At 53.2% G+C, this 65,312-nt stretch overlaps 5 protein-coding genes and 2 non-coding genes across 13 annotated transcripts in view; 1 reads left to right on the top strand and 6 right to left on the bottom strand.

Annotated features, from left to right (window-relative positions):
* CD248 (CD248 molecule) overlaps window positions 1-1,809 on the bottom strand; it is a 2,639-nt gene extending 830 nt beyond the window's left edge. The window contains exon 1 of the mRNA XM_027532276.1: window positions 1-1,809. This exon is cut by the window's left edge and continues 830 nt beyond it. Within this exon, the coding sequence (XP_027388077.1) occupies window positions 1-1,785 (1,785 nt within the window). The 5' untranslated portion in view covers window positions 1,786-1,809.
* A 9,622-nt stretch (window positions 1,810-11,431) lies between these two features.
* RIN1 (Ras and Rab interactor 1) lies at window positions 11,432-18,801 on the bottom strand. The gene is made up of 10 exons (XM_027531474.1): window positions 17,867-18,801; window positions 17,542-17,722; window positions 17,329-17,443; window positions 17,157-17,229; window positions 16,920-17,011; window positions 16,004-16,753; window positions 15,411-15,716; window positions 14,977-15,108; window positions 14,699-14,850; window positions 11,432-13,757 (listed from the first exon to the last, which is right to left on the bottom strand). Exons 1-10 carry the CDS (start codon window positions 17,950-17,952, stop codon window positions 13,272-13,274), a joined length of 2,373 nt encoding a protein of 790 aa, XP_027387275.1. The 5' UTR covers window positions 17,953-18,801; the 3' UTR covers window positions 11,432-13,271.
* A 100-nt stretch (window positions 18,802-18,901) lies between these two features.
* BRMS1 (BRMS1, transcriptional repressor and anoikis regulator) lies at window positions 18,902-25,970 on the bottom strand. 4 transcript variants are annotated; one of them, XM_027531478.1, is made up of 11 exons: window positions 25,682-25,966; window positions 25,283-25,451; window positions 22,960-23,105; window positions 22,799-22,889; window positions 22,514-22,641; window positions 22,294-22,373; window positions 22,125-22,221; window positions 21,524-21,616; window positions 20,291-20,355; window positions 19,851-19,890; window positions 18,902-19,456 (listed from the first exon to the last, which is right to left on the bottom strand). In XM_027531478.1, the coding sequence occupies exons 3-11, from the start codon at window positions 23,096-23,098 to the stop codon at window positions 19,449-19,451; spliced, it is 741 nt and encodes a 246-aa protein (XP_027387279.1). In that variant the 5' UTR covers window positions 23,099-23,105; window positions 25,283-25,451; window positions 25,682-25,966; the 3' UTR covers window positions 18,902-19,448. The 4 variants fall into 4 exon arrangements, with proteins under 4 accessions (XP_027387279.1, XP_027387278.1, XP_027387277.1 ...); XM_027531477.1 differs by lacking the exon at window positions 25,283-25,451 and having other exon boundaries at window positions 25,682-25,970; XM_027531476.1 differs by lacking the exon at window positions 25,283-25,451 and having other exon boundaries at window positions 25,873-25,970.
* A 284-nt stretch (window positions 25,971-26,254) lies between these two features.
* Window positions 26,255-28,533, bottom strand: B4GAT1 (beta-1,4-glucuronyltransferase 1). Its single transcript, XM_027531475.1, has 2 exons — window positions 27,359-28,533; window positions 26,255-27,126 (listed from the first exon to the last, which is right to left on the bottom strand). The coding sequence occupies exons 1-2, from the start codon at window positions 28,412-28,414 to the stop codon at window positions 26,935-26,937; spliced, it is 1,248 nt and encodes a 415-aa protein (XP_027387276.1). The 5' UTR covers window positions 28,415-28,533; the 3' UTR covers window positions 26,255-26,934.
* A 454-nt stretch (window positions 28,534-28,987) lies between these two features.
* TRNAS-GCU lies at window positions 28,988-29,069 on the top strand. The gene has a single exon. It is a non-coding gene; the product is annotated as a tRNA-Ser (tRNA).
* Window positions 29,070-32,194: 3,125 nt separating this feature from the next.
* On the bottom strand, window positions 32,195-32,301 carry LOC113886610. Its single transcript, XR_003509495.1, has one exon. It is a non-coding gene; the product is annotated as a U6 spliceosomal RNA (small nuclear RNA).
* Window positions 32,302-38,859: 6,558 nt separating this feature from the next.
* Window positions 38,860-48,095, bottom strand: SLC29A2 (solute carrier family 29 member 2). 4 transcript variants are annotated; one of them, XM_027532059.1, is made up of 14 exons: window positions 47,964-48,095; window positions 46,958-47,717; window positions 46,613-46,694; window positions 44,948-45,108; window positions 44,564-44,703; window positions 44,059-44,193; window positions 43,365-43,462; window positions 43,065-43,149; window positions 42,139-42,275; window positions 41,768-41,873; window positions 41,581-41,666; window positions 40,640-40,839; window positions 40,241-40,330; window positions 38,860-39,984 (listed from the first exon to the last, which is right to left on the bottom strand). In XM_027532059.1, exons 2-14 carry the CDS (start codon window positions 46,984-46,986, stop codon window positions 39,873-39,875), a joined length of 1,461 nt encoding a protein of 486 aa, XP_027387860.1. In that variant the 5' UTR covers window positions 46,987-47,717; window positions 47,964-48,095; the 3' UTR covers window positions 38,860-39,872. The 4 variants fall into 4 exon arrangements, with proteins under 4 accessions (XP_027387860.1, XP_027387859.1, XP_027387856.1 ...); XM_027532058.1 differs by having other exon boundaries at window positions 46,958-48,095; XM_027532055.1 differs by lacking the exon at window positions 47,964-48,095 and having other exon boundaries at window positions 40,640-40,722; window positions 46,958-47,778.
* Window positions 48,096-65,312: the final 17,217 nt, after the last annotated feature.

The following is a 65,312-nucleotide window of genomic DNA, read 5'->3' as shown; positions in this document are numbered from 1 at the left end:
TTTGAGGATCGGGACATCTCGGGTCACAGGAGGTTGAGGGGGACTGGAGGTGGTGACCAGAGGGGTATGGTTAGCTGGGATTCGAGGCAAAGGCGTGGTGTTCTGGGTATCAACGACCTGGGTATCTGGGAACATGGGGGACTGGTGAGCAGGGAAGAGCTTGGGATATTTGGCTGAGGCCACTGGGGGCTGGTGGGCAGGGGTCGGTCCTGGCTGTGCGGCAGAGATAATGAGGGGTCGGTGGGCAGAAGGCAGGTCTGGATAGTTGGCTGAGATCATGGGGAACTGGTGGTCAGAGGGCAAAGCTGGGTGTATGGCAGGGATCACGGGGGGCTGGGGGGCCGGGGCCAGGGGTGGGCGTGTGGCAGAGATAATAGCGGGTTGGTGGGCAGAAGGCAGTGGGGGGCGCGTGGCCGAGGCCACCACAGGGCGGGTGACAGAGAGCACTGAGGAGTGGTGGGGGACCTCAGGGGCACTAAGTGGGGGTGGCCAGGTGGGGTACAGGTAGGGCATCCCTGGCTCCCCGTCCTCTGGGAAGCTAGGTCTATAGACCAGGTCAAAGTCGGATGACTGTGTGGCCTCCATCCATGGGATCCCAGGCATCTCTGTCCAGCCACCATCGAAGGCCTCCCAGGCTTCCTCTTCGTCCTCTTCCTCCTCTTCCTCCTCCCCTTCATCCAGCAACCCGTCCTCGAGGTCCTGGGACGCCTGGGCACCCATGGCCCCGGCGGGGCTGCAGCTGATGCCATCAGCCTCCAGCTCGTGGCCCTCGCTGCAGTAGCACTCGAAGCCACCAACGTAGTTGACACACATCTGCTGGCACACGCCGGCAATCTGGCACTCATCCGTGTCCACGCAGCGGTGCGGCTCATCCTCAGCAGGCCGGAAACCCAGGCGACAGTGGCAGCTGTAGCCCTGCGGCCCTCCAGGCTCACACTGCTGCTCACACGGGGCGTGGGCACATGGGTCCTCGCAGCTGCGCCCGTCTGCTGCCAGCCGGAAGCCCTCGCTGCAGCGACAGGACACCCGACCGTCCGCCGCCTCGATGCACTCGTGTTCACAGCCCCCATTGTCGGGGCCACAGCCGATACCGGGGCACAAGGGGCCCGTCCGCGACCAGCCCACGCCACCCTCAGGCTGCTTCACGCAGAGCAGAGAGGCTTTTCTGCCAGCCTGGCACGGCACGGCAGCCACAGAGCCAAAGGGCAGCCACTCAAACTCCTCGGAGACCAGGTGGAAGGGCGTGGTGTAGACGGCTGGGCCAGCCTGGCCCACCTCCTCAGGCAGCGCGGGGCAGGAGCCCTCGAAGCCGAACTGGCACAGGTAACCATCGACGGCCAGTGTGCAAGAGCCCTCGAGCCAGCGATGCTCGCCACTTGCCTCCAGGGCGGCGCAGCGCTGGGCCGGGCAGGGCCCGCCCGTGGCAGGCTGGGCCCAGTTGGTGAAGGCGGTGTCCTGGTCCCCTGTGGTCCACGTGAAGCCGCGCAGCGGGCGCTGGGGTTGGCATTGCCGGGCCTGCCGCTGCAGCCCGATCCACAGCAGCCGGCTGGCCGGCCCGGAGCCCACCAGGCTGTCCACACGCCGGGCCTCCTCGAGGGTCCGCGGTGTGGCCAGGTCGCCCCCCAGTTCGCGGCAAGCCCGCCAGGCCTCCAGGAAGGTGCGGCGCCGCGGGAAGAGCGCGTAACAGCTGCCCGGGGCGCAGGCAGCGCGGGGCTCGGTGGCCCAGGGGGCCTGGCCCAGTGTGGGCACCGCGGCCGCCCAGGCCAGCAGCAGGCGCAGCAGCATCGCGACGCCCCCCGACTGGCCCGGGCCCGGCCGGCGGCGGCTCTTGACAGGGGGAGGGACTGGGGCCTCTGGTGGGCGGGCCGGGGGCGGGCCCGGGCCGGGCTCGGGCCTTGTAAGGAGTGGGGCTGGGGCCGCTGCCAGCTCCCTGCTCCCGCTCCCCCGGGGCCGCCAGAGCAGGAAGCCGTCGGGCGGGGGGCAGGAGTGGGGTGGGGTGCTGAGGGTGGGGGCGGGGGAGGGGAGGAGGCTCAGCTAACGGGCTGGGGAGTCCGGGTAGGAGGCGGGAGGACCCCCAGAAACGTCCTGCGCCGTCTGGGGCTCTTGGCCGTTGGGTGAGGTCGTTCCCAGATACTGACGGAGACCCGACTGGGGACACACCGACCTCATCACACCCGTGAACAGCCTCCCGTCCTGTGGGTGGAAACACGCTCTGACTTAGGCCCTCTCATCACACACGTGTGTGCGCTCTCTCTTAGACCCTGTCTCTCCATCTCAGATCGGCCTCCGCTCTGACACGCTGACCGCTTTAGGTGTCCCTGCGAAAGGGAGGTGGCATCTACCGGCCCTAAGACGCAAAGTCCCTCAGGGTCGCGTGCAGCCCCGGGATGTGGGAACCACCTGGATCACCCAGGCGCCGGCATCCTCCAGCCTCATTTCTCTACAGGGCTCTGGCCGCTACCTCTGCCCTCAAGCCTCCTGGCTCCAGCTGGACGGGGGGTGGGGGCTGCGGGGAAGGAGGAGGGGCAGGGGACTGCCCTCCCTTCACCTCTGCTCAGCCTGGGGCCCTGGGAACCTGGGCTTAGAGGGGGCGGAGGCGGCCCCTAAACAGGAAATGCTTCGCTTGGGCTCCTGCTGCAGGAGGGCTGGGTGCGTGGGGGAGGGGGCCAGGCAGGGTGAGCAGGGCTGGCTGGGACGGACTGGGAGAGACTGTGTATGGGCACGGGGCACACAATGATGCACACATGTGTGTGACACAGGCATCACATGTGTGGCTCCCTCCCTGCCCCCAGGGCCTGCTCTGTAGGCCTGGCCGGGGTCCTCTTCCCGCCCCTCCTGGAAGCCTCTAGAGGCCTATGTGCTGAGCACCATCATTCAGGATGGTCCCCCGGGAGCTGTTTGCCAGATTAACCCCTGCACACCCACTGCGCTCCTAGCAGGAATTTGAGCCCGGGCTGAAGACACCGAGAAGAAGTTCTGCCCCTCCGTGTGCTGCCCCCGGACCGGCTCGGGTTCCCACTCTGCCCCTGACCTGCTGTGTGATGGCAGGAAGTGGCTGACCTTCTCTGGGTCCTCATTTTCATTACCTACAAAATGAGGGGAACGTGCCAGGGCCCTTCAGCTCAGCAGGGCTATTGTATCACTGTGCGCAAATGTGCTTTGTCAGCTGCAAAGCACAAGACAAATGTTCCTTAGTCTTCTGAGCAAATCTGGGTGGGGGGGAGGTGGAACCCCTTGCTAACCTTCTTGCAGTGGCAGGGCTGGCCCTGCAGTCGCCTGGAGAGCCAAGGCTTCAGAAGGGCTTGCCCAATGCCAGGAAGGTGGTTCTTTCAAGGTTTCCATCTGTGAAGTGTAGAGATTCATCCCCTTTCTCAGGGGAGGAAAGTCAACACGGGGCCGTTCATCCTTCCATTGGCTCAGGCCCAAAGCCTTGAGATCATCCTTGACTCCTCTTTCTCCCACACCCCACGTGCAATCTCTCAGCAATCCTGTTGGCTTCACCTTCAAAATAGATCCAGAATCTGATTGCTTCTCACTACTTCCTCTGCCACCCATGTCTGGCCCAAGCCACTACACTTGTCCATCTAGATTCTTGCAACAGCCTCTCCTCTGGTCCCTCTCTTGCCTTCTCCCTCCTGTCAGGGAGATCTTTTTAAAACCCAAGTCACATCCAATCACTCTCCTGCTCAGAACTGTCACGGCCCCCATCTCACTCAGAAGGAAGGCCAAAGTCCTCACTAAATACGGCCCCAGGCCCTTGTGATCTCCCTGCAAACTCCCTCTCTCACCCGTCTTCCTTCCCCTCATTCCTGCTGCGCCAGCCACTCTGGCCTGTGGCTGTTCCTCAAGCTCACCAGGCCACGTGTCTACCTCAGGCCTTTGCACTGACTGTTTTTCTGCCTAGAACACTCTTCCTGCAAGAGATGAAGTCTCTGCTTCTTTACTTTCTGCAGTCTCAGCTCAAGTATCATCATCCCACATTCCCCTGGCCCCACCATACCTTGGTCTTGTTCCATTTTTCTCCTTTGCACTTACCATTATTTGACATAGTATAGGTTTGCTTTTTGGCCTGATGGCTCAGATGGTAAAGAATCTGCCTGCAATGCAGGCAACCTGGCTTTGATCCCTGGATTGGGAAGATCCCCTGGAGAAGGGAATGGCTACCCACTCCAATATTCTTGCCTGGGAAATCCCACAGACCGAGGAATCTGGCGGGCTACAGTCCATAGGTCACAAAGAGTTGGACACAGCTGAGCGACTAATAGTTTCACTTTTTTCACTTTCTGAATTCCCCAGTAGCCAGAGTTTTTCGGCCTCGGCATGATTGAGACTCAGGGCTGGGTAGTGATACCTTGTGGAGACTGTTCTGTGCATTGTAAGGTGTTTAGCAGCATCCTTGGCTTCTCTCTAGATGCCAGTAGCATTCCTCCAGGTGGAACAATCAAAGGACTCCAGTCATCACCAAATGTCATGTCCCCTGGGGGCAGCATTGCCCCAGGTAGAGAACCCTTGCTCAGGAGACCGGAAGCTCTGTTCCTGTAGGGTCATTATCTTGTTTCTTGTATTTCCCAAGCCAGGAAAGCTCCTGGCCCACAGATCCCACTCAGTGGGGTTTGCTGAATGAACAAATGAATGAAAGGGGAATTCCCTGGTAGTCCAGTGGTTAGAACTCCATGCTTTCACTGTTGTGGGCCTGGGTTTGATCCCTGGTCAGGGAATTAAGATCCCACATGCTGCATGCAGCCAAATAAACCAAAGACGTTTAAAAAAAAGAAGGAAGGAAGGAATGTGGGGATGAGACTCAGCCAAGTGAAGAACCCGGCTCAGGGCAACACAGTGAGGATGGTGGATTCTACCTGTAGCCAAAGCCCACCTGCTTCCCACATTCACCAGCCTCCCCCAGAAGGCATCCATCCTAGACCTGAGAGATTCCTGAAAATCAACAAGTTTTTTTTGTTTTTTTTTTTTTTGCGTAGGAGGCCCAGGGAGTCTCAGAACGAGTCAGTGACAGGGGTGGCTGGGACTAGAACCAAGGCATTAGACCCTTCTTCTAGTTCCCTTTTTGCTGCAGCACCCTGAAGAGTCATTGGAGTGGTCTAAGAGATGGGTGTGACGTCAAGAAGTGAGGATAGAAGGCAGGCATGATGGGAAGAAGGCAGAGCCTAAACAAAGTTACTGAGCTGGGAGAGCTCCTGATGAGTTTGGAGAATATGAAGGACCCTGCTGGGTCTGGAGAGGGGTCAGGATGAGAGGGACAACGGAGAGTGGAGAGAGAAAGGGGGTAGAGGCCTGGCCTGGGAGGTGGTGGAGCTGTTCCTGGAAGGCTGGTCTCCATCATAGGGGCACAGGGCAGAGGCGGGATAATGAGAAATCCCTGTGGCTGGTGTGCGGTGGATGGAGGGGGGGCTGGAGGCCAGGGACCAGTTAGGAGGTTGTTGCAATAGTCTGGGAGGCGGGAGGGAGCTGGCTGGAGAGCCGGGCAGCAGGCGGGGCAGGCTGGGGGAGGCAGCCTCTGGAGGCTCCTCAGGGGCGGGCCGGAGCCTGGTCCAAGGGTGTGGCGGGCCCAGTCATGATTCGGGCAATGGCCAGTGCCGGGGCGTCTGAGGGGAGGCTGCAGGCCGTCTGGCGAGTGGGTGGGTCAGATCCGAGGTCAGGACTACAGCCTCAGTGGGGGTGAGGCACTGGGGAGCAGGCAAGGGACCCAGGAGGAGGAGGGTCAAGGGCCAAATTCCAGATGGCCCAGCTGGGCAAGTGGAGGGAAGCCTGAGCCAGGGTGGCTGGCGGTGGTGGGGGCAGGGGGCCACCCTTGACTGCCAGCAGACTAAGGGTTTGATAGGTAGAGCATGAGACTTGGAGAGACACCAGGGCGCCCAGTTTGGGTGGGCATCTAGCACTCACCTGTGCCCCTGGCCAGGTGAGGAGAGGTAAGGTGGGAGCCACCCAAGAATTTCCCACCCTAATCGGGATGGGGAATGTGGTGGGCAAACATCGTGGATCTGGGTGAGGGGTAGAGAGGGGCTTGTTGTGGTCTTCCGGCCAGTCCTGTTCAGCCTGACTCATCTTGGTTCACCAAGAGCCCAGAGAAGATGCTGGTGTGATGAATGCTTCAGAGGATGGGTAGGTGGGGATATGGATGGATAGATGGAAGCGTGGTTTAGACAGGAGAACGGATCGATGGATGGATGGGTGGACAGATGGATAGATAGAAGGATTGAGGAATGAGCAAGTGGATGGATAGACAGATGGCTAAGTAGGAGGGTGTGTGGATGAGAAAACCTTTAGATGCCTGGCTGGGTATAGGTAGTGTCAGAATCGCTCACTTATGATTAGCTGCCACCATGATGGGTGGCACGGTCAGAATGTGACTCTGGGGGTTGCAAGGAGTGTAGCCCAAGAGGACGAGATGGCTTGGGCCACCCCCTGGCAGGGAGCATGGCTGTTACCTCCCTGTTACCACCCAGCTGGTTTTCTCTGTTGGGGCCTGAGGCCAATGTGTCTCCCTGGCTGGCGTGTGGGGACAGCTCAGGACACCAGGCATGGCTCAGGCTGGGAGTCAGGAGGCTGGGGTTCCCGGCTCTCACCGTGGCCTTTATGGGGAGAGCTCAACTCAGGAGGGATGCGGGGACAGAAGCCCACTGCCCCAGGAGGAGCACTGGCTTCCAGCTCCTGGGACAAGCCAGGCGGTGGTTTTGGAGGCGGGGCCCGTAGGGGTGGGGGCGAAGGCAGCTTGCAGAGGGGGCTGGCCCAAAGAGGGCCCAGTGGAACAGCCAGGATGGGGGGGCTGCGTGTGATTGGGGGCGCCCCCTGGGCAGGCGTCCTGGAGAGCCTTGGCACGACGGGCCGCTGAGCCAGCACATTGCTTTGTGCACGAATCACCTCCTTTCCTCCTTCCTCTTTTGTCCCCCTCCCCTACCCCCTCCATGTCTAAATTCTTCCCAAACCACCCTAGCCTTCAGGCTTCGGGAGGAAGGGCCAACGGGTGGGCGGGAGGCGCCTGGTCCTGGGTGGGAGAGGTCCCAGGGCAGGAGTGGGGAGGGAGCAGGGCTGACGGCGGGCCCTCCCCTGCCCCACGTGCTGGTGCCACACCCTGTGTGCTTCTGGACAGGAGAGCCCCACAGGAAGGGGGGTGCTGCCGACCGGACAGGGTGGGAGAGAGAGAGGCTTGGAGAAGGGGGGGCCCGGGAAGAAGGGGTGTCTTCCAGGCCTAGCCCCTGGGGGTAAAGGATTCTGACAGCTTGAGGGGGCTGAGGCCGGGTGGAGGTGGCTTTGCCATCGAGACCCTGACTGTGTTTGTGGGTGTCACCTTGGAGTTTATGCACGACTGTGTGTGTGCATGTGCACATGCGTGCACTCTCACGAGCCTGGCACTGCTGTGGGTGTGTACTGGGTGACACATGTCCCCGAGGGTCTACACCTGTGCCCACAGCTGAGGACAGAGCATGTGGCGGCCCTGGGATGGCCCAACCTGGGCCCAGCTGGAGCCCCATTCCTTCTCCTGGCCGAGGCCGGACCTGAACATCTGGCCACATCTGGCCGGGGGGCCGCAAGTCCTGGAGCCCCCATGAGAAATAGAGGAGCCCAGTCGTGCTCCCCCTGCTCCAGAGAGAGACCAAGCTTGCAGCAGGTCACACAGGTGGAGGCCTGTACCCGAGGCAGGGAAGTGGCGGAGGGGGTCCTGGGACCACCAGAGGACTGCTCTGTTCCTCTCTGGGGCCCTTTGGCCGGGGGGCTCCACCGAGCGGCCCTACCCTGGCCCTGCCGTGTGCTCAAGGGGCATCCTGGCTGGCCTTTCTTGGGCCACAGCTGCCTCGTCTGTGGCGGGTGCCTGTGGCAGTGAGCTCTCTGGTCCCTGTGGTGTCTGGCCTCCAGGTGGCCCGCTCTGCCCGGTTTTGTGAGGACCTGCCTGGTCTCAGTGGGCAAGTCCCCTGCCCCTGGAGCCTCCTCCTCGGTCCCACAAATGAGGATGGTTGGTCCTCCCATCTCCAGGGACGTTTCTGCATCCACCGTCTTCCTGCTGATCAAATCCCCAGGGACCTCCATGTCCCATTTCCCTCCCTCTGACTGTAGGGTGTCTTCCTCTCTTCTCTCTCTCGCCTGTCAGGGTCTCTAGCTCCCCTGCCTATCTCTGGGGTCCCTCTGTCTCCTCTCCTGTCCCTGGGATGGTCCCCTTGTTGGTCTCTGGGGTCTGTCTCTCTGTTCTCGGCCCTCCTCGGTGTCTCCCCTCTAGAGTCCCCCCCATCCTGTCCCAGGGTCTCTGGCTCACCGCCTTCCCTGGGTGGTCTAAGCCTTCCCCCTCTCCCCTGGCTCGAAGCCCCAGGGCTGGCTGGGGTGGGAGCCAGGTCTGGGGGCTGTGACCAGGCCGGGAAGGGGAACCCAAGCAGACATGATATTTATGTTAGGACTTCAAAGTGGAGCAGAGCCCAAGCGGGGTTGGGGGGCGGGAGGCGGGGGGTTGGTGAGGGCTGTCAAGGGGCGGGAGGGGTGGGAGAGAGGCAGGCAGGAGCCAGGCTGAGGTCAGCTCAGGCCCCGCCCTGGTGAGGGTCTCCTTGGTGACACACACCTCCCCCGTGGGACACTGAGACCCAGAGTGGGCTATTTTGGTGCCGAGTTCCAAGAAAGGCACTTCCTGCACCCGCGGCCTGTCCCCAACCCCATCCTCTCTTCCTGTCACCCTGCAGGAGGAGCTGGGTCCTTGCCTGGGAGGCAGGGGGCTTCGAGGGGGAGCAGGAGCTGAGGACTCCGGCAGGAAAACATCCCTGGCGCTGGGACAGGCACGTCCTCAGCTCTCTCTGGCAGAGGCCTTGCCTGGCAGGGCAGCGAGGGTCTGCAACCCCGTGGGCCCTGACTGAGCCAGGCTGGTCCAGCCACTCAAGGCCTCTGGGGGTCACGGGGCTGCCTGCCTGAGGGCCCGAGGGGCCGACATGGCCGTGAAGGTCACCCCGCCCCTGCTCCACCACCCTTGGCCTAACCCTTGCTAAAGACACCCAGCTGTTGGGGCTGGGAAGGCATGGGGTCAGGGGCCCAGGCCCCGGGCGGGATGGGCGAGGGACTGTTTGTCTCATTCTGCGACTTGGTTCCATGTCCTAAGCCCTGTCCAGGAGCCAGACCCAGCAGACACCCCTTCAGGCCGGGGCCACCTCCCCCCCGCCAAAAGCCTCCCCCGTATCAGACTAGAGGCTTGCTCTGGTCCCAAGACCCTCTGGTCCCAGGCCCACTTGGGCCTCCCAAGCCCCAGGCCCCTGGACCGTTCCCCCGGCCCGCCTTCCCCAGGCACTTCCCATGAATCACTCAGGCTGGAATCTGATGAGCTCAGGCCTCCCCGCCCAGTGCTGCCGGCCTCTGCCTCCTGCCTGGCCAGTGGGGTCACCACATCCCCCACGAGGGTCTTCTCAGCAACTCACAACCCCCACTGGGGTCCACCATGGGGTGGGGCGGCCGAGTGGCGGCTGGGATAGGCCCCGGCCGTGTGGGTCCGCGTCTGTGTCTGCACTTGTGTGTATGAGCGTCTACACTTCTCCGCCCGTGCAGCACAGGAAGGAGGAAGCCCGTCCGAGCCGAGCCGGGGCCCTGGGTGTGTCCGTGGCAGCCCGGCAGGGGTGGGTGTGTGTCGAGGAGTCCTTGTGGAGCAGGTCACCACGTGTCTCTGTGTCTCTATGTGTGTCAGGGAGTCACATTCTGAATCTGAAAGGGAGGGTGTTGAGGGAGTATCTCTGAGTTCGCAGGCCCAGGGGCATCCGTGTCAGGGTGTGGCTCAGAGGAGGGGCCGTGTGTGTCTGTCCCGTCCCACAGGGCGCGACTGGCTCACAGTGTCAGGGTGTTGCTAACGCTCTGGGTGTTCCTCTTAAGGGTGGCGGCGCTCAGCCGTTCCGGTAAGTGACCATGGCAGGTGAGGTGTGACACAGCCCGTGTGCAAATGAGTCAGGGTGTTTTGTGTGTTAGGTTGTGTACATGAACATGGTCCCCAGGCCATACAGGGTGTTCATCGCTTTGTCTTCAAGTTGAGTCAGGGCGTTGTGGATCTCAGTGACGCCTTCCTCCCCACCCCTGGCAGGGTCCTCTCTCAGGCCACCCCACGGGCCTGGCTCCTGGGCCTGCCCGGAAAGAGAGCCCCGGAGGGGATGTGGCCGCTCCCGCATTCCCTTCCCAACCTCCGCTAACAGGATCCTGTTTGCAGGGCGGTCCCAGGGCCCCTCTGCAAGAGCTGCTTCCCTCCTGGCACCAGGCCCTGCACCATCCTCAAAGGGAGTGCCCTGGGTCCCTGGGTGGCCTCAGGAGAGAAGCGACCTTGGCAATGAGGGGGAGCAGGGCACGCTCGCCCCCTAGTGGCAGAAATGGAGGCTGCACCGCTGCCCCGAGTCCCAGGAACCAGGATGAACGGTGTAGGCTGAGTCTTCCTGGATCAATTATTCCGCACACACTTACCAAGTGGGAGTTCCTGGCCAGGCATTGTTCGAGGCCCCCAGGGTTCAGCAGGGAACAAGGCTGACTTGGCTCTGGGCTTCGGGTGAGGAAGACAGACAGTTAACCAATTCAGAGAACTTCTGTGAGGTGGAAGTGCAACAGTTTCAAGTGAGGAAATGAAGGCTGCTCCTCCAGAGATCCGAGCATCAGGGTCAGCCCTGCCCTGCAGCAGTGGACGCTGGGCTCATCGTGGCCCCTCTCAGAGCCCTGACTTCCTCTTTCCTCAGAGGGTCATAGGTGGGTGGCAGGGGTGGGAGTCGGGGGCAGTACAGACCCAAGTGCACACTAGGCTGCCCACCTGACTCCCTCCAGCTGGGGCTGTGGGTGCTTAGCCGGTTCGGACACAATGGGTTACTGCTGAGTGGATGAGTACACCAGTCCTTCTCTCTAGGAGGACTGTAGAATCTAAAGATCCACGGAACCTGGTGTCTGAGTCCTTTGCCCTGTAACGAGTCACTTTCCCTGAGCAAGCCTCAGTTTCCTCATCTGTAAAATGGGGATAGTGAGATCAATCCTAGACTGACCTATCGTTGCCTTCCCTGGAGCCCCAAGCCCTGTCCAATGACCCTTGGTCATGCGGATTTACCTGGTCGGGACCCCTGAACCATCAAGAATCTCTTCAGAAGATAAACCGGGAGATTCAGGTGGCAGGCAGGGCCTGGCAATGCTCCAGTGAGCCACTGCCGGGGGCATGCTGAATTCCCAGAGCCAGAAATTAGGACTGAGCCCTGGCGGGGGGGTGGGAGGGGCTTGCAGAGGCCCACTTGCAGGGGCCCAGAAGCCTCCACCAGTCGTAGTTCCCATGAGATCGGCTCTACATCCGGCCCTGGGGCTCTCTGAACACCTCCTACGACCGTGCCAGGAACTTCCTCTGGGGCTGAACTTGAGACATCCTGTGTTTGCTTCCCAGAACCCAGCCCTCCCTTAGCCTCCCACCTCACCGCCCTTCGCTCTTAGTTATCAAACTCCAATCAGTGGACAACATTTATTGAGCGCCTGTGGAGCGCCCAGCACTGTACAAGGCACTGGGTGGGTGCGGGACTGGTGGGGAGTACATACAAAAGAGTAAAGGGAGACCCCTCGCCAGGGAGGAGCCTGTGTGTGTGCATGGGATGGGGTGGAAGGTGGCAGAGAGCTGCCGATGGCCTAGTGAGAAACTTGGGAGTCCTGCACCCGGGCTGTACCTGGAGGGTCTGAAATCCCCTCACAGCCATCACGTCTAATATGTGGGCCGCTGTCCCGTGTGCTCAGGGCCCGAGCGAGCCCCTCGGAGACTGGCTAGGGTCCTCCTTCCACTGGGGCCTAGTTCCTTCCCAGGGAGTGGTCCCCAGAGGCCAGCTTCATCCAGACCTCAGACTCCCAAGAGAGCTGAGGGCCAGAAGTCTTGGCTCTTGCACCGCCCCCTACTTGCTTGGCGGTTGCAAGACTGCAAACCCCAGGACCACCTGCACCGCTGCAGCTCCGGAGCCGCAGTCTATCAGGTTGCCCTCTCAGCCGCTTCCTGGACCACGTGTGCCCTCTTGTGGTGGTCTCTGGTATTTTCTTTGCTCATTTGCTGTCTGCTTGAACCTCCCGCTCAGTCGCTCAGGTCTGACTCTGCGACCCCATGGACTGTAGCCTACCAGGCTCCTCTGTCCATGGGATTTCCCAGGCAAAAATATTGGAGTGGGTTGCCTGCCATTTCCTCCTCCAGGGGATCTTCCGGATCCAGGGATCAAACCCCCATCTCCTACATCTCCTGCACTGCAGGCAGATTCTTTATCATTGAGCCATCGGAGAAGCCCTAAACCTTGAGGATTAATGTATTGGTGGCTTAGAACACGAGGCATAGTTGGAACCTGACTCCTGGTTTGGTCTAATGGTCCGCTGTGTGGCGTCTTAGGAGTCACTTTCCCAGCCTCGGTGGGTAATAAATCAGACCCTGACTCCTGAAAAACCTCTTGTGAGGTCCAAGAGACTTCAGTGCAGAAGAGACAGTTTCCGAGTCCTCATTCCATTTCAGAAGGCTGTCTCACCTGTCCACTTCCCCTGGGACAGCAGCGTGCCTGGGAGGACTTCTTCTCTTGGGGAAAGACTGGAACAGGGGTGCTCCCTTGGCTGAGCCTGGCCCCCTGGATGTCCCCCAGGGCCGCTTGGAGAACCTCTCCCTTAGGTGAGGGTGGAGAATGGACCTTCAGAGAGGCGTGTGTATATGCAAGCTGGGGGTTTTGCTAATATTCAACCTCTTTCTCTCCCCTTTCCCTAGCTGTGCTCTGCTCTGCAACAAAACCATCTATTCTGAGCCATGGAAGGCTTCTGGGAGATGGCAGGGCAGCGGTAGCACCCCCACTTTATAGGCGAGGACACTGAGGTTCGGAGGTGCTTGTTCTGCAGGTGGTGTGGGCAGGACTGAGCCCTGAGGCCTTGCTGCTTCTCTGAGTCCTCCTGACACCTTGAAATTGGTGGGGCCTTTCTGGGCCTTGAACCACCCACCCCTCCCCACTGCCGCCAGAGGTGGGGCCCCTGATGGATTTCTCCCCTGCTGGACACACTCCTCACTGTGGGCTGCCTGGCTTCCAGCTGGGGGAGCAGGAGGAGAGGCCAAGGGCCTTCATCTGGGCCCCCCAGATCCCTTGGGCTTCACCCAAGTGCCCTGGATGTGTCTAGCAGGTGTGATTGGTGTGCTGGAGGGTCAGAGGTGGTGGCAGACCAGGAGCAGAGTTGGGAGGCTCTGGGGGCTGTGGCCTGGGCCGGCGAGGCTGACACTTTGCAAGGCCGTCCCAGCAGGCTCCAAGCTTCCTGCCCCACGCAGCCCTTCTGTCCATTCCCAGCTACTCCTCTGCGGCCTGGCTCTCCTCAGTCTCTGGCCCTCTTGGCTGAGTGGGGCCTCCCCTGGCCTGGTCCTCGGCCCCCTCGGCCACTGTCTCAGATTCTCCCCTGCCATCCCTGGGGCTGGTTTTGGCCTTGGTTTCCCCAGTCCCCCGGCCCTCTTTGTCCTCCTCCCTGTCCCCTGCCTCTGGCCCCCCACTGCCCTCCCCTGTGGCAGCCCCAGGTGAGGCCCCCGGGGTCTCGGGCTGCTCTGCCCGGCGGTAGACAAGGTAGCCAGCAGTGGGGAGCCTGTGAGCCAGGGCTCCGGGGGGCAGGCGCTGGTAGTCCTGTCCCTTGTACAGGAAGAGGCCAAAAGTATCAGGGTGGGTCACCCGGAACTTGGTGGCACAGAGCTTGTTCAGCGTGGCAATCGAGGCTTCTGGGGGCACGGCCAGTGTCTTGGAGGTGCAGCCACTGCTGGGGTCCTGATAGGCTACGCGGAGGAGGTGCTGTGCAAGGAGAAGCAAGAACAAGAACTCAGTCCTGCCTGCAAGGCTCGAGGTCGCAGTCCAGGCACTGCAGGGACAGGGGTGGATGGGACAGAGCCAGTGGTAGAACCAGCAGCCAAAGCTTTTTGAATAAGGTGAGCTCTGAGGAGGGGCTCTGTGGATGAGAGGGCTGTCCCCGGGCTTGTGGGTCATAGCTGCGTGCTGGAAGGACGGCCCAGCAGGCCTCTATGGCCTATTGATCCCACTCAGGTCAAGCTTACTCTGCGCCCTCAGTGCTTATTCTGAATTAACCCATTGTATCCAATATCAACCCCAGGATGTAGGTCCTATTACCCCATTTTACAGACGAGAAAACTGAGGCACAAAGAGGCCACCTAACTGGCCCAAATTCCCAACGCCAGAAAGCAGAAATGCCAGCATTTGGACCCAGGATCTGGCTACCAAATCTGGACTCTTAGCCAACGCTAAGGAAGGAAGTGTCCCTTGACTGGAAGGAAGGAGGTGAATGGCAGAGTTACTTTCTGGCTCTCAGAGCACCTCGCATGAGCCAGGGGGATGGGGGGCGGGGGCCAAGGGTGAAGGGGGCTGGAAGCCTGAGTCCAGGTGGCAGCCAGAAGCCAGGATCTGGGGTTTGAGCCTGCCTGTGTCCCTTTCCCTTCCCATGCCATATCTCAGTTTCCTCATCTGTAAAATGGGCATAATAATGATCCCACTTCAGTTTCTGTGAAGACTGTGGGCCGCCAGAGCACTGAGCCATGTCAGCTGGTGAGACACATCATCCAGAAGGGCTGGCTCAGGCGGGTGTTCCGTGTGGGACGCTGTCGCCTGGTGACGCAGGACTGCCCTTCCCCTTTCCCGGCCTTTTCTGAGTCTCACTGGGCGAAGGAGCAGACCGCGCCAGATGATGCCAGGTGCCCCCCGGGGCTGGCCAGTCCCGTTACCTGGAAGCAGTGGGTGGCGGGCAGGCGGCGCTGCTCCCAGAGGCTGAGCGAGCGCTGCAGCTCCTGCGAGGGGCTCAGGGGCAGGGTGTGGGCCTCTGTCAGGCCACTCAGCAGGGCCAGGCTGGCCGAGAGGCTGGTCAGGTAGTAGCCTCCTGGGACATGAGGGGAGGGCTGCGGCTCAGGCTCGGTGTGAGCCACTGCTCCTCCCTGCCTCCCCTGCTCAGTCAGGGTACCCCAGCCCCACCCAGACAGAAGCGGGGGCCTATGGGGACCCTCACCCTCTCCGGTGAGCAGGGCAGGCTCCAGGAGCTCTGACATGTACTCGGCCTCCAGCAGCAGCTCAGGAAGGTCACAGTGGGCCAGCACGAGGCTCAGCAATGGCAGGAACTCGTCGGCCCCCGCGCCCTCCCCTGTAGGTGGTGGAGGAGGCCACAGGGTCAGGATCCTTTGCTACTTATCTTAGACAACGACCCTCCCTCTGCCTGCCAGGCAACGTGGTCTCTATGGCAACCAGGGGCACTGGATGGGGAGTGGATGCTCTGCCTTCTGGGCCACAGTATTACCATCTGTGAAATGGGAAGGTGGCTCCATATCCATATATATATATTTTTTTTTCCTTTGTTTTCCCTGCTGTGCCATTCCTAGACCCTCAGCCCGGTGGCCTGCCTCTGACTTGGCAGCGGCCGGTGGGAGGTGGTGGGAGGGGGCATACCCGCCTGGGTCCTCAGGGCCGTGTAGAGAAGCTTGCAGGCCTGCAGGAGCCGCTTGACCTGGGCGCTGGGTGAGTAGGCGCGAAGCAGCTGTAACAGCTTCTGACGCACCTGCTCCATCTCTACCGGGGAGGGCAGGCTTAAGTGGGACCCGAAGGCGCTGGCGCCCCGGGCCCGGGCCAGGCGGAGGCCTTCAGCCAGGCGGCCCAGGGAGCTGTTGGCTGAAAGCCGGTGCCGCAGGCGGGCCACCAGGATGGGCCGCAGCGGCTTGAGCACTGAGCGGTGCAGCGACTTCTCCAGGACTTGTTCTGTGGGGGAGAGGCAGGCAAGGGTCAGAGGAACTGGGGCGGGGTGGGAGTCCCGGGGAGGAAGGGCATGATCGGGAGGGGAGAGGGATGAAAAAGAGGAGGAAGCTTTGTGATTGGGAGAGAGGCAGTGGGTAGAAGTTCCTTGAATGATGCAGAGACAAGATGGGTGTACACGGAAGAACAGACTGAGAGACAGGCCGGCCCTGGAGAGGCAGAGAGAGAGGAAGGCAGAAAAGCTGAATTCTGGAGATGGGGCTGCACCAGCGGACCCCGGGCTGGAGTCTCACCCAGCCTGTCTGGTGGCAGCAGCTTCTCCGGGCTCAGCTCCGCGCTCAGCATGGCTCGGGCCCGGCTCAGGGCCTCGCGGACGGCCTGCAGCTCCCGGGGTTCGGGGCTGGCACGCACCTGGGTCAGCAGGTCCTGTACCAGCTGTCCCACGGCCGTGTGTCTGTCCTGCGTCAGCGCCGCAGCTGCCCGGCCCACCTGCCGCTCAGGCGCTAGCAGGGAGCAGAAGGCAGCGCTCATGGACCGAAGCAGGGGCCGCCGCCGCCGCCGGTAGCCCAGGTGGGGTGAGGTCGCTGGGCTCCCCTGGGACCCCGGCACCCCCCCCTCCTCCTCTGAGCTGCTGGGGGAGGCGCAGTCCACCTCCTGGAGGGAGGGCAGCGGCGGGAGGCTGGGGCCGGCGCCCCCTGGCACACGGTACCCCACCGAGCTCTCCCTCCGTAGCAGCTGGCGAGGGGGCAACCTTTCTGTCTGGTTGGGGACTGTCCCTGGCAACACCGGGACTGGGGGAGGTGGCACAGCTGGGGGAGACAGGGGGCTGGAGGTCTCCGTGGACACACGCACTTTGAAGCTCCTCTTGAATTTCTCCCGCTTGGTGTGGCCCAGATCCCCTGGGAACAGGGGGTTGAAGAAACACAGGGCAGCTCCAGTGCCCTGGTCCAGCTCTTGTGGGGGCCGGGGCTTCAGCCGGGGCAGCGGGGGGCCTTCCGATGGGCCTGGCTGAGCCTTGGTGTTGAGGGAGGAGCTCCAGAACTCTAGGGAAGAGAAACAGGTTGGGCCTCGGGGTGGGGGTCGGGGGGGCTCAGGGAGGGGACCCAACTGGGGGAAAGGCCCAGGCTTCAGTCTGTGTGCCTTCGCCTTCCCCTTCCCTCTTGGCCTCAGCTTGTCCATCTGTGCAGTGGGTAGCCCGGGAGCCCTTACCCATGCCCAGATGGGAGATGGCTTCCAGCTCCTTGTGGGTAGCTGCCTGGCGGATGGCTCTGGGGAGCTGAAGCGGGAGGAGAAGAATGTCCCTAAGGCCAGAGGGGAGCAAAAAGTGGGCAGTGAGGAAAGCTCTGCGTGGCGGGCATTGGGAGCGCCTGTGGGCAAGGAGGGCAAGATGTCCTGGGAAGGGAAGCAGGGCCCTGTGGAGAGCAGGCACCCTGCAGGCAGGCTTACCGGGTGTGGCAGTAGGCACAGATCAGCTGGACCAGGTCTAGGAACACGAGCTCTGAGCCCTCCAGGGAGACGCCTGAGGGATGGGAAGTGAGGCTGTTCTCTGGAGCAGCCCCCCTGAGCCCCGACCTGATGCTTCCAGCCCCTCCCGCCAGGCCGGGCCAGTCCCTCTCACCCTCAGCAGTCTCCTGGATACAGTGGCTAGAGACGAAGGAGGGGCCACTGGCCTCGGGCAGCCGCACGCACAGGGCTTGGCACTGGCGACTGTTAGACTTCCGTACCAGGAATGTCTGCGAGTGGACAGGGATCAGAGGCTCGGGTCCTCTGTGTCCAGCCCCTCGCCCCCTCTACCCTCAGCCTCCACCCCCAGGGGTAGGGAGAGACTCACCCCGGGGGGCTCGGTCCTCAGCACGTGCAGCGCGGCAGCCTCGTTGGCCCGCAGCTGCAGCCACACGGGCCGGGTGAGCAGCAGGCGCTCCCGCAGGCTCACGGTGCGCCCTGGCTGCTGCGATCCACCTGCCTGCACCCCGCCGGCACCAGGCACATCGTACCGTGGGTCCTGGGCTGGCCTGGCAGGGGTGGGGGGCGGGGGCACCAGGCCTGAGCAGGGTTTTGCCCAACCGTCTCCCCTTCCTTTGCCCTGGGACAGACCCAGCTCGGGGTCCCCACCTTCCACACCACCCCACCGGGGCTGCCCTTCCAACTTCACTAACTTTTCTCTCTCCAGGTGCCCAGAAGCGAAGCTGGCTGGGTAGGGGGTTCCGAGGGGGCCTGTTCCTGGCTCCCGGGGGGTATCCATGGCTGGGAGCTCCTCCAGTCTCTCCCGGGACTCAGAGAAGCCAGCCCCCAAGGCGAGAGCACTCACATTCCCAGTGGTGAGTAACACTTCCTGAGGGCGGTTCGCCCCGTCACACCCGCCAGTTAACTCTTGTGTGTCCACTCAGCCCGGGCAGTGCCTGCTTCCTCTGCTCTGGGCCCAGCCTCTGGGGGCAGGGATCCATTCCATACAGGTGGCCTGCCCAGAGTTCTAGCTGTGGGGCTGCCACCTCCACATGGCGCTTCCTGCAGCCTTGCCAGACTCCTCAAAACGCACAGGTGGACAGGAAGGGGTTAAGCTGTGCCCGCCAAGGTCTCCACGGGCCTCGCCCTTGGGGCACCTTCAAGTCTGTGGTCAACTGCTCATCTGTCCCTGGCCCTAAGGTCAGCCTTTTGGGTGAGTGCCCCCTACTGGCCACAGATGACTCATGCCTGAGCTTAACGTGGTTTTGGGGATTTCAGGTTGCCATGGAGAAAGGATGCTGTGTCTCCATGGAAACTAACCCCTTTGCTTAGTGGAGGTTCTGGGGGTGGTTCTGACACTCAGCACTAAACAGGGGGGAGTCTGGCTGTGAGGTCATCGGCACACGGCGCTGCTGCTGGCTGCCTCCCACGCACACAGCCTGCCTTGCCAATCTGCCAAGAGACTGGGGCAGGTGCAGACACGATCCAGTCTCTAGGCACGGAGCACCCAGGCCACGTGCTCGGCCTGTGCCCCAAGTTGCCTCAGACTTTGCTCACCAGCACCCAGCCCCCCACATCTGGAGCAGATGTGTGGGGGAATGCCTCCTTCCCCAGCCTATACCCCAAGTCATAAGGGGTAGGCACCACTCACTGGAGGAGATACCAGGGCCCCCAGCAGAGACTGCCTGTCTCAAGCACTTTCCACCAGAGTCCTGATTCCCTTGCAAGGTAAATTAGACACAGGCGGGTCATGCCAGAGTCCCAGGAAAGGTTTTAATTCCAGTCCCTGAAATGTGGGAGGCAGACACCAGGAACCTCCTCGAGAAGGAAGACCCAAGGAGCCTGCCTTGTCACTCCAGCAACAGCCAGGACACGCAGGCCCCTCAAATATAATTTCTGGCTCAGAGTTCCTGTGAAGTGGGACCCAACTCAGTGACTGGAGTCCAAGGTCCAAAGAAAGGATGTTGCTTTGGCTTAAGACAGGCATGTCTTCGTCAGGGAGGGCTCCGAGAAGGGCGACCTTTGGGAGGGGGTGGTGGTGGGCTGGCTGGGGAGGGAGGAGACCGTCTGGCCAGCCTTGGGCAGCTCCAGGCCTTGGCTGTTCAGGCCCCAGGGAGGGCAGAGGAGGAGCCCAGACCAGGGATGGCTGGAGCGGAGGACCCTGGAGCATAACTGGAGAGATGGCTGGGCAGACCCCGAGGGGCCTGCCAGTCTGCCTTTCTGCAGCAGTAAAGTTCCAGTCCTGAGTTTGGTGCCAGCTGCTCCAAGGGGCCCCCCTGGCTGTGAAGAGCAGGGTCAAGGTCCTGGGGGTACACAGGAAGGGAAAAATGACTACAGGTGAGAGGAAGGCAAACCAAGAGGAAGGGAGGCACTTCATACAGGGGACTGAGAGGAGTGGCCTCAGTCTGGCCCAGGGCAGGCGAGGCCGGGAAGACAGGGCAGCCCCACAGCCCTTACTCATGGGCTCCCTAGTTCTCCAGGCCCCCAGGCCAGCTGTGGAGGCTCAGCATTCTATTCTCCCTAACCAGACCTGGCCCCAACCCCACCCCAATTCCATGACCTCAAACCCAGAGCTGCCCTCAAACCCAGAGCGTCCTAACTGATCTGATATGCCCCTGCCTCCCTCCGGGCCTTTCCTGGAGGCTGGCCTGGGGGAGGGGGTTGGTGGGAGGGTGGGACACCCTTGGTGACTCTTACCATCTGATTTTCTCTTCTGAGGGGACACAGCTGCCCTCGCCTGGGTGGATAAGAAGAAAAGCCCACTGAGAGGCTGCCTGCAGCTTAGCAAGTCCCCCTTCCACAGCAGCCTTTCTGGGATGGGGGGCTGCACAAGAGGGGCTGAGGGGAGTTTAAGGCCCCTTCCAGGCAAAGGATTGAGGTGCTCTCTTGTCAGAGACCCAAGCAGCCCAGCTGCCTTCCTTCCTCCCAGCCCATCAAAACCTGCCTGGAACAAGAAAGGGGCTGATGTAAACAGGAGGTTTGGGAGGCCAAGCAAAGCCAGGGTGAAGCAGAGGGTGCCGGGGGCTGACAAGAGAGCTCCCCAGCGGAAGGCCCACATACAGACCAAAGCCGGTCTGGTTGGGGAGGGGACGCCGCACTGACAGCCCCCACCCTGTGGCAGGCAGCACTGGACCCACCTTTTTGATGGCCGTCCAGTCCTCCAGGATGTCGATCTCCTGCAGCATGTACACGATATAAGGGCCTGAGATGGGGGTCAAGGAAGCAGGAAGCCTGGTGGAGGGGGCAGGGGATAGGCCCAGGCCCCCAGCCCAGGGGGTGGGAGGTGCCAGCACTCAGAAGAGGCGGTGCCGTGGACGGCGGGGTGGGGCGCCGAGCACCTGGGGTAGCACTCAGGCTCCACCTCCGACCTCGTGGCTCCTAGGTTCTTAGCAGGGTGGAGTGCGTGGCTGCGGCCTATTTCAATCTCACCCAGTCCACAGAGGGCATCCAGCCCCAATCCTACCACCCCTTAGCTCCCTCCTCACCTTCTCTCAGGCCTCAAGGTCAGAAGGCCAAGGCCCAGGCCACCCATTTAGGGATCTTGCCCCCTGTTCCCTCATCTGGCCCCTTTCCCACCTACACGGGGACTCTCATCTCTTCTGTCCTGAAAACCACCCTTCATCGGTCTCACCCGCCCGTCTGGGGACTAGCCACTCTGTCCCCCTGACGTCTCCACACCCTCACCTCCCACCCCTGCTCAAGTCTCGCAGTCCAGATTCTTCCCTCCCTGCTTGAACCTGATCCCCATCATCAGGTCAACTTCCTGATAATCTGGTTGCGGCAGAAATACGGAGGGGTGTGTATACCTAAGGATTCAATTCAACTCCGTGCTGGGCTATGCGAGGCGGGGAGGCCGGCACAGCAGGCCCTGAACAAGAGGGGCTCACACCTGGGGGGTGGCAGCGGTGACTATGTCCAGAAGGGAGGCAGGTGCCCCAGTTCAGGTACAGGGGTGCAGAGGAGAGGGAAGCCACAGCCATTGTCGGGGAAACCAGGAGAGGCTTCACGGAGGAGGTGACAATTGATGGGCACCGAGCAGGCAGACAGGCAAAGGCATCCAAGAGGGGAGTGGAAAGTCAGCAAAGGCATGGGGGCGGGAAAGCCTGGGACACGCCCGGGACACTGTGAGAAAGCCAGAAGGGCGTCAGAGGAGACCTCACTCAGAAAACTATGGGGAAGTCTCTGGATGAATGCTTCTATTTTTCCATGGTCCACACAGCCCAGGAGGACCCTGCAGAAAATTCAACAGCTGGATCTGCCTGGACACACAGGAGGCCAGATGCCCTTAAGTGGGTCTGGTCTGCCTCTGTCTCCCACGTGCCTCCACCCTGGCCTCCTGCACAGTTCAGCCACTGTGTGGGGAAGGATACCGGAGACGAGAGGCGCCTTCTTCCTCTTGTTGGGCGGCAGCGAGTCCCAGGTCCTCGAGCTGCCTCTGGCGTGCAGTTTGTCATCCCACCACTCTGCGCCCCAGATCAGAGTCAGCATTGGGGTGCCACCCTCCCAGGACGCCCCACCCCTATAGCCCGTGTCGCTCATGTGGGCCAGGCCAGCCCGTCCCCATCAACCTCCCCAGGGCAGTGCAAAGAAGCCTGGGCTTGGAAGCCACGTTCAATCCTGGGAAAGAGGTCACTGTGCTTCCGCAAACCTCAGTTTCCTCATCTGTTTCATGGATGGGGGTGTGAGATCATTAGTCCCTCCCTCCCCCGTGCCCTGTGTGAATGGGCACACTGTGGCCACGGCAGGGGCACGTGTGTCAGAATGATGCCTCCGTTCTGGAAACAGCATGGGAGCAGGGGACCCCCAGCCAGGCACCAGGCCGGGCCTTTCCCCTTTCTGCTTTCTGTCAGTCCCCACGGTGAACACGGAGCAGGTCCTCTTACACCCACCCCCGTGCAGGCGGGGAAGCCGAGGCCCAGACGGGGACCGGGCACTGGAAGCACAGGGGCGCCGGGCGGCTGCTGGCCTCACCGGAGCTGATGTCCAGGCTCTGGCGGTCCTCCTCCAGCCTCTGGATCCGCTCCTGCAGCTCGCCCTGCAGCGTGTCGTACAGCAGCAGCTTCTCACTCTGTGAGAGGCGTGGCGGCTCAGCTGGCGGGCGGGCGGCCACCTCCTCCCCACCCAGCACACCCACATTCACCTCCAGGTGCTGCTTGGCTCCCTGCAGCTCACACTCATACTTGTTCCTGATCACGTCCAGACAGAAGCCCTTGTAAATCCCTGCGGAGGGAGGGTGATGGGCAGCCGGGCTTGGCCAGGGCCTTGGCTGCCCACAAAGGCCGGCGAGGCAGGGCAGAGGGGAAGGGGACAGAGAGCCGTGGGTTCTCTTAAGGGGACGGGGCACAGGACGGGCCACAGACCTGCCACCTGAATGCGAATCTTAAGGCTCCGCTGCAGCCCCCCCAGGGGCTCCGTGTACTCGGGCGCCCTCTCAGCTCCCACTTCCTCCAGCCGCACCCGCAGCTGACTCAGTCGTTCCCGGAACAACCTGGGAGGGAAAGGCAGCCGTGCGCCCATGCGCCCGTCCATCACACGCGTGCCCAGCGCCCCAGGTCAGGCCCTTGCTCACGCTGCCCCAGCCAGCCCTGGCCAGCGCCAGGCCCACCACTGCCTCCTGAAAGCCGGGCCCCGGGCCCCTCGCTCACTTCTCCTTCAGCTCCGAGAACTGCTTCTCCAGGTCCATCATCTCGCTGACGCATTCACTGCGGCGCCGCTCGCAGTCCTCCTCGTCCATCTCTGGGACAAGAGGCCAGTCAGGGCCGGCTGGGGGCAGCGGGCACGGTGCTCGAGCGCGTGTGGGGCTCACCTGAGCTCTCCTCCTCGGACTCGGTCTGGCTGCCGCTCCGTTCCTCCTCGCTCTCCTCCTCCTCCCCATTCATCTCAGCGGCTGAGTCGCCCTCTGCTTCCATCTCCTCTGTGTCCTTGCTTGGAGGCTGGACGGGCATCTGGGCACTGGGAGGAGCAGTGGAGCCATCACTCACCCCTGCCCCCAGCTCCGAGTGGCAAAGTGGTCACTTGGGGAGTCGAACCAAGCCTCGCTGCAGATGAGGACAACCAGGGGAGGGGCTGGACTGGACTCGCTGGGCCCCGGGGACATGCGGGGTGGGGCAGGCACAAATGGAGCCATCTACACATCTCCCAGAAATCTAGGAGCCGTGGAAATGCCCATTCCCTTGGGTACTGTTGGTGATCTCAATCCCCGTAATATTGGCCAAGGTGATGATCCATAAGATGGGAAAGGTCAAGATGGGCTCCCCACTGCCTATGGGACTGGGCCCAAACTTCTGACCCAGGCTTTCGAGGCCCTGCACACTGGACTTGAACCACTGTCCAGCTCCTCCACCCCACACCTAATGGCCAGTTCTCAAATACACCACGCACTTCCTCCCCAGCCCCTGCTGCCCCCCGTGCTGTCCCTTCTGCCTATAAAGCTCTCCACTTCTCTTCCCACGCTTCGATGCTCGGGTCCTCTCGCTATGCTCAAATCCTATCTCCTTCTGCTTCCTCTAAGACCCCACGTCATCAGTTCCCCTCTCTCTTCTGCATGCTCAATTTTCCCTCTTGGCAGCTCTTTCTTAGGAAACTTTAGACATGCTTAGGTATTTCCCAACATGCAGAAAAAGCAGAAACACAAAACTTCATCCCACTTCACTCAATTACTCCCCCTATTTCCCATCTTTGCAAGGTCTTGTAAACACTTGCTCTTCCTACTCTTTCACCTTCTACTTGTTCCAATCTGTTTCTGTATCGTCCGTCTCAGCTGAAACTGATCCTGCAGAGTTAACAGATGACCTCCCTGTACCCGATGCCAATATTTTTTGGTGCCTACCTTGACTTCTCAGCAACAAAGAACACTGTTAAGCATCCTTTTACTCACTGATTTAATCTTTATTGAAAAATCTAATATATGTTAGGTACCATCAGACACTATGGTAGGAGCTTGGCTCAAGTGCGGCAGACAGAGAGTCTCTGATCTCAAGGAGTTGACAAGTTCCTGGGAGACAGAGGCCATGAAGCAGAAGAGTTAAGACCAAGGGCAAATGGGAGAGGCAGCTAAATGAAACCTGGAGCTTGCTGCAGCAGAGAGGGCTTGCAGAGGATGATGGGCCAAACCCATGAGCTGAGCTGGCCGAGGGAGAGAAAGCATTCGAAGGAGAATGAGTGGCATGAACAAAGACCCTGAAAGGAGAGAAGGGGCAGGGCTGGGCACACATGGGTCTAAGCCTCAGAGAAATCTGGGCTGCAGAGATCTGGTCATCACATAGAGTGAGTTCTTCAGACCTTGGGAGAGGGTGCCACCAGCGAGGCAGAATGTGTGGAGTGAGAAGGGGCTCATGATGGAACTCCAGGGTTACCGAAGGGTCAGACGATGAGACCCCTCCAAAAAAGAAGAAAATCAGCAAGAGATGGAGGAGGAAAAACTCAAAGCTGGGGAGAGAGAATTTCAGAATGAAGGAGAAGTGACGGTGCCACGTGCAGCCAAAAGATCAGCCAAGAGGAAGAAGAAACAGTCTTCTCAGCAGATCTCTCTTTGCCTACTGGGGGCTTCTGTTTCACTGTGATACCTTCTCTGGGCGTCTTTGCTGTCCTTTAGCTCTGTGCAGTCACCCTTCCTGACTTATTTGCGTATCTATTTGCCCATTCCCACATCTGTCTCTCCAACCAGCCTGTAAGCCTTACCAGGGCAGGGCTGCACATGTGCTTTATTCACCCATTTGCACTGACTCATTTGATGACTGGAGGATTTGCAAATACAAAGTTAAACAAAAACTTTTGTAGGGCAGGGATTGGCTTTTACTTCTCGGTAGCCCCTGGCTTCTGCAAAGGTAGCAAACATCAATTCGAATAAAGCGATTGGCTTAAGTTTCAAAGTGGACTTCCCTGGTGACTCAGATGATAAAGAATGTGCCTGCAAGGCAGGAGACTTGGGTTTGATTCCTGGGTGGGGAAGATCTGTTGGAGAAGGGAATGGCTACCCACTCCAGTATTCTTGCCTGGAGAATTCCATGGAGAGAAGCCTGGAGGGCTACAGTCCATGGGGTCACAAAGAGTCGGACACGACTGAGTGACTAACACTTAAAAAGTTTCAAAACATCCCTCAATGATTTCACAAATGATCTCAACCTGACCTGAAAGCCTCTGTTCACCAAACCAGCCTCTTTTCCAATCTCAAGCCTCAGTTCCTTCATTTTCCAAACTTTGCAATTCCTCTTCACTGGTAAGGCCTATCTTTCTGGACCAGAAAGGGTGAGGGGTTGGGAAAAGTCTCTCCAGCAGTCTCTGAGTCTACTCCTTACCCTGGGTATAAAAAGAGAATAACCATCGCCACTCAGTGTTGTAAAGGCTGCAAGCGGTAAGGAATGGCAAAGCAAACCGTGGGCACTGTGCATATTGCAATTTATCTTTCAGAAAGTGAGCAAGTCGAGGGGAGGCCTCCTAGGAAGGAAGACTCTGCTCCAGTTTCGAAGAAGCCAACCCAACCCCTCCACGGCGCACCGAAAGCTTCCCGCCCAGTTCCATCTCCGTACGTGCAGGCGCGGGAGGGAGAATCACTGGCTCTTCCGCTGCCAGCTCTGGTCCCGCGGTCCCCGCACGCGTCCGGCCGGTTAAGTCTCCGCTTCGGCCCTGGAGATTGGGCCGGCTCCGACCGACTGACCGGAGAGGGCAAACCAGGAGCCAGCGTTGGCGTTACGCACCCTCGGGGAGTGGGGCCTCTGACCTCACGTCCAAAACTCTCTGAGAGGTGCCGGAGGATGCGGACACTGGGCGCCGCCGCCGGGCTCCCGGAAGCGCTGGGCCGGTCTCTTTCCTCCTGGGGCGGGGGCCTGGCCGCGCTTCCGCATGTGTCATCAGGAGGCGCCTATCGGAGCTCTCACAATTGGGCAGCTGGGGGTGAGGCATGCTGGGATACCGCGGGCCGGTTTCCATAGCAACCGATCGAAATTTGCACAGGCTTTCAACAGGCAGGAAAGGCCCTTGTGCGCTGTTTGCCACGAAGCCCGCGCTCCTCGCTCCAGAGCCAACTCCCCCGGCTTGAAAAGGGGAGAACCTGCGACCTGTTCTCCCATCCCCGCCCAGTTCAGGAGAGTAATGAAGCCAACTATAGGTGTCAACACTTATTTATTTACACATTGTAATCGGTAGGCAAATTACCCAGCTCAGCCTATTCAAGGGTACAGATCTCAGACTATTAACACACAGAACCTACAAGACCTTTCCCTTCTCCAGAGTCCCCGGGACGGAGGCCTAGACTACCAGTAAGCTGCCGAAAACCGAAGAACTAAATTCAACGCCTTCATCTGCTTTCTTTCCAAAACGCCCCTTTTGTTAAGTACTGACTTCTCAGCTCTGCCCCATTCATACTTTTTTGCTCTCCTACTGCCCACCACCCAAGATTGTTAATAATAATAACAATAATAACAACAATAATAATACTGTAATAATATTAATAATACTTCACATTTGTACGAAGCTTACAGAGTGTTTTCACATACAGCATCTCCTCTGAGCCTCCCAACAGTTCTGTGAGGTAGGTATTTCTCACCTCCCTTTTACAGACGGGGTAACTGAAGCTCAGGGAGAGAACGGGATTTGCTCAAGGCCACACAACTAGTTAGTGGTTAAGCTAGGACTTGACCCCAGCACCCCATATTCAAGTCCAGTGTTCAAACACCACAGCCACCACTGTAAAGTGGAGTGACATTTCTTACCCCAGTCAGGCCTGAGGGGCGGCCTAAGGAGGGAGGGGTCTGAGACTTCTCAGACTAGGCGGGGGAAGGGCTCAGCAGTGACGCGGGGAGTCAGGGTACTTGGCCTTCAACTCCTGTTTGAACTGACGGTAAAGGATCTTATTGTGCTGATTTTCAGCCTCCTTTTGGGGATGGAATTTCAAAACTTCTTTGAAGCCTTTATGAACCAGGAAACCTTCATTCAGCACCTCGAAATCGAATCCTGCCACGTGCAGCTCACAGGCCTGTGGAGGGAGAGACAGATCAGCAAAGTTGTGATGACATTCCTAGAGCAGAGACTGACATCCCTGCTCGCTCCAGCATTCCTAGTCCTCTGGAGGCACCCTGGATCTTCCAACCATTCAACCACTTCCTGAACTATGATCCCCCCTGCCTCATTGCCTCTTTTCTATTCAGACCTCCCTGACTCCCCCATCCCTCCTGCCCCATTTCCCCTTCCCTCTCCCTTAAGAGCACCTGGCTGATACGATTGAAGCCATACTGCCGAAAGCGCTCGTCGAAGGTGGGCACCTTGCCTCCAGCCACGTAGAATGGCTCCCAGGGGTCTTGCCAGGGCACCACGTAGGCAGGCCTCAGCAAGGTCTCTTCTGGCAGGTTGACCCAGCGGGAGTAGTTGGTGGGCGCCTGGCAGGGGGTGCAGAGCCCATAATAGAAGGGCCGCACCTCGCCCACCTGGTAGAGCTGCAGCAGCTCGTTTTTGTTCATGGGCATGCGGCGAGCTCGACGGATCTCAAAGGCAGGCACCACCAGCGCTGTGCCCGCCCACTGCTTGCTCTGATCCAGCATTTCCCGCAGGCTTCTCCACAGCCCCTCGCTGGGCACCATGTCCACGTCGATTACCAGGGCATAGTTGGCCCCCTCACGAGCCAGATTCCTCAGCAGGTTATTGGGGTAGGAGACGTTGGTGCCCAGCGCGTAATTGACCCCGGGCTGGGCCACCCTAGCCAGCTTGTCAAAGACCTCCTGGCAGGAACGCAACAGGGCAAACTCCCCTGGCTCCCGGGGGTCGGGAACGGCGGCCTCGTAGCGTGAGGGGCACACAAGGTGCATGGCGACCCTGGCACGCATATCGGGGCAGTGGCTGCTCAGCGCGTAGGTCAGCACCGTGGCCAGCTGCGCCTCCTCCTTGGTGGCGGCGAACACCGACACCGACAGAGGGCCCTCCCAGCGCTCCAACAGGCCCGACAGGTGCAGCAGGTTGTCCACACTGGCGTGAGTGGCCAGGATCACATCGTTGGGGTCCATGGTGGTCTTCAGTAGGCCCCTGTAGACGCGGTAGTCGCCGCTGGCGTCCAGGACGCCTCCGGAGGCCAGCGCGGTGCGGAGCTGCGCCTTGACTTGGTCCACCGACCGCGGGGATGGGGGAAAGAACTCGAAATATTGGTCTTGCTCTTCTTGCCCATGCAGCCCGGACAGCAGCGACAGGTAGAGCAGCTGCAGCATAGCCACCAGCATGAGCGCGGCCAGCAGCAGCTGGTAGAAGGCACATCGGATGGCGTAGGACATCTGCATGGCTCTCGGGGTTCGGGGCGCGCAGCAGGGACCACCGGGCCGCAGCCTCCACTAGCCTCTGCAAACCCGGATTTACCGCAGCCTGCCGAGCGCGGCCGAAGCGAGCCGAGGCGAACCGAGCCCCTCGCGCAGCCCCGCCCACCCGGCCGCCCGCGCTGGCCTCCGGCGAGCCAGCTCGCCCCCTGCTCCCCGGGAGGAGTTACTGCAGCCTCGGTCCGCGCCGCGCGCTTTGCAAACGCTGGAAACGGCCCGCCACCGCGCCTGCTGTGTTCCGGGGGACCCGCACCCCGTCCTCTGGGTCAGTGCGCGACCTCCCGGACTAAGTGCGTCCTGAGACCTTGGTTCTCTCGCCCCAGAATCAGGGAGCGGAAACTGTGACCGAACTTGACTGCAGAATGGTGAAGGATGGCGCGGTTCCTGGCTGTGCCAGGCGGAAGGGAGCACAAAAGCCCTTTTCTGTCCGCCGCTTCTCCCTCTAAGTTTTATCAGGTCTGTATTGAGAAACGGCTGCAGGGGTCCCGGAAGACTCCTGGATGAGAGATAAGTGCATGTGGAAGACGGTGCCCTACGTGGGACGAGGTGGCCGAGTGGTTAAGGCGATGGACTGCTAATCCATTGTGCTTTGCACGCGTGGGTTCGAATCCCATCCTCGTCGTTCGTGTTTTACGCTGGAGGTGGTTCTTAATTTTCACACCCTGGTGTCTGGGGCAGTGGCTTGAAGAGAACTGAACTGGGGATGGGACACAATTCAGGTCTCCTTTCTGTGTTTGTTCAACGTGCCGCTCCGGCAGGTTCGTACCTAGAGTGTGCGGAGCTAGTGGGAGGAAGTCGGAGCTGTACTTTTCCTTCTCCATAGAAAGAGCGCCAAGGGCCAGCATTCTGATCAATGCAAATTGGGGTCCAAGAACTAGAGACGACCCCCCTGGAGGAGCTGCTCTGTCTAAAGAAGTAGAACTGGTGGCAGTGGAGGCGATGTTAGATTATTTAAATTATTAAATTATTCAGCGCACGGATTCCCCTTCCTCTAGCACTTCTCTCTGGGCAGAGACCTTGCATGTATCCACACACCTGCTGCCCTCCCTCACATACACAACCACGCACATTTAACACCAGTGTACACAGAAGCCGCTTAATAAGTGTTTCCGGAATGATTGACCCATGGACTCTATAAAGGGAGGAGAGGCCGTGCAGAAGGCAATTACTTCTATAGGTAACGTGTTCCAGCTCCGTGAATCTTCGGAAGGAGCTTTCGGTCCTCCCAGGGAGGGCCTGGAATGTCGGTTTAAGGTGTCTGCCTGCTGCTCCACAGGCAGTAGGGAACCAAGGTTGTTGAGTTAGGAAGTGATCAGGAGTAGGAGACCTTTATTTTGCGGCCCCAGCTTATGGAATCTGAAGCTGTCTCCTGGTAGGTAGTGTCAGAATTGAGTTGCGTTTGTAGGACACTTAGCTGGTGTCAGAGAATTGCTTGATGGGGGGTGGGGGTGGGGAGATAAAATAAACCAAACAAACCTAGGCATCAAATTTTATGTCCAAATTGTATGTATACCCTGGAGAATGAAATGGAAACCCACTCCAGTATTCTTGTCTGGAAAATCCCATGGCAGAGGAGCCTGATGGGCTACAGTCCAAAGGGTCGAAAGAGTCAGAGGTGAGCAACTGACCACAGAAACACACACAGTGAAGACCCAGACATAGAGAACAGACTTGATGCAGTGTGGGAAGGAAAGCGTGGGACACATTGAGAGAGCAGCATGGAAACGTATAAATTACCATATGTAAAGTGGATGGCTAGTGGAAATTTGCTGTATGATGCAGGGAGCTCAAATCAGGTACTCTGTGACAACCTAGAGGGATGGGGGTGGGGTGGGGTGGGAGGTGGAAGGGAAGCACAGAGGGAGGGAACATATGTATACCTGTGGCTGATTCATGTTGATGCATGGCAGAAACCAACATAATATTGTAAATGAATTGTCCGCCAATTACAAATTTTTTAAAGTAAGGAAAATAAAAAAATTGTATGTATAGAAGTAAACTGAATTTTGTGTATTGTCCTTGAGCCCTGCACCTTTGCTGCAGTTCTTTATTTAATAGTGTGTGTGTGTGTGTGTGTGTGTGTGTATTTAGGATTTTCTGTGTGTGTGTATATCATTTGTGATTGCGGATAGGTTTACTTCTTCCTTCTCAATTTGGATGCCTGTTATTTCTCTTTCTTGCCCAGTTGCTCTGGCTAGAACTTTTGTACAAAGTTGAATAGATGAAATAGTGAAAAGCAGGCATCCTTGTCTTTTTCCTTATCTCAGGGAGACTTCACTCTTTCACAGTTAAGCATGGCATTAGTTGTGGACTTTCCGTAAACGCTTTTTCAGATCGAGAACGTTCTTATTGATGCCTTGTTTGTTGAGTATTTCTATCTTTCATTAGCGCTTTTTAATATGCTGTCTAGGTTGGTCATAACTTTTCTTCCAAAGACGGCTGCAGTCATCATCTGTTGTGATTTTGGAGCCCAAGAAAATAAAGTCTGTCACTGTTTCCATTGTTTCCCCATCTATTTGCCATGAAGTGATGGGACCAGATGCCATGATCTTAGTTTTTTGAATGTTGAGCTTTAAGCGAGCTTTTTCACTCTCCTCTTTCACTTTCATCAATAGGCTCTTCAGTTCCTCCTCCCTTTCTGCCGTAAGTGTGGTGTCATCTGCGTATCTGAGGTTATTGATATTTCTTCCAGCAATCTTGATTCCAGCTCGTGCTTCATCCAGTTTAGCATTCCCCTTGATGTACTCTGCATATAAGTTAAATAAGCAGGGGGACAATATACAGCCTTAACGTAGTCCTTTCCTGATTTGGAACCAGTATGTTGTTCCATGTCCAGTTCTAACTGTGGCTTCTTGACCTCCATACAGATTTCTCTGGAGGCAGGTAAGGTGGTCTGGTATTGCCATCTCTTGAAGAATTTTCCACAGTTTGTTGTGATCCATACAGTCAAAGGCTTTGGCATAGTCAATAAAGCAGAAGTAGATGTTTTTCTGGAACTCTTGCTTTTTCGACGATCCAGTACATGTTGGCAATTTGATCTCTAGTTCCTCCGCCTTTTCTCAATCCAGGTGAACATCTGGAAGTTCTTGGTTCACGTACTGTGAAGCCTGGCTTGGAGAATTTTGAGCATCACTTTGCTAGTATGTGAGATGAGAGCAATTGTGTGGTAGTTTGAACATTCTTTGGTATTGCCTTTCTTTGGGATTGGAATGAAAACTGACCTTTTCCAGTCCTGTGGTCCCTGCTGAGTTTTCCAAATTTGCTGGCATATTGAGTATGCCAGCGCATTAATAGCATCATCTTTTAGGATGTGAAATAGCTCAGCTTGAATTCCATCACCTCTACTAGCTGTGTTCATAGTGATGCTTCCTGAGGCCCTCTTGACTTCGCATTCCAGGATGTCTGGCTGTAGGCCAGTGATCACACCATTGTGGTTATCTGGGTCATTAAGATCTTTTTATATAGTTCTGTGTATTCTTGCCACCTCTTCTTAATATCTTCTGTTTCTGTTAGATCATGTGGTTTCTGCCCTTTATTGTGCCCACCTTTGCATGAAAGGTTCCCTTGGTATCTCTAATTTTCTTGAAGAGATCTCTAGTCTTTCCCATTCTATTGTTTTCCTCTGTTTCTTTGCACTGATCACTGAGGGAAGGCGTTCTTTTTTCTTTTTTTTTTAATTAATTTATTTTAATTGGAGGCTAATTACTTTCCAATATGTGGTGGGTTTTGCCATGCATCAACATGAATAAAACTATGGAACATTTCACAAATTTGCGTGTCATCCTCGCTCAAGGGTCATGCTAATCTGCTCTGTATTGTTCCGATTTTAGTATATGTGTTGCCAAAGCAAGCACTGAGGAAGGCTTTCTTATCTCTCCTTGCTATTCCTTGGAACTCTGCATTTGGATGGGTATATCTTTTCTTTTCTTCTTTGCCTTTAGCTTCTTTTCTTTTCTCAGCTATTTGTAAGGCCTCCTTAGACAACCATTTTGCCTTTTTCCATTTCTTTTTCTTGGAGATCGTCTTGATCACTGCCTCCTGTACACTGTCATGAACCTCCGTCCATAGTTCTTCAGGCACTCTATCAGATCTAATCCCTTGAATCTATTTGTTACTTCAACTGTATAATCATAAGGGATTTGATTTAGGTCATGCCTGAATGGTCTAGTCGTTTTCTCTACTTTTTTCAATTTAAGTTTGAATTTTGCAATAAGGAGTTCATGATCTGAGCCACAGTCAGCTCCCGGTCTTGGTTTTTGTTGCCTGTATATAGAGCTTCTCCATCTTTGGCTGCAAAGAAGGCAATCAATCTGATTTTGGTATTAACCATCTGGTGATGTCCACGTGTAGAATCTTCTCCTGTGTTTTTGGAAGAGGGTGTTTGCTATGACCAGTGCGTTCTCTTGGCAGAACTCTATTAGCCTTTGCCCTGCTTCATTCTGTCCTCCAAGGCCAAATTTGCCTGTTACTCCAAGTATCTCTTGACTTCCTACTTTTGCATTCCAGTCCCCTAGAATGAAAAGGACATCTATTTTGGGTGTTAGTTCTAAAAGGTCTTGTAGGTCTTCATAGAGCCGTTCAAGTTCAGCTTCTTCAGCATTACTGGTCAGGACATAGACTTGGATTACTGTGATATTGAATAGTTTGCCTTGGAAACGAACAGAGATCATTCTGTCATTTTTGAGATTGCACCCAAGTACTGCGTTTTGGACTCTTGTTGACTATGAGTCACCTACTCCATTTCTTCTAAGGGATTCTTGCCCACAGTAGTAGATATAATGGTCATCTGAATTAAATTCGCCTGTTCCAGTCCATTTTAGCTCACTGATTCCTAAAATGTCGATGTTCACTCTTGCCATCGCCTGTTTGACTACTTCCAATTTACCTTGATTCATGGACCTAACATTCCAGGTCCAATGTTAGGTTGATTCCAGTGAACCACCATCATTCTAGAATAAGTCCCACTTGGTCATGGTGTATAATTCTTTTACTGTGTTGCTGGGTTCAGTCTACTAGTGTTTCGTGAGGAATTTTGCACCTATATTTATAAGGGATTTTGGTTTGTAGTTTTCTTTTCTTGTGATATCTTTATTTAGCTTTGGCATCAGGGGAATGCTGGTCACATACAAAGAGTTAAGAAGTATTCTCTTGTATTTTTTGGAAGATTTTGAGCTTTGGTATTAATTCTTTAAATGAGTGGTAGAATTTGCGTGTGAAGTCCACTCGTCCTGGAATTTCCTGAGAGGTTTTTGATTACTGATTCAGTCTCATCCCTTGATATAGATACATCCAGATTTTCTATTTCTTCCTGAGTTACTTTTGGTAGTTTGTATGTTTCTAGGAATTTGTCCATTTCATCTAGGTTTCTCATTTGTTGGCATACAAGTGTTCATAGTATTCTCCTATAATGCTTTTTATTTTTGTACAACCGATAGTAATGACCCCTTTCATTTCTGATTTTAGTAATTTAAAAATCTCTTTTTTTCTTAAACAACTCAAAAGTGTGTCAATTTTCTTGATTGTTTCAAAGAACCAACATTTGGTTTCATTGATTTTTCTCTGTTGTTTTTCTACCCTCCATTTTGTTCATCTCCTCTCTAATCTTTAGCATCTCCTTCCTTCTGTTCGCTCTGGGTTAAATTTGCCTGAGCTCCTTCCTCCTTTTAATGTCAAGCATTGACACCTATAAGTTTCCTCTCAGCATGGCTCTTGCTGCATCCCATAAAATTTAGTGTGTTGTTTCCATTTCCATTTGTCTCAAAGCATTTTCTAACTTATCTTTTGATTTCTTTTGTAACCGATTAGTTGTTTAGGGGAATGTTGTTTAATTTCCACATATTTGTGAAGTTTCCAGTTTTCCTATTGTTGGTTTCTATTTTCATTCCACTGTGAGTGGAAAAGATGCTTTGTGTGATTTTACTCTTTTGAAAGTTATTGCAGCTTTGTTTTGTAGCCTAATATATGATCTCTTCTGGGGAGCGTTCCATGTGCACTTGGAAAGAAGGTATATTCTGCTGTTTTCAGGTCGAGTGTTGTGTGTATAGGTCTCTTTGGCCTATTTGGTTCATATATGTTCAAATCCTCTGTTTCCTTGTTGATCTTCTCTCTAGTTGTTCTATCCTTTATTGAAAGCGGAATCTTGAAGGCTCTATTATTGTATACATGTTTATTTCTCCTTCAATTTTGTCAATTTTTGCTCCTTATTTTTTAGGACTTTGTTTTTAGGTAGTACTCACACGCTAGTAAAGTAATGCTCAAAATTCTGCAAGCCAGGCTTCAGCAGTACATGAACCATGAACTTCCAGATGTTTAAGCTGGTTTTAGAAAAGGCAGAGGAACGAGAGATCAAATTGCCAACATCTGCTGGATCATCAAAAAAGCAAGAGAGTTCCAGAAAAACATCTATTTCTGCTTTATTGACTATGCCAAAGCCTTTGACTGTGTGGACAACAATAAACTGTGGAAAATTCTAAAAGAGATGGGAATACCAGACCACCTGACCTGCCTCCTGAGAAACATATGCAGGTCAGGAAGCAACAGTTAGAACTGGACATGGAACAACAGACTGGTTCCAAATAGGAAAAGGAGTACGTCAAGGCTGTATATTGTCCCCCTGCTTATTTAACTTATATGCAGAGTACATCATGAGAAACGCTGGGCTGGAAGAAGCACAGGCTAGAATCAAGATTGCCGGGAGAAATATCAATAACCTCAGATATGCAGATGACACCACCCTTATGGCAGAAAGTGAAGAGGAACTCAAAAGCCTCTTGATGAAAGTGAAAGAGGAGAGTGAAAAAGTTGGCTTAAAGCTCAACATTCAGAAAACTAAGATCATGGCATCTGGTCCCATCACTTCATGGGAAATAGATGGGGAAACAGTGGAAACAGCGTCAGACTTTATTTCTCTGGGCTCCAAAATCACTGCAGATGGTGACTGCAGCCATGAAATTAAAAGACGCTTACTCCTTGGAAGGAAAGTTATGACCAACCTAGATAGCATATTCAAAAGCAGAGACATTACTTTGCCAACAGAGGTCCGTCTAGTCAAGGCTATGGCTTTTCCAGTGGTCATGTATGGATGTGAGAGTTGGACTGTGAAGAAAGCTGAGCGCCGAAGAATTGATGCTTTTGAACTGTGGTGTTGGAGAAGACTCTTGAGAGTCCCTTGGACTGCAAGGAGATCCAACCAGTCCATCCTAAAGGAGATCAGTCCTGGGTGTTCGTTGGAAGGACTGATGCTGAAGCTGAAACTCCAATACTTTGGCCACCTCATTCGAAGAGTTGACTCATTGGAAAAGACTCTGATGCTGGGAGGGATTGGAGGCAGGAGGAAAAGGGGACGACAGAGGATGAGATGGCTGGATGGCATCACCGACTCGATGGATGTTGAGTCTGAGTGAACTCCGGGAGTTGGTGATGGACAGGGAAGCCTGGCGTGCTGCAATTCATGGGGTCGCAAAGAGCTGGGGACGACTGAGTGACTGAACTGAACTGATAATTATTATATCTTCTTGATGGCTTACTCTTTTATAAATATATAACATCTTTCTTTGTCTCCTGAATGATTTTTGAATTAGTCTTTTTGTTTTTCTGATATTAGTATATCCACCTCAACTGTCGTTTGCTTACGTTTGCACAAAATACCTTTTGTCCATCCTTTCACTTTCAGTCTATTTGTGTTTTTGACTCCAAAGTGGCAGACAGCATGTAGCTGAATCATTAAAAAATCGGTTCTGACAATCTCTGACTCCTTTTTAATAAAACTGATTTATTTTTGGCTGTGCTGGGTCCTTGTTGCTGTGTGGGCTTTTCTCTAGTTTACTCAGGCTTCCCATTTTAGTGGCTTCTCTTGTTGCAGAGCACGGACTCTGGGTGCTCGGGCTTCAGTAGTTGTAGCCCACGGGCTTAGTTACCCCACGGCAAGTGGAATCTTCCTAGGCCAGGGATCTAACCTGTGTCCCCTTCAATGGCAGGCTGATTCTCAACCACCGGCCAATGCTTTTCTCAACCATTAAAAGTCCAATCTCTGACTTTTAACTGGAAAGCCAAATCCATTTACAAAACCAGGAAGTGTCCATCTCATGAAAAGGCAAGCAGCTTGAGGATAAAGACTGGCCTTCCAATGTTTGCATCCCTCCACGAGCCTGTCTCAGTGCCCGCCACTTAGAGCCCTCTCCAACTGTTTGTTCGCAGACGCTGGCTGCTTCTGAGGGAAACCGGGCCTGTTGGCAGAGCTGTGTCAGGCTGGGGAGGTGGCAGTGGCTGGGTAGGGGGGTAGTGCTGGGCATCGCAGAGGGACCAGCAAGTGTAGCCCCTCAGTCCAAGTTTTTGTTTCTTTTTTTAAAAGTAGGTTTTATTATTTATTTGACTACCCTGGGTCTTGGTTGTGGCACAGAGGCTCTTTAGTTGCAGTATGTGGGATCTAGTTCCCTGACCAGGGATCAAACCCAGGTTCCCTGCATTGGGGGCGCAGAGTCTTAGCCACTGGGCCACCAGAAAAGTCCCCTTTTATTTTATTTTTTAAAATTTTTCAAGTATTTGTCTCTAACATTAAACCCAGCTGCATCCTGATCTGATGAGAAAGTTGGGCTGAGCATACCCGGGAAGGAGGACCGGAAGAAGGAATTGCAGGTTGTGACATCGTAAGGGCATCTGACGGGTGGGTGTTCTCTTTCTGGGCCGATCCTCCACTGCTCAGCCCCACCTGGGCTTGCACCAGGTGGCCATGGCCCAGCACCATTGGGTTCCCTGGGATGGCTGGGGTTGGCAGGTCTAGGGAGCTTTTGAGTACAACAGACAATAGTCTCTGAAGGTGAAGAAGAGAAGGGGACCTAGGAAGTATTGGGGTCCTGCTCCCACCAGTCCCAGCCAAAGGGTACAGTTAGGCTTAGTGGTCTGTACAAAATATTCCCAGGACCACAGCTACCATTTAGTAAATGTCAACCTGTACTCCAGCGCTTTCTCCAGGACTCCAGTCTTCAGGAATCCCTGTTCCCACTGCCGGGAAAGAGCCTGACTTCGAACCCAGGACGCTGGGTCTGGGCACATGCACTGAAATCACCAGGTTGAATGGCTCTGTAAAGGGAGCCGCCTCTTCTCCTTTATGTCTCCTCCTCCCTCGAATTCCCTGGTTAGGCCTCACCCCTAAGGCCCTTCCGCATTTGCCTGCAGCCCACTGCCCCAGCCTTATCCTCTCCCCTCCCCCTCTCTCACACCCTAGGACTCCCCACACCCCCTGCCCTGCTGCCAGAAGGCCCACTGTTCCCTGAACATTCCATATCCATCCAAGCCTTGCATTTTCTGGTACGTCTGCCTGGGTTGCCCCTCCCCCACCTCAGCCCAGCAAACTCATATTCATCCCTCAATGCCCAGTTCAGAGGACACTTTCTCAGGGATGCCTGCCTAAACTTTCCAGTCAGATCAATGGCCCCCTCCTCTAGCATCTCATATTACACATTCTGTAGGGTCCTCACAAGCCCTATTACAAGTTATATTCTATTTCCCATGGCCTTGGGAGCAGGGTCATAGCTCCTTTGTTTCAGGGTTGTCAGACCACCCAGAACCTGGCACAGTGACTAATGGTGGAAGGAATGAATCCTCACTTGGAGTTGGCCTTGTGTCTTTATTTCAGTTCCCAAGATTGTATCTTTTGTGTGTGTGTGTGTGGCTGCTCTGGATCTTCATTGAGGCATGCCAGATCTTTCACTTCGACGCTCAGGCTCTCTAGTTGTAGCATGAGTTTAGTTGCCTCTGGGCGTGTGGGATCTTAGCTCCCCAACCAGGATTCAAACCAGCGTCCCCTGTATTCAAGGTGGACTCTTAACCACTGGACCACTGGGGAAGTCCCCAAGACCATATCTTGCTTCACTTTCCTCTTTGGTTGCAAAACAGCCCGTGGCTTCTGAGCAGGGCCTGGTGCTGACTTATCACCTGGTCTGTAATACCTGATCATTGAGTGGCCATGGGAGGCAGAAAGGCAAATGGGCAGAAAGGTCCGTGCTGGTAATCTCAAACACCCTGCTCTTCCCTGCCCTGGGCAGGGTAGCACAGATGTGTGGCAAAGCAGGCCTTTCCTCCATCCCTCTGCAGAACTGGCTGACTGTATCTCTGAGGCTCCATTTCTGAGAAGGGGAAGCCTGGGGAGGCAGAGGACGCTGGTGCGGGGAGAGAGTCATAGTTATCCATGCAACCAGGCAGTCTGTCTTGGAATACAGGGCTCCTTGCAAGCCGGTACCCCTTGGCAATCATGTGGCCAGGAAGGCCCAGCCCAGGGATGCCCACAAATCCCTTCCCTTCTCAGGGCCTCAGTCATTCCATCTGTCGAATGGGTACAATCATCCCCACTTCACCCAGCTCATCAAAGTCAACAGAACTGAAAGCGCTTTGGAAATAAAGATTCAGTGAGATCATTGTACAAATGAAGATGGTTGTTATTAGACCCAGGAACAGGGTCTGAGGGAAAAACAAGCAAAAAAAGGTGGAGTAAGTGTTCAGGATTCTCCCCTTGAACCCCTTGAGGAAAAGGGAAGCAGGCAGAGGGCAGGAAGAACAGCACCTACAGGGAGGTGGGGACTGGGTTCTGGCTCTGCCAAGAACTGGTCATTCCCCCAGGACTGGGTTTCCTCACCTGTACAGAGAGGAGCACAGTCCCTGCCAGCCTCCCTCCAAGGGCCTCAACGTGGCTTCAGCAAAAGGGCAAGGTCAGAAGAGTTTTGCAAACTGTAAAATGCAGCTCATGCCTGCAGGCTAACTGCAGTTCCAGGACCGGGCCCAGCTAGGCTCCGGGAGCGGACACAGTGTGCGCTGGCGACCTAGACACTGTTTGAGGCCCGGAGGGTCCTTTGAAATCCCTCAGATCCCTAACTCCTTCTCCCCCGTCCCCTCAAACTCCCTGGATTCCTCTGTTCTGAAGTCCGAGAGACCCGACCGAGGGGTTGCTGAGGCCTGGAGAGAAGAGGAGGTCCTGCCCTGGACTGACCCCCACCCCAACACGGCTCTGAGGCCGCGTCCACACCAGCTGCACGGTTGACAAGACTCCACCTGTGGCCTCTGAGTTCCGGCGACTCGCCAGTGGGTTTGTCGTGATTAACGAACGCAGTCCTGACGGTGAGGATGGGCCATGGTCCTCGGCCCTCTTTTCCCTGATGACCACCCTTTCAATGAGGTTTTATGTGCATCCAGATAGTGCGTCAGCTCCACTCCTGGGTAAGGGCTGGAATGGCAGGTGGTGAATTCTTCCTAGCAGCACTCCAGGTGGCCGCCAGCCCTGGAAGGAGAGCTGTGCCCACCTCTTGCTGGAACCCTCAGGCCACAGGGCCCCCACCCACCCGGCCCGGTGGAGGCTTGAGCCTGGCCCGTCATTCCCCCAGCGCTGGGCCTCAGCTCTGAAGAGAGACGCTGGGAGAGCCCTCGACAGAGTGCTTCAGAGCAGCGCCTTGAAGAGGAAGGAAAGGGAGGCGCCACAAGAGAGCCCCAGCGCCAGGAAGAAGGTCATGAGGGTGCCGGTCACCTCCCTCTCCTGTGGCAGCACCTGCCTGGAACAGACAGGAGAGGAGCTCTGAGAAAAATGTGGGGCCCACCCTGGACCCAGCCCCATGTCCTATGCCCCTCTAACAACGGGACGGATGATTTCTGGTCTGGGCTGGCCCAACTTCCGGGCCACTATAATGAGGCCCTTCCCTCTGGACTCCAGTTTCCTGATCTGTAAAATGGGGCCACTGGACACAGACGTCTCTCCCGCCCCTGGGATCCAGATGCCCCTGCCTTCCTTCTTGGCAAAATGTCCCCTACCTGGTCTTCCTGTCCCCTCTACGCTCCCTTGTCCCCAGGGTGAGCAGCCCAGGAACTCTGCTTGTGACCTCAACCTTGGGTCCCCTGCAACTGAGAATGTGGGAGAGTAGCTGGGCCCTAAGGAATGACAGTGCAACCTGCTTGCTCACAGAGGGGGAAACTGAGGCCCAGAGTGGAGGCCCCAGAATCGGCCTGGGCTGCCTTACTAGGTAGGAACCTCCCAGCCGAGTCCCCCGCTCCTCAGCTCCTGGCCTGACGGCGGGGCACCAGTGAGGCCTGGAGAAACAGCTCGGGCCGGGCTGGCCGGAAGCCAAACTCCTGGCAGCTAGCTGTCCCTCTCCAAGAGTGAGCCCACCTCCCCACTCCCAAGCCCTCCCCTCGCCTTCCCATCCCCCAGACCTGGGCGCCAGGCACATGGTGAGGGACACCAGGTAACCATTTGAGACAGCGAACAGCAGCATGAAAGTGATGAAGTAGGCATCCTGGGGGAAGAGAATGGGCAGTCGGGACCTCTCGGGCACGTGGCACAACATGAAGAGCGGCACGAACAGGACGCGCAGGCAGACCAGCAGGGGCAGCAGCCGGCTGTCTTCGTCGGGCTGCGGCGGAAGGCGGGGGTGAGGGCGTTCCCCAGGAGCAGCGCCTCTGCTCCGGGCCAGCCCCTCCACTCAGCTCAGAGAGTCAGCTATCACTTCCCCTGACCTACCCCGTGTGAGCCTGGGAGGACCCAGCACGGGCCCCTCTGGAGAGCGAGGGGCAGGGCCAAGGCCATCCCGCCCATAAGCGCCCAGCCTCTGCCTCTCTGAGCACCAGTCTGTGCAGAACTAGAAGAACGTCTCTGGTTTTCAAAGTTGGTTGCGCTGAGCACCCCTGGGGGTTCCAAAGAACCCTTTGGGGCAGATGGGATTGGAAACTGGGGATCCAGACCCGATCAGAGCACCTCCTCTTTGATTTACTATATCTGTTGTGTGTCCTTGGAAGGTTTCATTGAAAGAAGCAGCATCATGGTGAAAAACAATCCAAATACTAGGAATCCTGCCTGACCTCTCACATGGTGCGGGAACCTCTGTGTAAACACTCTCCACGCACCAGGGGCTGGGCCCTCAGCTGGATGCTGGAGACAGAGGTCAACTGGACATGGCTTCTGCTTTCAGAGAATTCAGTCCAAGCCCTGGCTTGCATGCCTCCAGGGGCTGGTGCTCTGTGCTAACTGGCTGTTCTGTTACCAAACCCAGACCAGGGCCAGTCAGTGTTGGGAAGTCACCCTTCCACGCCCTTTCACACTCTCTGATCCCTGACTGCTTCTCCAAACGGCTGATCACCCCAGTAGACGTGCTCACCCACAGGAAGTAAGAGGTTAGGCTCCGTCCCAGACAGTCCATGACGTTGAAGAGGAGGAAGCAGCAGATGGGGTTGAAGAACTGACCTGGTGGGGGACAGAGGGGGCTCATCCCGGTCCAGGCTGCTCACTCCCCTCTCTCCCCTCCTTTCACATTGCCCTGTCCTCTGCCGCTTCCCACTACTCACTCCACTTCCCAGGACCGGTGGAGCTGGTCACCATGGCTGTGATGGCCGGGAAGACGGACAGGGTGACTGTGAAGACCAACACCAGGCACAGCGCCGTCAGCCAGATCTGGAAGCCAGAGGAAGGGGTGTGAGGGGGTGGCCAGACTCGGAGCCCAACATGCGGCCCCAACTCCTCCACCCAAGCCTTGGCCCCGGGAGCGGGACACTGGGGCCTGGCCCAGTGTGTCCCTGACCCACCATGACCCTGTCACCTCGGGGTGGACAAGCTGAGTACTAAGGTCTTAGTCCATTCTAAGAGTCTCTGGGGTAGGCTGAGAGAGCAGCTCTCTCTTCCCCAGGGATGAGGGTTGGGGGTTGTATCCAAGCCAAACCTTCCGGAGGACAATGAAAACTGAAGGTTTTTCTGGCTTCTGGGGTTCCTCTGGTTCCACCTCTGTCTCCTTCTCAAGGTCAAGATCCAGAGTCAGGGCTGCCCTCTGCGGGCTGTTGGGAATCCCATTCTTCTCATCTGGGGCAAGAGGAGAGGGCAGGGTCATGCCTGTGACAACCAGGCCGGAGGAGGGGAGATTCCAAGCAGTTAAAATGAGTGACCCTCCACCAGTCCAGGTGCAGGCCAAGAGAATTAATGGAAATACGCCAACCTACTATTTATTGGGCTTCCCTGGTGGCTCAGTTGGTAAAGAACTGCCTACAATGCAGGAGACCCAGATTCAATCCCTGGGTCCGGAAGATCCCCTGGATCTTCCCTAATGGCCACTCATTCCAGTATTCTTGCCTGGAGAATCCATGGACAGAGGAGCCTGGTGGGCTACAGTCCACCAGGGGCTTGCAAAGAGTCAGACATGACTGAGCAACCAACACTTTCACTTTCACTGTTTATTAAGTACATACAGGCACAGTTAAGCACCTTAGATGGATTATTCCACTACCATTGCTTTATAAAAAACAAAAACAAAAAAATCCCCTGAGGCTCAGAGGGGTTATGTGACTTGACTGAGATCACACAGCTTGGATGTTATGAAGCTAGGATTTAAACTCAGACACACCTGGATCTAGGACCTGCAGGCCTGAAGCTCTGCTGCCTCCCCGTTTTATGGAGGAGGAAACTGAGGCCCAAAGGGCAACTGAAGGGATAACTTTAGTCCCACTGACTTCCCTTCAAGATCGTCTGCCTCTGCTCACTTGAGGCTCCTAGAGATGAGGGCTCTAGTTGGGGACAGAGGCAAAATGCTTCCCTGTGGAGAGGGCTCCAGCCTCCCCTGGCTCTTCCACCTCCCCGGCAGGGTCCCGGGCTCACCAGACTGGAGAAGCTCAGCTTTGGTCTCCAGCTCCTGACCATGCGCCTTCGATGGTTTCTTGGCCAGATAGTAGCGGGCAAACTTCTGCAGAAGGAAAGCGTTGTCCCTGCCTGGCTTGGGCTGAGGTGCCTGGATCCCTCCCCACCCTGCTGACTTAGAGGCTGGGGTCCCCCAGTGGCTGACTCCTTTGGGGATCAGGACTGGGCCCCTCTGCCTCCTTTGGCTTCTCTCAAGGCCTCAGACTCAGGGCGGTATCTGTGATGCTCCGAAGTGGGCCTCGAGCCCAATACCAGGCTCACCAGGTGGGGCAGGCTCAGGTAGCACACGATGGACATGACGGTGCCCACGCAGGGCGTGATGAAGTACCCCAGGGCAGACGTCTGGGCATCCACGCCACCTGTGCAGAGACTTCAGCTGCAGAAGGGAGGTCCACCAGCTCCCTCAGGGAGCTTGTCCTCCTTCGCACTACACACATCTCAGATTCACCTCCTGGCCTCTCCCATTCCTCCCACTGACACTGAGGACCCTTGTGCAGGGGCCCTGGCCCGGCCCTTCGCATCCCTCACTCGGTCATTTTTGTTGAGCGCTTACTATGTGCTCATTATAAATGCCTGCTTCTTACAATCTGAGTATGGAGCTGTAAGAATCATTCAGGTTGGGAAGCAAACACAGGTAAGTACCTTATCCAATGCCCCTGGCTAGAGAACAGTGCAACCGGAGTTCAGACCCAAGTCTATCTGAATCCCACACCTGTCTCCCCTTCCCTCAACCTACTGCCACAGGCCAGTGCTGGCCTCAGGAATCCTGCCCTGGGCCCCAAATTAACCCAGTCCTCACCCATCATTCTCTCATGGTAGGACTCAAGAGCCCCATACCCAATCCCCAGCTCCCCCATCACCTCATCACCTCTGTATCCACCACAGCCCAAAACATCTCACCCTTAGCATACACTCTGCTCCCCAGAATCCCAGACTGCCACCCAAATCTACTTACTGGCCATGGATATGAGCATGGCAAGGGCAGCGAAAATCCCAGCCAAGCCCTGGCCACTGAGGAAGATGGTGCTATACTTGGAAGGCATGGTGCCCAGTTGTCCGAAGAGGCTGCCTTGCAGAACTGCACCGAAAGCTGTGGAAGGACAGGATTGGGGGCCGCTGCTCAACTAGGCAGGCCCTGAGGGCCCCCTGGAGGGGGTGTGGCTGGGTGTACAGGGGACTCTGGACTAGGTTGGACACTCTGGTGTAACACCCCACATGCATTCCTCTTCCGTGGTACAGCCCTGGGTGTGAGGGGCTGGGGGCCAGAAGACCTGCTCTCAGGTCACTGCAGGGCCTGGGATGAGTGACTTTTCCTCTCCTCTGGGCCTTGGTTTCTCATCAGGGATATGGGTGATGTTTCTTCTGTCTTCCCTTCGATACCCTGGGCCCTTTCAGTTACAAGAGGCTCGGCTGAAGCCCTGGTCGGGCAGGGTAGGGAGGTGGGGAGGGGAGGTGCTCACAGTTGATGAACCAGACGGAGGCCATGGTGATGGAGAAGAAGAGCCCGGGGCTCATGTCCACCTTGACCAACACCGCCGTCAGGGTAAAGAGGAACAGGATGATCAGCAGGCTGCCCAGAATCCGCACCGTCTCAGGGATGCTGTTTGGAAGGGGGAGAGGGCAGAGTGGGCATTGCTGGACTCAGGCCAGGCGAGGGGAGGAGGGCGAAGAGTTTCATCCCAGCGCTGGACAGTGGGGACTGGTGAGAGACGCAGAGGGAGGGGAGGGAGGATGGGAGGGCTTCCCTCCGCCCACCGCCCGGGGCCCAGATGGAGCTGCCTCAGCAAAGGGGGCGGGACCCAGGGGGCGGGCCTGAGACTGAGCCCGGGGGGCGGGGCTCTCACCATTGGTACAGGAAGGAGTTGAGGAGTGTGAAGAGCAGCAGCGGCAGCTGCGACAGCAGCGTCACCCAGTTGTTGAAGTTGAAGGTATCTGCGGAGCTCGTGTGGTTGGTGCCCAGGGTCTCGGCGGTGCTGTTGGCCCCCGCCAGCCGCCCCTGGAAGTACTGCCAGGAGGCCAGGGGGTAGGGTGCAGGGTTACCCCACAACCTACCTAGCCTCGGGAACCCCCCAGCCTTCTTCCTCTGCCTCCTCCCACGCCCGGGATCGCTCCGTTAACTTCTGCGGGACTGTCTCTCTCTCCTTGCGCTGTCCCCAGTACCTGGCACGTAGTCGGAGCTCGATGAACGGGCACGGAATCGAACTGAAGTCTGGGACTGAGCCCAAGCCCTAAGAACCCCCAGCTTGGGCCGTGCTCCATCTCTGGATCACCCCTCCTCTCCGGTGCCTCGGTCGCGGCCCCCGCCCCCACTCCGGCAGCAGTTTCTAGATTCCTGGGTATTTATGGAGCTCTGACTGTAAGCCAGGCTCTGGATCAGATGCTGACCAACTGCTTTCTCTCTGGAACACACATCCTGCCACAGCTCTGCTCAACTGCCCCTCTCCCCACCCATGGCTCCTTGTGGCCTGCAGGGCAAAGCCCTAAGGTTATGGAACAGCATTTGGGGCCTTTCAGAACCAGTTTCCGTTTTGTGGCCCATTTCTTTTCCATCCTGCTAGAGCTCCATGCACCCCAAGCTCTGGCCCTTTGTACAGGTTGGCACCTCTGCCTCTCATTGCCTTCACCAGGCTGCTGGCTCTGTTTGAAATTCCCTCCCCTCTCTGACCACTCACCTTCCCAACACAAATACTTTACCTACCCTTCTCCCAAGTTACAGATCACCTGATTATTAATCAGAAGGAGTGGCTGTCTCCTCTGGGGACCCACTGGACTCTGCTCCAAGCCTGGGATGGCACACGCCATGTTACATCACCAACATTTCCTTGGCACCTATCTTGCTTTCAAGACCAGGGGCTGGTTCATCTTTGGGTCTCCAGGGCCCAGCACAGAGCTAGGCACTGAAGAGGCATCTGGAAAGTTGTTGCTTTTAATATACAAGAATAACTCCGTACCAAAGAGAACACAAGCCCCGGATTCCTGCCTTCCCTTGAAATAATGTAAGCTTGGTGAGGATGCAATCTTCCTCAGCTATGGTTCCTCCTGTAACCCCAATGCCAGGAACTCTAGGTGTGCATTGGATGAATGAATGTAATTCATGATATTTCAAAGAAAATCAAAGGCTTGGATAACCACTTTTGGAGTTACCAGCCCAGGAATAATGACAAAGGGGAGGTGGGTGGGTAGCTCCTTGCTGGCTCCACAGGATCTCCTGACCTGGTGGCCTTGGGCTAGGATCTGGGCATTCCTGAAAGCTTGTGGATCCTAGCCATGAGAGAGGGACCTCTCCTCTCTGCGGCCCTCTGTTTCAGCCGACAAAGGAGACACAGTGAGGATTCCCTAGGAAATCCCATGGACAGAGGAGCCCGGTGGGGCTCCAGTTCATTGCGGTCGCAAAGAGTCGGACCGACTGAGAGACTGACACTCCCACAGGCAGCGTGGCAGGGAAAGGCCGCTGGAGGGACGGCTGGCGGTTGTGGCCTTGGATCTATCGTTCCAGCCACGAGTCTCACCGGGATGGCTGTGATGAAGAAGTTCCAGGGGAGGAGGGTGCCCAGCCCGAGGATAAAGAAGCTGATCCCGACCAGGTGGTAGCTGTGAGGATCAGACAGAAGGTCACTCGGAGGACTTGCCGCTCCGGCGGCCCCTCCGCCTCCCAGACCAGCACCCTCCCCCACCCCGCTCGGAGAGCGGACTACAACCCCCATCACCCAGGCTCAGGCACCCGAGGCAGGGGGCTGACGGGAATTGTAGTTCCAACTGGTCTTTGCGCTTTAGAGAGCCCAAGGGGAGCGGCTCTGCGCTGCCCACGGCCGCAGGATCCCCATACGCCGCACCCTACATGGTTCCCAACTTGCCTGTCCCTCGGGGCGTCTCCTCGTGCCATGGCCGCCCGGCAGGATGAGCCAGGGTGGGAGAAAGAGGCGGGCGCCGCACCTGCACCTGCCCCGGGGCCCGTGGGCCACGCCGGGGACCCGGGAGGCTGGGTCTGGCCGGTGGTGGACACGGGAAGCGGGGTCGGGTCTTCCACGGTCCGAGACCGGGCAGTGGAAGGCGGAAGCCGGGCAGGGAGCCCCACGCCAGTTTCTCCCAGTCTCAAGTACCGCAGGCTCGGACCTCGGCTCCGCCCCCGGGGCGGAGACAGTGGGGAGCCCCACCCCTCCCGGCCCCGGAGGACCGGGGACTCCAGACTCCAGCCCACCCACGGCCTGACCTCCTGGTCCCCGGACTCCGCCGCTCCCCGTGCCACCCGAGAGGCTGTGATCCGGGAAGATTCCCCCGAATCTGCGGGCGCCGGGCCCCGACCCGTGCGGGCGGGTTGGGGGAGGTAGTAGGGGTGTCCGCCCCGCCCCGGCCCCCTGCCCAACGAAGTGCTGTGGAGCTGACCTGGCGCGAAGTTCTCCAGGTTCCGGCAAGACGGAGGTGGTGCCGTGGCGGCGCTAGCACTCGCTAACGTACAAGACCACTGGGTGGTGGTAACCCGAGAGCGGCCAGCCCGGGGGGAAGCCGGAGAGACCGTCTGTCGTCGGCGGTCCTGGGGGGCTGCACTGAGCTGGGTCCCCCCGGGAGGCAGAGAGGAGGGCCAGGTGTCGGAGCTGGCAGAGCCCGCTGGCAGATCTGGAAGACAGACAGATGAACTCTTCTTCTGCAGCGGGTGCCTGGGGAATCGCCGGGACTTTGGGGCGCACAGCGGAGGGTCGAGTCCCTCGGGGGCGTCCAGAGGGGCTTACTGGTGGCGGTGTGGCTAAGCTTCGGAGCAGTGGTTCCGGAGGAAAGGGAGACCCAGAGGAGCCTCCAGGCCTGCTCCCTAGTCTTACGTGGTGCTCTCCCATGGTGAGTGCCACTTAAAAAAAGAAAAATTACTTTTAGGGACTTTACTGGTGGTCCAGTGGTTAAGACTCCGCGGCCTCTGCAGGGGAAACGAGTTCGATCGCTGGTCGGGGAACTAAGATCCCGTGTGCCGGCTTCCCAGGTGGTGCTAATGGTAAAAGGTCTGCCAGTCAATGCAGGAGACATAAGCGAGACAGGTTCCATCCCTGGGTCAGGAAGATGCCTTGAAGAAGGAAATGCCAACCCACTGCAGTATTCTTTCCTGGAGAATCCCCATGGACAGAGCCTGGTGGGCTACAGTCCATGGGGTCTCAAAGAGTTGTACAGGACTGAGCGACTCACACACACACAGGCAGCTGGGTGCAGCTAATAAATAAATATGACTTTCAACGATCCCACGTCACATCGTAGCAAACACTGAGATGCATTCAGCTCCCAGTCTTTTTCCGTGAAAAACTTTGTAAAGATGATAAACCATTGCACTTTTGAAATTAATTTTCTCTAACTCATATAATTTACAAGAGGGTTTGTTTTCTCTGCAGTTGAGATGCTGGAGAAATTTTGTCACAAATTATTTTCATAAGTAATGACATTTTATGGCCCTTTCCTGGTTACGTGTGTGTGTTTTCTCCATTCTATGAGGCAAAGACTGTGTTTATTTAGTATGGCGTTTATTGCAAACATCTAGAGCAGCTGCCTGGTACATAGCACACGCTTGAAAAATGTTTGGTTAACAAATGGATTGCAGTGATATGCAAGTGATTTTCTAGAGAAGAGAGTCAGCTTTAAATTACAGTGATTGAGAAAGTATACTGTGTCTTCAGTTTGCTTTCAACCTTTTAGAATATGACAAAGAGGAAAGTCTCAATTGTGGTGCTAACGTTTTAACACTTGTTAATCTCTATTTAGGTAATCTCTCTCTCTCTCTCTCTCTCTCTCTCTCACACACACACACACACAGAACTGACCTCAGAGCTTTTGCTGACAATTTTATCTAAATAGAAATTAACAATTTTTATTAAAACTTTCATTCTGTGTTTTTATAGTTACTTTATTTTTAGGGCTGCTTATGCTGGTTTCCTATTTATTATAATAGATACTTTTCCTTGAAGACGAATTTATTTATACACTTAATATAAATTAACATAAATTTACTTATGAAAAATGAGTCATTTATAGACAATTTATAGAAAATGAAGCCCCATTTGGGGCTGCAGGTGGGGGTACAGCTGAGACACAGGTTTCCATGGAAAGATATGAGGAAGTGAGGTTTGAGAAACACTGCACTCATGAGGCAGTAAGCTAAGACGATGAGGGCATTCCTCCAAGAGAACAGCCCGTACCAAGGTCAGGGACATGAGAATGCCAACACGTTCAGGGACATACAAATAGATCCCTTTGGCAGGCACGGCAGGCGGGAGGGGACAGAGCCTCTGCAACAGCAGGTCTAGTTATGACCAAGTGCTGAGTAAGGAGTGTGGATTTCATTTTAAAGGAGGAGTTCTCCGCGCAGTCAAACTCAGTCATTCTTTTTTTTTTTAATTTTATTTACATATTTATTTTTGGCTACACTGGGTCTTTGTTGCTATGCATGAGTTTTCTCCAGTTGCGGTGCTCGGGCTTCTCGTTACAGTGGCTTCTCTTGATATGGAGCACAAGCCGAAGCCTTCAGTACTTGTGGCTCTAGAACATAGACTCAGTAGCTGTGGCCCAGCCATGGGCTTAGTTGCCCAGAGGCACGTGGGATCTTCCTGGACCAGAGATCAAACCCATGTCCGCTGCATGTGCAGGCAGATTCTTACCCACTGTACCACCAGGAAAGTCCAATCATCCTCCTAATATGCATTCTGTTACTATCCTGCAATGAAATTCACCTATCATAAAGCCTATCTACACACACAAAAATCAATGTCAATAAAATACCTGATTGTACTACCCAGTGCTGGGAGCCAGAACGGGAGTTCCCACCCATGACAAAGGTCATGCGGAGAGGCCTGATATGCAAAGGTGAGTCAGGACTCAAGGGGCTCCCCCCTGGACCTGCCTGAGCATCTACCCAAAACCAGAATCTGTCTGTTTTACTATTTTACGACTTTCACCAACTCCTCTGACATTAACGAGGGGCTATCCCCAACCACCTTTCTCTGAAGGAAATCAACTTAAAGCTCTAGTTAATAAGTCTCCTGGGCATAATAGAAGTGTTTAAATCCAAACCCCTCAGACGGCTCCTAACTTGCCTGACAGGTTTACCCGGACTCCTACAGCTATGCATACGATTCTTTATAGTCTCCCAAGGCATGGGGAGCTTAAGATATTCAAATAGTATAGAGCCTCTGGGAGAGTTAGAAATTTTTAGAACTAGTAGATTTCATTGTTGAGCCCATGCTTGCTGCCAAGTTTCCACATCCCCTGTATTGTATCCTTGAAAGTGTACTAATTAATATAGTTGGTACATAGAAAAAATAAGTAGCGGCCTTGGTGCTACCAACTTTTTTTTTTTTTGGTGCTACCAACTTTAGACCCTTAAGGTAATAAATTATTTCCTTGTCGTAAACCCACTGCACCTCTGCCCTATAGAAATTCAACTTTATCTAACACCTTTGGAGGATGGCGCCAAACTTTAAAATAATTACTCTTAGAGAAAATAAGTCTTATGGTTGACAAACCTTTATCAGAGTCATAAAATGTTAACAGGCCTTCTGGCCAGAAGATGATGTAAATCACCTAAACCATTTACATACGATAAGTTTGCAGAAAAGCAAAGACTGCTGACTTTGCATGATTTCACACCCCCTATTATCCTCTATGCACAACTTAAGGTATATAAACTCCCTTTGAGAATAAAGCTACGGGCCTTGCTCAAAGCTTGGTCTCCCCATGTCGTTCTTTCTTGTTTCTTTTTCTCTCTTTTTCTCTTCTGATCTTCCTTCAGGCCAAAATAATTGGAGCGCCGAGGTCCTCTGAGACCACTTACTTGCCTGGGCTTCTAAGACCCACTCGAGAAGGTGGGGCACCTTCAGTGATTCGAGAGAGCGCCCGAGGCCTCCATGGTCAGAGCAAACCTGGTGTCACGGTTATATTGATTTTTCGCGTAAACCAGTTATAATGAGCCTCTAATCTCTTTGCTTTGCTATTCTAATCGCCAACGACGTCATCCTGAAGGAATCCCTGGATTCAACTGGGGCTGGACTCTGGTAACCCAGGATAAAGAAGAATGCATGTTTGAGTATGTTAATGCTCAGGCACAGTGAAGCAATCTGATGCTGGCCCCTCTTTATGCGTCTACTGTGTTTATAATGCACATACAGTGTAGGCAAACCGGCCACTTCGAGACTGCTAGTTTGCTCTTGGTGATGGGATTTACCGAGATGGTGACCAAGTCTTGGCAAAGTTCCAAACAAAGCCACATGCAGCTGTTCCTCTACATAAAGAGTAGCTGTGTTACCAAAAAGTGCTGTGTATATTTGAACCTTCCCAATAATACATTGCATCCATATGTGAAATGTGGTTAGTCTAGGCAGAGAAAATCATAAACATGATTTTTAAAACTAAGTAATATGCCGGGAGCCGGCATATTGCATATTGAGTGCATAGTGCATATTGCATATTGAGTGCAGCACTTTCCACAGCATCATCTTTCAGGATCTGGAATAGCTTAACTGGAATTCTATCACTGCTGGGAGCCAGTGAGGAACTCTGCCCATGACAAAGGTCATGAGGAAGGAGGCTCGGCACACGCAAAGGCGGGATCGAGCTTCAGGAGTCCCCCTGGAAATTCTCGAGCATATACCCCCAAAACCAGAGTCTGCCTACTTTCTGCTTTGTGCTTTCACCTACACCTATGACTTTACGGGGGGCTGTCCCCCACTACCTCTCTGAAAAAAGTTAGCTTACAGCCCCAGTTAATAATTCTGGGTGTGACAGTGTTTAACCTACAAACTCCTTTGGAAATCCTCTAGCCTGCCTGAATAGGTTTTTCCGGCCACATGTGATTGTTCAGAGCCTCCCAACTGTGAGAGGCAGGAGATGTTCTAAACTGTGTAAACACAGATTCTTTTGAGTAGTTAAAAGATTGATTAGAAATTGTATTGGTGAAGGGATTTTCACTTGTTGGGCCAATGTTTGCTGCTAAGTTTCCATATCCCTTACCTGCTGTGTCCCTGGCAGTGTATTGATTAATATAGTTGGTGTAAATAGTAGCTTTAATGTTTGTAACCTGGGACCCTTGAGTTAATTCTTTTTCTTGTTATAGCCCCCACCACACCTTTGCTCTGTAGGAATGCAACTTTATCTAATGCTTTTTGGAGGCTGGCGCCTGACTTTAGAATAATCACCTTTAGAGAAAAAGGCCTCCGGGCCAGAAGATGATGCAAATCACCTAAACTTTTGCATATGATAAGTTTGCAGGAAGAAAGCCTGGCTTACTGCATGACTCTACCCCTTCCCCCATTATCCTCTATGCATAACTTAAGGTATAAAAACTACTTTGGAAAATAAAGTGCAGGCCTTGTTCACCGAAACTTGGTCTCACCATGTCGTTCTTTCTCTTACCTTCTGGCTGAATTATTCAGCCTCTTTTCTCCACTGAATTTCCTCACTGAGCTATCCTTATTTCAGCCTCTTTTCTTCACTGAATTTTACTGAGCTATCCTCATTCTATTACTCTTTATATCCTTAATTAACATTTAATTAAGCAATTGTTTCCTGATCTTTGCCTACGCCGTCTCTCCTTCGAATACCCTGGATCAGCCGGGGCTGGTCCTCGGCAGTAACAGGTTTTATTTTTAGTACGGTTTTAGATTCACAGAAGAGTTGAGCAGTGGGACAGAGAGTTCCACATACTCACCTTCCCATTTCATTCCCCAGTTTCTGCTATTACTAACATCTTGTATTAGTGTGGTACCTTTGTTACAATTGGTGAACTAATATTAATATAGCTAGTCTGTCGTTTACATTAAGATTCGCTCTGTGGGTTTTGGCAAGGGCATAGTGTCACGTGGCCACCGTTACAGTTTCATGTAGACTAGTTTCACTGACTGAAAAGACTCCTGTGCTTTATATTTACCCCTCAGCTCCATCCCCCAAACCCCTGGCAACCACTGATCTCTTTACTGTGAGTATAGTTTTGCCTTTTCTGAAACGCTATATAGTTAAAATCACATAGTATATAGTTTTTTCAGACTATCTTCTTCCAGGTAGCAATATGGGGCCCTTAAAGCTCCTGGTTACGTGTGTGTGTTTGTGTGTTATATTTTGGTCTAAGATTTACTTTGAGCTAATTTCTATAAAAAGTGTTTTTTCACCCACATGAATGCCCAGGGTGTTAGTCACAAGTTCCACAGGAGACAGGCAAGTTTCCTCGTGTGGGACAGTCTTGTGCATTTGGAGATAACTATTCAATATATCCCTGTCCTCACCCACCACCAAAAAAAAAAAGCCCTCAAATGCCCCAGGAGTCAGTACTGTCCTTCTAAGGATCATTTCCTCCTGACATAGGACACAGAGGAGGAAGGTGTTCAAATAAGCTATTTATTTAAAGGTCACTGCAGTTGCTTTGAATTTTAACACAGTCTTTTGGAGGCATCCATCCAAAACTAATTTTTGTTCAGCTTAGTTTTGAACTTCATATACACACAATTTACTTTTTAAAAAATCAACACATTTTTGAGATCCATCCATGATGATACATTTGGCTGTTGTTCTTTCACTGTTCGCTGATGTGTAGTATGCTACAGCGTGGTATTTATCTCGGTGGATAAATGTCGCGGGCATTTGACTTGTTTCCAGTTTACGCTAGTTTAAGCAAGGCTCTGCGTGGTATTGTACCCCCTGCATGTATCCTGGGCACTTGTGCAGGAGCTCCTACAGGTCAGGGTTTCTCAGCCTCAGTGCTATAGATACTTGGCTGGGTGATAGTTGTGGGAGCTGTCCTGCTCACTGGAGGATGTTGCGCATTATCGGAGACCACACTCACTAGACCCAGTGGCCCCTTCTCCCAGGTGTGATAATCAGTGTCTTCCGAATCATCAAATGTGCCCCGGAGCAAAACCGCCCCTAGTGGTGAACTGCTTTTCTGAGGCCCTTGTTCTCAGTTCTGTCGGACCAAACGCCCTCTTTTTTAAATTAAAGTATAGCTGATTTTCAACGTTGTGTTAGTTTCAGATGTACAGCAATATATATGTATATTTTCAAAATCTTTTCCATTATAGGTTATCAAAAGATATTAAATATAGGTCCCTGTGCTATACAGGAGGTCTTTGTAGTTTATTTTTTTATGTATGAGAATATATATCTGTTAATCTCAAACTCCTAATTTATCCCTCCCCTGCTTTCTCATTTGGCAGCCATGAGTTTGTTTTCTATTTACAAAGCAGTCTATTTGTTTTGTAGATAAATTCATTTGGATCATTGCTTTCGATTCCACATATAAGTGACGTCATGGCATTTGCCTTTCTCCATCTGACGTACTTCACTTAGTGTGATAATTTCTAGATCCACCTATGTTGTTGCAAATGGCATGATTTCATTTTTTATAAGTAAGTAATATATATATTTCTTGGTGTTCAGTCACCCAGTCATGTCTGATTCTTTGTGACCCTGTGGACTGTAGCCCACCAGGCTCCTCTGTCCTTTCCAGAGTTTGCTCACTCATGTCCATCGAGTCAGTGATGCCATCCAACCATCTCATCCTCTGTTGCTCCCTTCTCCTCCTGCCCTCAGTCTTTTCCAGCGTCAGGGTCTTTTCCAAGTAGACAGCTCTTCATATCAGATGGTCAAAGTATCGGAGCTTCAGCTTCAGCATCAGTCCTTCCAGAGAGCATGCAGGGTTGATTTCCTTTAACACTGACTGATTTGATCAAGTGTCTTTCCAAGGGACTCTCAAGAGTCTTCTCCAGCATAACAGTTCAAAAGCATCAGTTCTTCAGCACTCTGCCTTCTTTATTGTCCAGCTCTCACATTCATACATGACTACTGGAAAGACCGTAGCCTTGACTATACAGACCTTTGTCAGCAAAGTGACCTTTTGGCTTTTTAACACACTGTCTAGGTTAGTCATAGCTTTCCTGCCAAGAAGCAATTGTCTTCTAATTTCATGGCTACAATCACTATCCACACTGATTTTAGAGCCCAAGAATATGAAATCTGTCACTGCTTCCACCTTTTCCTCTTCTATTTGTCATGAAGAGATGGGACCAGATGCCATGATTTTAGTTTTTTAATATTGAATTTTGAGCTGGCTTTTTCACTCTCCTCCTTCACCCTTAGCAAGAGGCTCTTTAGTTCCTCTTCACCTTCTGCCATTAGAGTGGTATCATCCACGCATCTGAGGTTGTTAATATTTCTCTGGCAATCTTGATTCTAACTTATGACTCCTCCGGCCTGGCTTCTTGCATGATGTGCTCGGCATATAAGTTAAATAAACAGGGTGACAATAAACAGTCTTGTCATACTTTTGATGGTTCAGGATTGAGAAAGGAGTATGACAAGGCTGTTTATTGTCACCCTGTTTATTTAACTTATACATAGAGCTCTCATGCTAAAAGCCGGGCCGGATGAGTTACAAGCTAGAATCAAGATTGCCAGGAGAAATATCAACAACCTCAGATGTCCTATATACCCTCAACCTAAAATATTACCTTACATCACCACAGTGCATTCGTCAAAACGAAGAACAGATGTTAGTACGGTGCTATAAACTAAATTCCCCGGCCTCTGCCGGCCTGTGGCCTTTCCTCAGTTTTTCCTTATTTCTTGACCTTGACACTCCTGAGGAGTGCTGTCAGAAGTTTTGTAGAATGTCCCCCAAATTGGGTTTTTCTGTTTGATTGTAGCTAGACTGATGTTATGGGGGAAAATACCCTAGCAGTGAATGCCATCTCACCACATATCAGGGAGTACCGGAAATCAACATGACATCACAGCCCATGTTAACTTGGATCACGTGGTTAAGGTCACATTGTCAGGTTTATCCTCTGTAAAGCTACTGTTTCCACAATGCATGCTACTCTATTCTTTGGAAGCTGGTCACCAGGCTCAGTCCACAGATGGGTGGGGATAAGCTCTACCTTTTGGAAGGGGGAGGAGCCACATACGTTATTTGGAATTCTTCTGTAAGGTAGATTTGTCTCTTGTCCCACGATTTGTTTATATCACTATGGACTCAAGCATAGGTATGAGTCAATATCTTTTTACTCTGATTCATAATCCAGGACTGTGTCATTTACTTTGTTGCTCAGCTACTGGGAGTTCTTTCAAGTTGGGTCCTATGTCCCTTTGGGGGTTTTGTTTTTCTGTGTTTTTTATACTTTTTTGGCTACACCGCGTGGCATGTGGGCTCTTAGTTCCCTGACCAGGGAGCAAACCCACACCCCTAGCATTGGAAGCTCAGAGCCTTAGCCACTGGGCCACCAGGGAAGTCCCCTTCTGTGTCCCCTTGAGACGTCCCCATCCTTTGTCGTTCTGAGCACTGCCCTGCTTTCTGATACTAGTCAATACTCCAGATTCAGCTTGTGTTTTCCCTGCCCTATCCCTGAATCAGGGCTTCCCAGGTGGCTCATTGGTAAAGAATCCTGCAATGCAGGAGATGTGGGAGATACAGGTTCAATCCCTAGGTCAGGAAGATCCCCTGGAGGAGGAAATAGCAACCCATTCCAGTAGTCTTACCTGGGAAACCCCATGGACAGAGGAGCCTGGAGAGCTACAATCTATAGGGTTGCTAAGAGTCGGACACGACTGAGCACGCACATGTTTGTATCCTGAATTAGTCATTCCCCCAAGGAGCCCTGTTGCTTTTACTGGAGAACGGTATTTAGAAACCAAGACCTAGGCACTGAGAATTCCAAATAACGTATGTGGCTCCTCCCCCTTCCAAAAGATAGAGCTTATCCCCACCCATCTGTGGACTGAGCCTGGTGACCAGCTTCCAAAGAATAGAGTAGCATGCATTGTGGAAACAGTAGCTTTACAGAGGATAAACCTGAAAAGTGACCTTTTCAAAATGAAAATTGGATTATGTCAATTTCTGGCTTCTGCTTCTGGATGGCTTCCTGCTGTGCTCAGAGACAGCTGAATCTGTGCCCAGTCCGAGAGATCCTGCCTGAGTGGGCTCCTGACGACTTAAAAATAACATTCATTGAGCATTTACTATATGCCAGTCACTACTCTAAGCTCTTTGTATGTTTCTATTATACTCATTTAATCAGCACAACCTTATGAGGGAAAGAAATGCTGTCAATGTCTCCATTTTCCTAATGAGGCAAGTGAAGCACAGAGAAATGAGGTCACTTGTCTGTGATCTCACAGGTTGGAAGTGCCAGGACTTCGCTCAGGCTGTCTTGTTTCTGAGACTGCGCTCCCATTACTACAGTTTTCCAGTGTGATAAGGAGAAAGACGAGTAAAAATGTAGCTTAGGACCCAGTTTTACCTTGGGAAGGATGGTCCTGCCATGGTATCCATCAGTGCCCATGCATCCATGGCCCACAGAATCTAAGGAGGCTACAGGTCCTGCTGTTTTCCAAGCTGTCCACAGTCCTGCCAGACAAGCATCTTTAAGGTCTTGGGGGTCCGGGTAGTCAAGTTCTTTTTTTCTCTATGCTCCTTCTTTCTGAAGAACCAGGCACCATGATATCGACTAACATAAGGCTCTGCCTAAGGAGACAGCGCTGTGGTCGCCTATGTTCCATGGGCCCTGACAGGCCCTTCTGTTAACCACCCAGGCGGCATTTGGCGTTTGGGGCGTGGCTGTCTGAGCGGCTGTTAGGAATCTGGTCAGGTCTCAGCTGTGACATAAGCAGGAAGGGAGAGGGGCCAGAAATGTTGCATGCTTTCACACCCTAGGGGGTCCTCCAGGGCTGAGTCACTCAGCACGGAAGTATTTTCCCTTAAACACAGGAAGAAACTCTTTCAGGTAATTATGGGGACTTCAACGTCAAGCATTTTGACTTGTTACATTGGCCAGCTACCTAAAAAGGTGACCTCCACCTTGCCTAAGATTTCCACGGGATGTACTTGCTTGCAGGCTCCCCAAGGTGGGGAGACTCGGGTTTTTACCTACACTCTGGAAAAATGAAGTAAAATTGAAAGTGTTAGTCGCTCATTCATGTCTTGACTCTTTGAAGACCCATGGACTGTAGCCCACGAGGCTCCTCTGTCTATGGAATTCTCCAGGCAAGGATACTGGAGTAGGTTGCCATTCCCTTCTCCAAGGGATCTTCCCAACCCAGGGATCAAACCCGGGTCTCTCGCACTGCTGGCAGATTCTTTACCCCCTGTACCATCTGGGAAATCGTAATGAAACCTCAGGTTTTGAGAGGGGATGCACTGGAGGAAATGGGACCCCTGCACAAAGCTAGGCCACTTGAAGACTGCAATTGCTTGTAAAGAGGGAAAACAAACTTCCCACTGGCCCAGGGAGGCAGCCAGGAAGCTTGTCTCAGCTGTGACTCTGCCTGGAAAAACATGCTCTTTCCTCTTCAGAAAGGCATGGGGCCTCAATCAGCCCATGGGTGGGACACTCAAATTACCATAAAAGTTAATCCCAGGCTGTTCCTATGTCTTGGATGTCCAGCAGAAGCAGCTGTGAGACTTCAGTAGAACACAGCTCTTCTTAACGGGCTCACAGTCGAATGAAGACAAATTTCCCATGAGCAGAAATAAGCAGACAGAACAATTAAGAGCATTACTTACCTCTCGAGCTAATTCATGTTTCCAGATAGGAAGACTCATTATCATAAAGATGCCCATTGTCAACAACTTAACATGCTATTTCAAGACTGTCCTAACCAAAATCTTAAGGGTTGTTTCCTAGCTTTTGAAAATTGATTTTGAAATTCATCCAGGAAAAAAAGTCAGGGAGAATAACTAAGGACAGTTTTGTTACCGACCAGGGTTCTCTGACTTCCCCGATCAATAGAAATTAATGAAAAGAGTTCAGGAAAAAAATTCAGGCAAGACTGCCGGGAGCCGGCGGTGAGGAGCTCCACTCGTGGCAAAGGTCATGAGGAAGGAGGCTCGGCATATGCAAAGGCGGCATCGAGCCTCAGGAGTCCCCCTGGAAATTCTCGAGCATTTACCCCCAAAACCAGAGTCTGCCTACTTTCTGCTTTGTGCTCTCACCTACACCTCTGACTTTATGGGGGGCTGTCCCCCACTACCTCTGTCTGAAAAAAAGAGTTAACTTACAGCTCCAGTTAATAAAGTTCCTGGGTGTGATAGTGTTTCAACCTACAAACTCCTTTGGAAGTCCTCTAGCCTGCTTGAATAGGTTTTTCCAGACACATGTGATTGCTCAGAGCCTCCCAACTGTGAGAGGCATGAGATGTTCTAAACTGTCTAAATACAGATTCCTTTGAGCAGTTAAAAGATTGATTAGAAATTGTATTGGTGAAGGGTTTTTCACTTGTTGGGCCAATGTTTGCTGCTAAGTCTCCATATCCCTTACCTGCTGTGTCCCTGGCAGTGTATTGATTAATATGATAGGTGTAAGTAGTAGCTTTAATGTTTGTAACCTGGGACCCTTGAGTTAATTCTTTTTCTTGTTACAGCCCCCACCACACCTTTGCCCTATAGGAATGCAACTTTAATGCTTTTGGAGGGTGGCGCCTGACTAATCACCTTTAGAGAAAAATAAGTTTTCTGAAGAAAGGGTCTTAAAATGTTAACAGGCCTCCGGGCCAGAAGATGATGCAAATCACCTAAACTTTTGCATATGATAAGTTTGCAGGAAGAAAGCCTGGCTTACTGCATGACTCTACCCCTTCCCCCATTATCCTCTATGCATAACTTAAGGTATAAAAACTACTTTGGAAAATAAAGTGCGGGCCTTGTTCACCGAAACTTGGTCTCACCATGTCGTTCTTTCTCTTACCTTCTGGCTGAATTATTCAGCCTCTTTTCTCCACTGAATTTCCTCACTGAGCTATCCTTATTTCAGCCTCTTTTCTTCACTGAATTTTACTGAGCTATCCTCATTCTATTACTCTTTATATCCTTAATTAACATTTAATTAAGCAATTGTTTCCTGATCTTCGCCTACGCTGTCTCTCCTTCGAATACCCTGGATCAGCCGGGGCTGGTCCTCGGCAGTAACAGGTTTTATTTTTAGTACGGTTTTAGATTCACAGAAGAGTTGAGCAATGGGACAAAGAGTTCCACATACTCACCTTCCCATTTCATTCCCCAGTTTCTGCTATTACTAACATCTTGTATTAGTGTGGTACCTTTGTTACAATTGGTGAACTAATATTAATATAGCTAGTCTGTCGTTTACATTAAGATTCGCTCTGTGGGTTTTGGCAAGGGCATAGTGTCACGTGGCCACCGTTACAGTTTCATGTAGAATAGTTTCACTGACCGAAAAGACTCCTGTGCTTTATATTTACCCCTCAGCTCCATCCCCCAAACCCCTGGCAACCACTGATCTCTTTACTGTGAGTATAGTTTTGCCTTTTCTGAAACGCTATATAGTTAAAATCACATAGTATATAGTTTTTTCAGACTATCTTCTTCCAGGTAGCAATATGGGGCCCTTAAAGCTCCTGGTTACGTGTGTGTGTTTGTGTGTTATATTTTGGTCTAAGATTTACTTTGAGCTAATTTCTATAAAAAGTGTTTTTTCACCCACATGAATGCCCAGGGTGTTAGTCACAAGTTCCACAGGAGACAGGCAAGTTTCCTCGTGTGGGACAGTCTTGTGCATTTGGAGATAACTATTCAATATATCCCTGTCCTCACCCACCACCAAAAAAAAAAAAAGCCCTCAAATGCCCCAGGAGTCAGTACTGTCCTTCTAAGGATCATTTCCTCCTGACATAGGACACAGAGGAGGAAGGTGTTCAAATAAGCTATTTATTTAAAGGTCACTGCAGTTGCTTTGAATTTTAACACAGTCTTTTGGAGGCATCCATCCAAAACTAATTTTTGTTCAGCTTAGTTTTGAACTTCATATACACACAATTTACTTTTTAAAAAATCAACACATTTTTGAGATCCATCCATGATGATACATTTGGCTGTTGTTCTTTCACTGTTCGCTGATGTGTAGTATGCTACAGCGTGGTATTTATCTCGGTGGATAAGTGTCGCAGGCATTTGACTTGTTTCCAGTTTTACGCTAGTTTAAGCAAGGCTCTGCGTGGTATTGTACCCCCTGCATGTATCCTGGGCACTTGTGCAGGAGCTCCTACAGGTCAGGGTTTCTCAGCCTCAGTGCTATAGATACTTGGCTGGGTGATAGTTGTGGGAGCTGTCCTGCTCACTGGAGGATGTTGAGCATTATCGGAGACCACACTCACTAGACCCAGTGGCCCCTTCTCCCAGGTGTGATAACCAGTGTCTTCCGCATCATCAAATGTGCCCTGGAGCAAAACCGCCCCTAGTGGAGAACTGCTTTTCTGAGGCCCTTGTTCTCAGTTCTGTCGGACCAAACGCCCTCTTTTTTAAATTAAAGTATAGCTGATTTTCAACGTTGTGTTAGTTTCAGATGTACAGCAATATATATGTATATTTTCAAAATCTTTTCCATTATAGGTTATCAAAAGATATTAAATATAGGTCCCTGTGCTATACAGGAGGTCTTTGTAGTTTATTTTTTTATGTATGAGAATATATATCTGTTAATCTCAAACTCCTAATTTATCCCTCCCCTGCTTTCTCATTTGGCAGCCATGAGTTTGTTTTCTATTTACAAAGCAGTCTATTTGTTTTGTAGATAAATTCATTTGGATCATTGCTTTCGATTCCACATATAAGTGACGTCATGGCATTTGCCTTTCTCCATCTGACGTACTTCACTTAGTGTGATAATTTCTAGATCCACCTATGTTGTTGCAAATGGCATGATTTCATTTTTTATAAGTAAGTAATATATATATTTCTTGGTGTTCAGTCACCCAGTCATGTCTGATTCTTTGTGACCCTGTGGACTGTAGCCCACCAGGCTCCTCTGTCCTTTCCAGAGTTTGCTCACTCATGTCCATCGAGTCAGTGATGCCATCCAACCATCTCATCCTCTGTTGCTCCCTTCTCCTCCTGCCCTCAGTCTTTTCCAGCGTCAGGGTCTTTTCCAAGTAGACAGCTCTTCACATCAGATGGTCAAAGTATCGGAGCTTCAGCTTCAGCATCAGTCCTTCCAGAGAGCATGCAGGGTTGATTTCCTTTAACACTGACTGATTTGATCAAGTGTCTTTCCAAGGGACTCTCAAGAGTCTTCTCCAGCATAACAGTTCAAAAGCATCAGTTCTTCAGCACTCTGCCTTCTTTATTGTCCAGCTCTCACATTCATACATGACTACTGGAAAGACCGTAGCCTTGACTATACAGACCTTTGTCAGCAAAGTGACCTTTTGGCTTTTTAACACACTGTCTAGGTTAGTCATAGCTTTCCTGCCAAGAAGCAATTGTCTTCTAATTTCATGGCTACAATCACCATCCACACTGATTTTAGAGCCCAAGAATATGAAATCTGTCACTGCTTCCACCTTTTCCTCTTCTATTTGTCATGAAGAGATGGGACCAGATGCCATGATTTTAGTTTTTTAATATTGAATTTTGAGCTGGCTTTTTCACTCTCCTCCTTCACCCTTAGCAAGAGGCTCTTTAGTTCCTCTTCACCTTCTGCCATTAGAGTGGTATCATCCACACATCTGAGGTTGTTAATATTTCTCTGGCAATCTTGATTCTAACTTATGACTCCTCCGGCCTGGCTTCTTGCATGATGTGCTCGGCATATAAGTTAAATAAACAGGGTGACAATAAACAGTCTTGTCATACTTTTGATGGTTCAGGATTGAGAAAGGAGTATGACAAGGCTGTTTATTGTCACCCTGTTTATTTAACTTATACATAGAGCTCTCATGCTAAAAGCCGGGCCGGATGAGTTACAAGCTAGAATCAAGATTGCCAGGAGAAATATCAACAACCTCAGATGCGTGGATGACACCACTCTAAAGGCAGAAAGTGAAGAGGAACTAAAGAGCCTCCTAATGAGGGTGAAGGAGGAGAGTGAAAAAGCCGGCTTAAAATTCAATATTAAAAAAACTAAGGTCACGGCATCTGGTCCCATCAGGTAGCTCAGACAGTAAAGAATATGCCTGTAGTGTTAGAGATCTGGATTTGATCCCTGGGTCGGGAAGATCCCTTGGAGAAGGGAATGGCAACCCACTCCAGTATTCTTGCCTGGAAAATCGCATGGACAGAGACACCTGGTGGGCCATAGTCCATGGGGTCACAAAGAGTCAGACGTGACTTTATTACACTTTATTTATTTATTACACTTTATTACATATTTATATTATTTTACTGCATAAATGTTTTAATGTGGCAAAATATCAACAACTGTTGTACCTAGACTGTGGGCGTCTGGATTTTCTTTGTGCTATCCTGTCTATCTTTCTGTAGATTTGAAACTTTTTATAACCAAAAACTTTAAAAATGAGCTTTTTTTCTTACTTTTCCTATTGCTTAACCATTCATCAAAAAGATATTTCTAGGGCTTTCCTGGTAGCTCAGTGGTAAAGAATCCTCCTGTCAATGCTGGAGACTCAGGTTCCATCTCTAATCCAGGAAGACCCCAAGTGCTACAGTGCAACTAAGCCCATGAGCCACAACTGTTGAGCCTGTGCTCTGGAGCCCAGGAGCGGCAACTACTGAGCCCACGTGCCGTAATTACTGAAGCCTGGGTGCCCTAGAGGCTATACAACAGAAGCTATGGCAATGAGAAGCCCGAGCACCGCAGCTAGAGTAGTCCCTGCTCAACACAACTAGAGAAAAGCCCTCTGAGAAACAAAGACCTGGCAGGGACAAAAATAAATACATATAAAAAAGATGTTTTTATTTTTCCCCAGCATTTTATTTGTGCAATGTCAGGAGCAGTTTTCTTGGAATCGTATTGTCCAACTCCTTAACCTTGAAAAAAACCAAAACACAAAAACTGCAGAGTTGTTCATTGTACGCCAAATACACGTTTTTAGGTAGTCTTCTACTGTGCACCGGAGAAGGCAATGGCACCTCACTCCAGTACTCTTGCCTGGAAAATCCCATGGACGGAGGAGCCTGGTAGGCTGCAGTCCATGGGGTCGCTAGAGTCGGACACGACTGAGCGACTTCACTTTCACTTTTCACTTTCATGCATTGGAGAAGGAAATGGCAACCCACTCCAGCATTCTTGCCTGGAGAATCCCAGGGACGGGGAAGCCTGGTGGACTGCCGTCTATGGGGTCGCACAGAGTTGGACACAACTGAAGCGATGCAGCAGCAGCAGCTACTGTGTACATTCAGATGTGATTGTTTCCAACCTTCTGCTGTTTAAATAATGTGTCACTGAACAACCTTTGAAAGCATATTTGTAGATTGAATTCCTGGAAGTAGAATTACTTTTGAGGATACATATACTTATAATTTTAATAGATGCTGCAAAATTACCCTTCAGAGCAATCTTTCCAGTTTATACTTTTCTGCCAACTGTATGTTGGTGCCTGTTACATCCACTCTGGTTGGCAGGATGTTATCAGTTTTAATGAAACTGTAGGTGAAAAATGGTGTCTTAATATGATTTTAATTGGTGTTGATCTTCTTGTGGTTTAGTATTTTTTATGGATTTAATCACATAAACTTGCCATTTCTATAGCTCAGAAGCAGGCAGGATTGTCAATTTCATATGCTTTGAGCTAATATATTTAAAGGTCTTTTTTTCCCCCTGAGAGCTGTTTCTTTATATTCTTTGCCCTTTTTTCTATTGGGTTGGTGGTGTTGCTAATGATGACTAGCAGGAAATTAACCTGTTGTCTGTCACAAGGTTGCCAATATTGTCCCAGTTTGTTATTTGTCATTTGATTTATGGTAGTGGTTTGTTTTTGTTTGTTTTTGCCCCTAGAGCAGCTTGTGAGATCTTAGTTCCCTGACCAGGGACTGAACCTGTGCCCTGAGCAGTTACAGCTCAGAGTATTAACTGCTGGACTGCTGAAATTCCCAAGATGGTGGGTTTTCCAAATAGATATTTTTACTTGTTATGTAGTTGAATTTATCAATCTTTTCTTTTATTCCTTCTAAGTTTTGTAACATAGAAAAACTGTCCCCACTCTTTAGAATGAAGATGGACAGGGATGCCTGGCGTGCTACAGTCCATGGGGTCACGAAGAGTTGGACACAACTGAGCAACTGAACTGAACTGAACTCTAAGAATAGTTTTTAATATTCTCCCATATTTTCTCATTACATTTACAGTTTGATGTTTTAGATTGATACTTTTGATCATCCAGAACTCATCCTGGTATAAAGCATAAAGTATGGTTCTGTATGAGTCAAGGGTCCATTAGAGAAACAGAGCCGATTAATAAATTGATTGATTGCAAAGAATTGGCTTATACAGTTGTGGGGCCCGGCTA

The sequence above is a fragment of the Bos indicus x Bos taurus genome, chromosome 29 (genome assembly GCF_003369695.1).
Source record: "Bos indicus x Bos taurus breed Angus x Brahman F1 hybrid chromosome 29, Bos_hybrid_MaternalHap_v2.0, whole genome shotgun sequence".
In the NCBI taxonomy this organism is placed as follows: Eukaryota; Metazoa; Chordata; class Mammalia; order Artiodactyla; family Bovidae; genus Bos; species Bos indicus x Bos taurus.
This window is presented reverse-complemented; position numbering and strand designations above follow the sequence as displayed.

What these genes read in the sequence shown, in the direction of transcription:
- RIN1 (XM_027531474.1), bottom strand. Translation starts at nt 17,952, where the DNA reads ATGGATACCCCCCGGGAGCCAGGAACAGGCCCCCTCGGAACCCCCTAC. An exon ending in CATCTCCCATCTGGGCATGG is followed by an intron (nt 16,754 to 16,919) that starts GTAAGGGCTCCC and finishes TCTCTTCCCTAG; the next exon opens with AGTTCTGGAGCTCCTCCCTC. An exon ending in CCGCCACCCACTGCTTCCAG is followed by an intron (nt 13,758 to 14,698) that starts GTAACGGGACTG and finishes CTCCTTGCACAG; the next exon opens with CACCTCCTCCGCGTAGCCTA.
- BRMS1 (XM_027531477.1), bottom strand. Translation starts at nt 23,098, where the DNA reads ATGCCCGTCCAGCCTCCAAGCAAGGACACAGAGGAGATGGAAGCAGAG. An exon ending in GTCCGAGGAGGAGAGCTCAG is followed by an intron (nt 22,890 to 22,959) that starts GTGAGCCCCACA and finishes CTCTTGTCCCAG; the next exon opens with AGATGGACGAGGAGGACTGC. An exon ending in TTCTCGGAGCTGAAGGAGAA is followed by an intron (nt 22,642 to 22,798) that starts GTGAGCGAGGGG and finishes TTTCCCTCCCAG; the next exon opens with GTTGTTCCGGGAACGACTGA.
- B4GAT1 (XM_027531475.1), bottom strand. Translation starts at nt 28,414, where the DNA reads ATGCAGATGTCCTACGCCATCCGATGTGCCTTCTACCAGCTGCTGCTG. An exon ending in GCTTCAATCGTATCAGCCAG is followed by an intron (nt 27,127 to 27,358) that starts GTGCTCTTAAGG and finishes CTCCCTCCACAG; the next exon opens with GCCTGTGAGCTGCACGTGGC.
- SLC29A2 (XM_027532058.1), bottom strand. Translation starts at nt 46,986, where the DNA reads ATGGCACGAGGAGACGCCCCGAGGGACAG. An exon ending in GGAGACGCCCCGAGGGACAG is followed by an intron (nt 46,695 to 46,957) that starts GCAAGTTGGGAA and finishes TGATCCTCACAG; the next exon opens with CTACCACCTGGTCGGGATCA. An exon ending in CTCCGTCTGGTTCATCAACT is followed by an intron (nt 44,194 to 44,563) that starts GTGAGCACCTCC and finishes GTCCTTCCACAG; the next exon opens with CTTTCGGTGCAGTTCTGCAA.